This window comes from Bufo bufo, chromosome 6 (genome assembly GCF_905171765.1).
Source record: "Bufo bufo chromosome 6, aBufBuf1.1, whole genome shotgun sequence".
Taxonomy (NCBI): Eukaryota; Metazoa; Chordata; class Amphibia; order Anura; family Bufonidae; genus Bufo; species Bufo bufo.
Window position 1 is genome coordinate 294,846,745 of NC_053394.1, and position 72,089 is coordinate 294,918,833.

The 72,089-nt window shown below is 47.1% G+C and overlaps 1 protein-coding gene across 1 annotated transcript; it reads left to right on the forward strand.

Annotated features, from left to right (window-relative positions):
* The first annotated feature begins 15,100 nt into the window (after window positions 1-15,100).
* On the forward strand, window positions 15,101-42,915 carry LOC121005664 (keratin, type I cytoskeletal 47 kDa-like). Its single transcript, XM_040438439.1, has 9 exons — window positions 15,101-15,353; window positions 21,888-22,081; window positions 39,863-39,991; window positions 40,139-40,221; window positions 40,336-40,492; window positions 40,643-40,827; window positions 40,911-41,001; window positions 41,146-41,293; window positions 42,854-42,915. Exons 1-9 carry the CDS (start codon window positions 15,101-15,103, stop codon window positions 42,913-42,915), a joined length of 1,302 nt encoding a protein of 433 aa, XP_040294373.1.
* The last annotated feature ends 29,174 nt before the right edge of the window (window positions 42,916-72,089 follow it).

The window sequence follows — 72,089 nt, forward strand, 5'->3', positions numbered from 1 at the left end:
ATGTAAATTAGCTCTCTACCAGCAAGTAGGGTGGCTACTTGCTGGTAGCAGCCGCATCCTCCTTTCATAAAGACGCCCCCTCCTCATGTTGATTGACAGGGCCAGCGAACGCGCTCTTCCTCTGGCTGGCCCTGTCTGCGTTCAAAATCTGGCGCCTGCGCCGTACCTGTCTTCATTCGGTGCAGGCGCACTGAGAGGAGGACGCTCGCTCGGCTGCTCCATCCTCAATGCGCCTGCGCCGATGACGTCACATCTACACCCGGCGGAAGCGAGCGTCCTCCACTCAGTGCGCCTGCGCCGACTGAAGACAGGTACATATAAGAAATAAATTTAGGACAGAACCTGGGTAAGGTATTTAATAACTAAATTAACTAATGCCACCAAGGCAATGAGACCTATCTTGACCCAGGTATTACTTAAAACTTCACTTTTATTTTTAGTGTACTAAAACCTACATCACAATAGGTAAATGAAAAAGGAGGGGGTAACTTTATTAGTTTTCTACGATTCAAAAAATCCTAAAGTTAAAATTACAGTCTCAACTTCACAGGACCGGACTTTGTAAATGAGAGGGACCAGGAGAGTGCACTATCTCCCACCCTCACACTGGTAGGTAACAGTGTCGCTGTCTGCAGGACTGATATTGGCTCAATACTGCTATCCGTGGCAGTGTAAAGCAGAGGGGACTAAAGTGACGTCAGCCCTCTATAACGGGAGAAAAGAGACTCCCATACACACAGCTAATCAGCTAAGAGTTAAACTATTAGCCAAAGCTCCACAGTTCCGGCTACACTGTAAACAATATCAAAACTACTTGATTGATTGATAACTGTGCTAGTGTGCTAGTCCATTCGGACAGTCACAGTTCAAACACTATGAGGAAAGAGACCGCACATTAAAACAGAAAGAAACTGCCCCCCGACATGTTTCGCCAGTTAAAATGGCTTCTTCAGGGGAAATGGGCAGCAATGGGTGTAGCCAAAAGACGGCAGGTTAAGTACCCTAGGGGCTGATTGACAGAGCGCTCGTCCACTCATCAATGGGTTTAGGCATAGTTACTGACCTGTCACCTTAAGCAGGAAACAGGGTTCAAAGCAGGTCATCACCCGGTGACAGACGCCTCCCGATTACGTCATCAAATCGCGCCGTGCACTTGAGAGATGCACCGGCACTTAGACTAAATCCAGATCGCATATGTGCAGTGCGCATGCGCTGCATCAGGACAGAGATGCGCATACACTCCGTCCAGGTAAATAGGCATTGAAGCTAGATTGGACCCAGACATTGGGTTTGCGCTGCGCAAAAAAGAGTCACAGACCACTTCACATATACTAATGAAGAATACTTGAGTAATCTAAATACAGGGGGAGGTGGCTACTATAGTGCAATTTGCATTAGGTCTAAAAATATAACAAATGCAATCTAGATGAGACGATGGCAAAAAGTGCCTAACAAGTTGTATAACATACTTGCCTATTGTTAAAGGTGTTTACTGAAGACAGGTACGGCGCAGGCGCCAGATTTTGAACGCAGACAGGGCCAGCCAGAGGACGAGCGCGTTCGCTGGTCCTGTCAATCAACATGAGGAGGGGGCGTCTTTATGAAAGGAGGATGCGGCTGCTACCAGCAAGTAGCCGCCCTACTTGCTGGTAGAGAGCTCATTTACATATTATAAAAGTCAGTTTTTTTAAGAAACTGCTGAAGGAAAGTGAGTAAGAGCATTATATATTCATATATCGCAGTATAAGGAATTTAACTAGCCAAAAAAATGACTTTAGTGGGGTGACAGAAGCCCTTTAAATATGTTTCTCTTAAGGACAAAGCTTGTAGCTCCCCCAATCTTTTCACACATGTAATAGCGATGAGAAAAAGTAACTTGTAGGACAACCAACTGAGATCTATTTCAGATATACGTTCGAAGGGAGGAACCGTCAGCCTGTTTAGAACCAACGACAAATCCCAGATGGGAATAGGTGCTCTAATGGATGGTCTTAAATTCTTTAACCTCTTGGGGACACAGGGTGTACAGGTACGCCCTGATGTCCCGGTACTTAAGGACACAGGGCGTAACAGGTACGTCCTGTGTATTTCCGATCACCGCCGCGTGGCGGGCGTTGATCGTAACAGAGTGCCTGCTGAAATCATTCAGCAGGCACTCTGTGACAATGCCCAGGGGGGTCCTGTGACCCCCCCGTATCGGCAATCGCTGCAAACCGCAGGTCAATTCAGACCTGCGGTTTGCAGCGCTTTAGGAAGTTTCTGATCCCCACGGTCCGTGACCGCGGGGATCAGAAACTTCAAAATGACACATCTTTTCATTCACAGGCTTCCGGCTTGCCATGTTAAGGCCAAGTCTGATCAGACTTCTGCTAAAGGCAGAAGTCTGATCAGACTAAGTGTAAAGTGAAAATACAGTACAGTACACTATATAGTGTACTGTATTGTATTATACAGACATCAGACCCACTGGATCTTCAAGAACCAAGTGGGTACGGGTCAAAAAAAAGGGGGGGGAAAAGGAAAAATAAAAACACACATTTATCACTGATTAAAAATAAAAAAAATAAAATGCACTACACATGTTTGATATCACCGCGTCCGTAATAACCTGATCTATGAAACGGTCATGTTAATTTCCCCGCACGGTGAACGCCATAAAAATAAAAAAATAAAAACTATGATGAAATATAAATTTTGCCCACCTTACTTCCCCAAAAAGTTAATAAAAGTGATCAAAAAAGTCGTATGTACGACAAAATGGTACCAATCAATAAGGCTTGCAAAAATCCATGTGCTTGCTGTTCCATTCGAATGAATGAAACAGATTTTCAGTTGCAGAAATTTCTGCAACAAAATCTGCAGTGTGTGAAGGCACCCTTAGGCCCCTTTCACATGGGCAAGTTTTCCACGCGGGTGCAATGCGTGAGGTGAATGCATTGCACCTGCACTGAATCCGGACCCATTCACTTCAATGGGGCTGTGCAGATCAGCGGTGATTTTTCACGCATTACTTGTGCGTTGAGTGAAAATCGCAGCATGTTCTATATTCTGCGTTTTTTCCAAACGCCTCCACAGCGGCACGATTGTCAGGAGGATTACCCTGCCTCCCCAGGGACAGGAAACAATGTGGAGATCTTTAAATAGCACCCTCCCCTTACCTGTTCCAGTTGTTTCCTGTCCCTCTGGGGATACGTGGAGATCCTCCTGCTGGATAATGAGCTCCGGCAGGAATCTTTTACTTCTTTCACAGGCTCGGCTGAAGATCTGTAAAAGGAAAGTGTGCTGGGCAGGAGAGCAGGGTTGCGGTGCTCGCGGTGCGGTCCTTCCTGCATCTCCGGCACAAATCCTCCGGTGGAGGCAGCCCCGGGCAGCGTCCGTGCGAAGTAACGCCTTAGGACGGGTGGGTCACATGGCAGGCGAGATCTCGCGGCAGACTGGAACTGCAGAGATGCATCTGTATGACGTACTTCCCCTTAGACAACGAGCAGTTTAAAAGGAAAGGAAAGAAGTGGTTCCAGTGTCCTGCTGAACAGCTGCGCTGGTAACATGTCGGCACTAGGGGAGTCAGACAGCGTCCGGAAATCTGCAGACCCATCAAAAGCCAACAGCCCGGTAAGCTCTCCTCCTCTTGGGAGGTTTTTTTATGATGTGTGTTCACTGATTTCTCACATTTGGGCAGAATACAATCTTTTTCACCAGGGGTGAGGGGCTGTCCATGTCAATCTTTTATGACTAAGGCTGCTCCTTTCTGAATGCACTTTTTTAATATATTCCTTAGCGTGTCAAAAAGTGCTCCATTTGTAAAAAAAAAAGGACTGCCTTCCGGTCATAAGCAACCCGGAAACCCTTTGTGTGAAATGTCTGGAAAAGATTGTGACTGAAGAATCTCCTTCTCTTCTGGATAATATTAGAAACATTATCAAAGAAGAAGTGAGCAGCGCTTTGGACCTTAAGTTAGCATCCACATCTCAAAAACCATCTACTTTCATGTCTGTTATGTCCGCACCCTCTGAAGTTGATCTATAAGAGGATGATTTTAATGAAGGGGAGTTACCTTCTGGATCCTACTCTGAATCCTCGGAGGACGAGTCTGGTCGTCCACTTTGTTCCATAGAGGATACTGACTCCCTATTAAAAACAATAAGGGCAACTTTAAACCTAGAAGAATCTAAACAGCCAAAATCCGTGCAGGACCTTATGTTTATATGGCAAGATCCATGGTTATCTGGATTAACCAACTAGAGGAGCATTTGATGACAGGAACCCCAAGGGAGAACATCATTGCTTCCTTACCCATGTTTAAACAGGCGGCCAATATTTTAGCCGATGCTTCTGTTGACACTATAAAATTGGCAGCTAAGTCGGCTGCCCTCTCTAATGCCACTAGAAGAGCAGTGTGGCTGAGATCCTGGTCAGGGGATTCAGCATCAAACAATAAATTATGCAGTATCCCCTGTGAGGGTGAATGGATTTTCGGATCTGTACTCGATGACATCCTAGAGAGAGACAGAAATAAGAAAAAAGGATTTCCATCAGATCCCAGAAATTTTCGTCAAAGACGAAAATTCAGCTCATCCACAAGGGGTAGACAGGATTAGAAATAAAGAGGTTTTTCATCCAGATGGCAGACGGCTAGAGGAAGAGGCAAATGTTTTCTTTTTAACCCCAAATAATTCCTCCCAGAAATCTACAAATCAATGACGCCAGAAGCCGGGTGGGAGGAAGACTAAAGAAGTTTTTTCCAGCTTGGGAGATATTTTCCAGGTCCCCTTGGGTATTAGACGGAATATCAGCAGGTCTAAAACTAGAGTTTTCTTCCCTACCTCTCAATGTTTTCCAGATAACCAAAGTGCCGAAAACAGTTCAGCCTTTGCTCTTAGACCAGGTGATGATTCTGCTTCAAAAAGAGGCCATTGTTCCAGTCCCTTCAGGAGAAGAGAGAACAGGTTTTTATTCTCCAGTATTTCTGGTAAGAAAACCAAATGGTTTGTACAGAGCAATTATAAATCTAAAAGGCCTAAATCGTCATCTACAGTGCAAACGTTTCAAAATGGAGACGATAAAATCCACTTTAAACCTGCTAAGGAAGGACGCTTTCATGGCGACTCTGGATCTGACCGATGCATATTATCACATACCAATATGCAGCGGTCACCAAAAGTATTTAAGATTCGCAATTCAAAAGAGAAAAGAAGTGTTGCATTTCTAATTCCAGGTCCTTCCTTTTGGCCCCACATCTGCTCCGAGGGTCTTTTAAAAATAAATGGCAGAGGCCGTAGCAGATTTACATCAAAAAGGGATACTGGTCATCCCCTATTTAGACGATTTTCTTATTGCTGCAGAGTCAGAAGAGACACTAGAAGAACAATTAAGTATTGTACAGCAGGATCTAGAGAGACTAGGATGGATGATAAATCCAGAAAAATCTAATCTTCGTCCGAAAGAAGGAAAATCTTTTTGGGCATGTTATTAGACTCAAATCTTATGAAAACTTTTCTTCCAACAGAAAAATTATCAAAAATCAACCAGGAAATTACTCTATTCCACAGCAGGAGAAAAGTGACGATTCGAATGATAATGAAGGTATTGGGTCTAATGTCTTTGTCAATTTCAGCTGTAAAATGGGCACAAGCGCATTCTCAGACTCTTCAAGCGTTTATGTTAAAGAATTGGGAGAAGAAGGTAAGAGTTCCCCAGTATGTAAAAGACTCCCTAAATTGGTGGCAAAACAGAAGGAATCTTTGCAGGGGAGTACCTTGGCGACAAACAAACACCATAACAATTACAACAGACACCAGCAGAATAGGCTGGGGGGCTCATTCAGACCTGTCCATTGTACAGGGAACATGGCAGAAAATCTATCTTCCTCCAATCTAAAAACACTTCAATCGGAAAGGAAGAGAGATAAAAATTTTATCAGACAACATCACGGCGGTCACTTATCTGAACAGACAGGGAGGTACAAAAAGTCTGTCCTTGGCAAGAGTATCATAAAAAATACTGCGATGGGCAGAAAAAAAAATATACTCTCAATCACAGCAGTCCATATAAAAGGAAAGGACAACAGAGTCACAGACTTCCTAAGCAGAGATGTTCTGAAAGAAGGAGAGTGGAGTCTGAATCGACAGATTTTTCTTCAAATAACACAAAAATTAGGGTTTCCAGACCTGGACCTGTTTGCAACACTACAAAACAGACAAACAGAAAAATTTTGTTTCCTATCCTACAGAGATTGCCCAATCTTCGTCGATGCACTCTCCCAGCCCTGGCCAAACAAGACCCTGTATGTGTTTCCCCCATTTGCATTAATTCCAAAGATCCTGCAAAAGGTGTTACAAGAAAAACCCAGGTTAATCCTAATAGCGCCTTACTGGCCGAGAAGGTCATGGTTTCCCCTACTATTCAAGATGTCAGCGAATATTCCAGACCTTCTTCATCAGGGCCCAGTTTTACACCCCAGGTCAACTCAGCTTCAATTGGCAGCCTGGAACCTGAGCGGGAATTATTAAGAAGAAAAGGACTTTCAGAGGCGGCAATTTCTACAATACTATGCAGTCGAAAAGCTATTACATCAAAAATTTATAATAGAATCTGGAAGCTTTTTTAACGTTTACAAAATATAACACAGCATGCCCCTTTATAGTTTGTAATATTTTAGATTTTCTGCAGGCCGGTTTAAACAAAGGTTTGAAAGTCCAGATATCGGCCCTGAATGCGTTTTTAGATACTAAACTCGCAGAAGTAGATCTTATTAAAAGATTTGTGAGAGGGGCCTGGAGGAAGGAACCTATAGTTAGATCCACGGTTCCTCCATGGGATTTAAATCTGGTTTTATCTACTCTAATCGAGTCCCCCTTTGAGCCGTTACCTGAAATCTCCTTGAAATTGCTATAATTTAAAACAGTTTTTCTGGTGGCAATTACTACAGCTAGGAGAGTTGGGGAGATACAGGCGTATTCATGTAGACCTCCATATCTGTTATAGATGATAGAATAGTGTTAAAACACTCTCCCTCTTTTTTGCCCAAGGTTGTCTCGAAATTTCACTGTTTGCAGGAAGTGTCTCTACCATCATTCGGATCCCCAACAGGTTGTCCGGAATAGAAGCGTTTCCATAATCTGGATGTGAGGTAGTCGGTGTTGGCTTATCTTAAGGCAACGGAAGAATTTAGGAAGACAGACTTTTCGTTCAGTTTGCAGGGCCAAACAAAGGAAATGCGGCAAGCAAAACAACCATCGGCAGATGGATCAGATCAACAATTTTGTTTTGTTATAATCTGAGAAAAGTCTCTCCTCCAGAAGGACTTAGAACTCATTCAACGCGGTCAGTCGGGACTTCCTGGGCTGAGTCAGTGGACGTCCCTCTGGAACAGATTTGCCAGGCAGCTACCTGGTCTTCACCTTCCACTTTTTTCAGACATTATCAGTTAGACGTGTTAAATGTAGCCTAAGGGTCATTCACACAACATCTTTTGACGTATTTGTGGATTCCACGGCAAAAACCTCCAGGAGGTAATTTTTTTAATGTTGCTGTTCATGTAGCTGTTTTTTTTTCTTTTTGCTGCATTATGCTGCAACAACGCCAAGAAAGGACATGTACTTTCCTGGATACTCATGGAGTATTACAATTTTTCGCAAACCCCCAATAAAGTATTAATTTGTGTGCCATTTAATGTAATGTTCTTATTCACTGACAGGAAGCAGACATCTTGAAAATAGTGATGAATTGAAAGTACATCAGAATGTTGCAGAACGTTTCATTATACATCTGATGTATCTGAACACTCCCACATGGATGATGCCAGTGGAGCGTCAGAGGCAACTTACAGGCCGTTCATTGGCTACTTGCATCTATCTGATACTCACCTACCAGTACACTCTAAAGTGATTGGTCTTGGTAACACGCCTCCAATCACGTGACTGCCTTTTTAAGGTCCTTAAACAGCGTTTCATTCAATTCTGTCCGTTACCCCTGATGAAGCCAGATTAGCTGGCGAAACATGTTGGGGGACAGTCTCATGTTTTAGGTTCTGAGATCTTTGTCAGTGTCAGCCTTCAGTAAGATTGCTATAGCAAGCATTCAACACTTTCAGTGTCTGCATGTGGAATCTTCCAAGGCAAAATAGATAGTATGATACTACATGTGTCTGTGAATACAGCAATATAGTGTGTGAATGGATGGGATGTGCACCTCAGGTTCACATGCTAGCTAGGACATTACTGCTGAAATACTGACCGGACATCAGAAAGTTTTAATTTAGTAGTGCTCACATTTATTTCACTCAGGAATCTTAGTAGACTTAATACAAGTTAAGTTTTATTATCTGGGATAAGAGAGGTCATTAGCCTTAACAGGTTTGAATTGCTTGTTTATAGTAAACCCTTCCCAGATAGGGTCTTGTTATTGTTTAAGCTTGAAGGGTTAGGTCATTTATCCATCTGGCCAGTGGAGCTCTTATCCTAAAGTTACTCACCTGCTTCCCTCTGCTACTTTCCAGTGTCGGGGGTCCAGTCTGACTCCTTACAGTCCCGACCTGTAAAATTTCACATGGGGTGACATATTGCAGCGTCCCACTAGTGTATGTGGGCACTGCAAAAGCTTATTGTGTCATATGTTATATCATGGTGTATTTCATCCTTATGTGAAATCCCTGTTACCAGGCTGACAGGTGCGCTACACACATTCCACCACTAGATGGGGGTAGCACCACAGTATATATAGCTCAGTTCAGGCCTACCTAAGGGGGAAGGAGAGCTCCCTTTTGGGGGATACACAGACATACAAAAAGGATTTATTAGCTTCCGGCAGCCTCACCGTTATTTTAAGGACAGATAAGATTTCTGTTGCATCACTTGTGTGTAGAATAAAAAGACTTGAACTACCTCAACTGAGACTGAAGCAAGGCAAAGAGCGGAAATATCAGTGAGTACATAATTACCTATTATAGCCTGAGACATAACTACAAGTTCAGCCTGTTACTGGGATTCATCACCTCCAACCTGCATGTTCATAAGAGACTGTTTTATTATCTGGATGTAAACTGTTATCAATAACCTGGTTATAGTAAAGTTCTCAGTTGGATTTTAACCTGCCTCATTCTTCTAACTTCATACTACTACCACTCTCAACATTTTGCACCATCAAGGTGCTGGCGTCACAACATTACTTAATTCAGGGGCCCAGCCGCACAAGCACTCCGAAACCTAACCACCATCAAGGGCACCTCGATCACCACTTGGCCGGTGTCCCCTGTAACAGAGTGTGCCCTGGAGAATTCTGTGCTGTTCTCCCCTTCACTGCACTGCTGGCCCAGGGAGGCGTCTGCTAAACCGTGAGTAACCGATGAACTGTTTGTACACTTCGGCCCACCGTGAACCTCACGTGTTCTACCCCTGTGGACTGGCACATTGCAATATGCCCTCAAGGGGCAGTCACTGCTTGTGGACTTGTGAATGCCAAAGACAGTGATTTGCCGCAGCAGCGCACTTGGCTCGTCTGGATACGAACAGGCCAGGGACTGGAAGAAGCCGGGCTGGACCCTCAGTGCTGGAATGGAACGGTGGATACAGATAGGTGACTTTGAGTCTCAAAGGTGGAAACCCTGTCTATTTGACATTTATGGTATATCCTGTGGATAAGCTGTAAAGGGGTTGTCTCACCTGGAACATTAGTGGCATATTGCTAGGATATGCCAGCAATGTCAGATAGGTGCGCTCTCCATTCATTTCTATGGGACTTCCGAAAATAGACGATGAGCTGCTATTCTGTTTGGGAGCTTTGTTCTAGAGATAGGTGCAGGTCCCAGAGGTGGGGCATTGGTGGCATATCCTACAATATGCCACCAATGCTCTAGGTGAGATAACCCCTTTAAATGTCATAGAAGGTAATGACCCCTGTAAGTTTGTTCTGCTTGGTGTGGTTGTTATGTGGCTGTCATACATTCCTGCAATATGATAGATCAGGGCACCCTGAACAGCTGGGGAACTGTTGCTACATTTGGGTGGCAGTGGACTCTACCATCCAATAAAGACGCATTAAAAAACATAATTACATTTAAACACCATCAAGGAGGTGGTCAGTAGAGAAAATGACTCTTGACAGCTGCTGCGGAAGCTCTTGGGGAACTAACTAATACCATTTTGCTATGGTTTTTCTTTTTCAATAGATGTTCTGAAGATTTAGTGGAACAGAATCTAGCATTGCAGGCATTTCTGGAAATCCTGAGGTCAAGTCATGCTCTCATACCTAGAGGAATGTCCTTTTGTGTACATGTAGTCATGCAGGTTGCTTGTGCAGATAACGACTCCCCCGCCCCCTCGCTGGGTATATAAGACAGGGCACAGGGGCTTCTGATTCAGCTCATCCTCCTGCACAACCTCTACTTGTCCACTCTATCTTAACTCCAAGAAAATGATGAGCTTCTCCCCCAAAAGCATCACCCATAGAAACATGAGATATGTGTCATGCAGAATGTGTCGGCAGATAAGAACCATTTGGCCCATCTAGTCTGCCCAATATACTGAATACTATGGATAGCCCCTGGCCCTATCTTATATGAAGGATGACTTATGCCTATCCCATGCATGCTTAAACTCCACTGTATTTGCAGCTACCACTTCTGCAGGAAGGCTATTCCATGCATCCACTACTCTCTCAGTAAAGTAATACTTCCTGATATTACTTTTAAACCTTTTCCCCTCTAATTTAAAACTATGTCCTCTTGTAGCAGTTTTTCTTTTTTTTTTATATTCTCTCCTCTTTTACCCTGTTGATTCCCTTTATGCATTTAAAAGTTTCTATCATATCCCCTCTGTCTCGTCTTTCTTCCAAGCTATACATGTTAAGGTCCTTTAATCTTTCCTGGTAAGTTTTATCCTGCAATCCATGTACTAGTTTAGTAGCTCTTCTCTGAACTCTTTCCAAAGTATCAATATCCTTCTGGAGATATGGTCTCCAGTACTGAGCACAATACTCCAAATGAGGTCTCAGTCTCACTAGTGCTCTGTAGAGCGGCATGAGCACCTCCCTCTTTCTACTGGTAATGCCTCTCCCTATACACCCAAGCATTCTGCTAGCATTTCCTGCTGCTCTATGACATTGTCTGCCTACCTTTAAGTCTTCTGAAATAATGACCCCTAAACAAGCGCGGTTCTAGGTGAAAAGGGGCTCTGGGGTGAAAAACAATAAGGCCTCCCCAATGACACTTGCTGACTTTAACGTCCCATATTGACTTTTGTGAGATTTAATTTGTGGACATTCATACAGAAGAAACTGTATATTGTATGGCACAGTGTATGCTATATGTCTATAACATAAACATATTTCACATGAAAACTTACAATGGCTTGACCCTTGGGGATCTCGGACACCACTTCAACACTTTAACCGGGGGGCTCGGTGGAGCTGATGTGTTTTATTCTAATGAGAAAGATTTCATAATAAGGATTTGGAGAAGGGGCAGAATGTCACGGATGGTGTTGCAGAAAACTGGAAGTTATAAATAAACATCTGACTTGATCCCAAACTAAGGAACATATGGGTGAGCCCTATAAAACCCCTAGAGCTCTCCCTGACTGCTCTGCCCATGCAAAGATCTTTATGATAGATAATTGCATGCCCTCGTACCTAGACTGTGTGACACCTGAAAACCCTATAATAGTGAGGGGACACGACCACCGGCTCCCTGCACTTAATACGGAGGGAGTCAGGGTCACCTAGAATCAAGCCAGCACGGAAACACAAATAAAGGAAAAGACTTATCTGAGGAACCAGCAGTTGCAGCATCTAGCAGTGAACACAATCCAGGAAGTAGTATAAACCGCAATGTGAGGCAGTATGGGAGGGAATATAAAGGGAGGCAATCAGTGTAAATAGATGACAGCTGGGAGAAGGAAAAGAGATGACAAAGTGAAACCAAAACAAAGAACATCATGCAAGAGGTACAGAAGGACGTCTGCCAGAGCTTCTCAGAGAGCTGGCGGTGACACAGAGACATAGCAGAGCAGGGAGAGGCTGGTGCTGCTACTAGGGGGTCTTACCATGGGGGAGTGATAAAGCCCACCATAATGCCCCCTAGTAAAAATAATTCTCCTTATAATGTGACAGTGCAAAAAATACCCCCTTGTGATGTCCCCAGTTGAGCTAATATCTCCATAGTGCCCCCATAATGTGCCAGTATAAAATACCCCTATATAGTGCACCCAGTAAATGCCCCCAGAGTACTCCTCTCCCCCCTCCCTCCTAGTGCCCCCCATAATGTACCAGTATAAAATGCACATATATAGTGCTCCAGTAGATGCCCTCAGTGTCCACCATAAGTTGTAAGTATAAAATACCCCTTTTCAGTGCCCCCGTAGATGACCCCATAGTACTCCTCTCCCTCCTTCCCCATATTACCCACCATAATGTGTCCCAGTATAAAATGCCCCTATACAGAGCCCCCCATATAAAATACCCGTTTATTGTGGCCTCAGTAGATGCCCCTATAGTGCCACCCAATAATGTGCCAGTAAAAAGTACCACCAATAATGTGCCAGTAATAAGTGCCCCCAATAATGTGCCAGTAATAAGTGCCCCCATAGATGTCCCCCAATAATGTGCCAGTAAAATGTGCCCCCATAGATGTCCCCCAATAATGTGCCAGTAAAATCCTGGAGGGGCTACCCCCCAAGGGTACCCCTGGCTCATGTTTATTTGCACTGGGGTGTCGGGAGTGGAATGAGGGAGGTGGGTGTCCTGGCCGACATACCCACGAATGTCCTGCTCGGAACTGATCTGGGCAGGATGCAGGCATGCTATGTGCCGCCTGGTACCACACAGGACTTCTCTGGACTTCCGGGACGTTCCAGGGTACCTACCCGAGATGTGAGTGGGAGGGAATCTCTGGAGGAGGGAGATTCGGGGACATTTACGGCAGAGGGCCCACAGGTAATTGGGAAAGTATGTATTGATTCACGGAACCAGGACACTGAATGTGGTAATACTTGCAATGTACAGTACAGACCAAAAGTTTGGACACACCTTCTCATTCAAAGAGTTTTCTTTATTTTCATGACTATGAAGGCATCAAAACTATGAATTAACACATGTGGAATTATATACATAACAAGCAAGTGTGAAACAACTGAAAATATGTCATATTCTAGGTTCTTCAAAGTAGCCACCTTTTGCTTTGATTACTGCTTTGCACACTCTTGGCATTCTCTTGATGAGCTTCAAGAGGTAGTCCCCTGAAATGGTCTTCCAACAGTCTTGAAGGAGTTCCGAGAGATGCTTAGCACTTGTTGGCCCTTTTGCCTTCACTCTGCGGTCCAGCTCACCCCAAACCATCTCTATTGGGTTCAGGTCCGGTGACTGTGGAGGCCAGGTCATCTGGCGCAGCACCCCATCACTCTCCTTCATGGTCAAATAGCCCTTACTTTCAAAGTTTTCCCAATTTTTCGGCTGACTGACTGACCTTCATTTCTTAAAGTAATGATGGCCACTCATTTTTCTTTACTTAGCTGCTTTTTTCTTGCCATAATACAAATTCTTACAGTCTATTCAGTAGGACTATCAGCTGTGTATCCACCTGACTTCTCCTCAACGCCACTGATGGTCCCAACCCCATTTATAAGGCAAGAAATCCCACTTATTAAACCTGACAGGGCACACCTGTGAAGTGAAAACCATTTCAGGGGACTACCTCTTGAAGCTCATCAAGAGAATGCCAAGAGTGTGCAAAGCAGCAATCAAAGCAAAAGGTGGCTACTTTGAAGAACCTAGAATATTACATATTTTCAGTTGTTTCACACTTGTTTGTTATGTATATTATTCCACATGTGTCAATTCATAGTTTTGATGCCTTCAGTGTGAGTCTACAGTTTTCATAGTCATGAAAATAAAGAAAACTCTTTGAATGCGAAGGTGTGTCCAAACTTTTGGTCTGTACTGTATCTGTGGGTAATGTTGTTGGTGAACCTAATGTAAATGTCGTGTGTAATGATAGGTCTGTTCTGGCGGTCACCCGCAGCGCTTCGAAAGCGACAGCTGTCCGGCCGTCTGGGTTGGAGCAGGTAGGAGCCATTGCTCCGGCCTGTTCTGACCCCACGGACCTGGCAGCTGCAGGCCCCAGACCTCTGTCCACGTTTGCCACGGGACAGTTGTCTGACTCCTGGGGAGCCGCTTTTTAACATGCATTCCGGAGCGACCCCAGCCTGGTACAACTCAGAAGTGCCGCTGAGAGCCACCCTGTGGAGGGGGCTATGCACAGGGTCTTCTGGGAGAATGGTAGGTTGTACCAGGAAGCAGTACTCCCAGGTGAGGGTGGAAGTGATCCGGCCTACAGGCGGATGATTGTCCCTACCCAATACTGAGGACAATTGCTGCATGTGGCGCACGAGATCCTTTGGCTGGTCACCTAGGGGTTAAAAGGACCAGGTCCCGTTTGTTGTATAACTTCTACTGGCCTGGTATAAGCTCAGATGTAGCGAGGTACTGTCGGTCTTGTGACACCTGTCAGCGTGTCGGCAAGACGGGCGACGTGTCCTGTTTCCCGCTAAATCCTTTGCCCATAATTGAGGACCCTAGGGAGGCCGGGGCTGGGGGGAGTATCAACCCTGATCTTTCACCTACTCAGAGCAGCCAGCTCTGGGAGGTACTGGTGAAATACGCCAGCACCTTCTCCGGCAGGCCAGGGAAGACCCACCTCACGACCCACCACATGGACACAGGCACACATCCCCCAATCAGGCAGTGGTCTTATCGGGTCTCGGACCAGGTAAGTACTGACATGAAAAGGGAAATTGAGGAGATGCTGGAATTGGAAGTTATCCAGAAATCCTGCAGTGCCTGGGCCTCACCGGTGGTTCTAGTCCCCAAGAAAGATAAGACAACCCGATTCTGTGTGGACTACAGGAAACTCAATGCCATCACAGTCTCTGACGCGTACCCCATGCCCAGAATTGATGACTTTCTAGATAGACTGGCCAGCGCCAGCTATCTGATCATTTTGGATCTTAGCCGAGGGTACTGGCAGATTCCCCTGATGCCAGAGGCTCGGGAACATTCGGCCTTCATCACCCCGTTTGGCCTGTATTAATCCACTGTGATGCCATTTGGGATGAAGAACGCCCCTGCCACGAGGCTGGTGAACGGACTCCTGGAGGGACAGGAGGAGTTTGCCATTGCCTACTTAGACGACATAGCGGTATTCAGCAACACCTGGAAGGAGCACCTAGTGCACCTGTCATGTGTGCTGGATAGCCTGCGGAGGGCTGGGCTGACTGTCAAAACGAGCAAGTGTCAGCTGGGAATGACAGAAGTCCAGTACCTGGGACATAGGGTGGGAAGCGGGAAGTTGAGTCCTAACACGGGTAAGATAGAGTCCATCACCCACTGGCCCTCCCCCCAAACCAAGAAGCAGGTGCAATCTTTTCTGGGCACGGCAGGATATTACCGGAAATTTGTCCAGGGTTACAGCACCCTCGCCAAACCTCGGACCGACCTTAAAAAGAAATTGCCGAAGTTGGTTGCTTGGACACCAGACTGTGAGCAGGCCTTCCAGGCTCTGAAAAATGCCCTAAGTAGTGCCCCTGTATTGCAGGCCCCCGACTTCAAGCGCAGTTTTGTGGTCCAGACCGATGCCTCGGACCTTGGCCTAGGCGCCGTTTTGAGCCAAGTAGATCATGGCGGGAGGAGCATCCTGTCCTATACCTGAGCAGGAAGTTACTACCCCGAGAGGTGGCCTACGCCACCATCGAGAGAGTGTCTAGCCATAGTTTGGGCCTTGGGGAAACTCCAGCCGTACCTGTACGGCCGGAGGTTCACCGTGATCACGGATCACAATCCCTTGCACTGGTTGAATCGTGTCTCTGGGGAGAATGGCAAACTCCTGCGTTGAAGTCTAGCTCTCCAGCAACACGATTTCACCATGCAGCATGGGAAAGGCTCCTTGCACGCGAACGTGGATGCGCTGTCTCGGCAAGGAGGTGAACCACTCACCTTAGAGGAAGTGGGCGTGGCCGCGACAGGCAGGAACGATTGATCCCGCCCTTGCTGCCATCTATGGGGGAAGGTGTGATGCGATGTCACGTCCCCGTCCAGGTCTTATTCATAAAAATGTTTTATGAGTAGAATCCGGTTGACTGTGAGTTTAAAAAAAATTAACCGCTTCTAGCCAGGGAACAGGACGTCCATATATGGCCGTTCCTGTAGCCCTTTGTAGACCACAGACTCTAATCACCCCCTGATGAGATCACCTCACACCTCGGACAGCTTCTATGGACAAACACCAGACCATGCGTCTCCTGCCCACCTTGAAACTATGAAAGTTAAACACATGCTAGTTGGCCCTTCCTCGCTGCCTGGTCAATTTACACATCAGAAGCAGAGAGATCTGGAAGGGGGGATTGCATAGGAGAGACATGTGAACCGTGCTCTGAGAACCCCAAAAAGCATATTGGGGCTATATGGAATTTTGACCCAAAAATATAGGTACACTCAAAATGCACATCTCACCCAGAGGAACCGGGAGAGTCCAAACTTGGCAGCTCTGGGGTCTTCCCAGACTTCAAGCGCAGTTTTGAATATGGGATATGGGTTACTAGTCACCTGGAGGGGAGAGAGGTGTGGTGTCACCCATGGAATCATCCATAAATTCATGGGGGACCCAGCACAAGTGCCCGATTTTTCATATTTATTACGCCAGCAAAGTTATGGGCCATTTTTGTAAAATTAGGGAAAACTGGCCTGGCCAGCAGCAGGGAGGGGCGAATAAGCCCTCCCAAACCCTCCTTCAGGAACACCTACCGTGCAGACCTTGGCCAGCGATTGGCTGGGCCAACCCCCCCTTACCCTCCCACAAAATGGGGCATAAAAGTCCGTGCGCAATGGGAGAGGGGAGCTTTTTGCCCTGTGGTCACATCGCCGATAGGCTGTCCGTTGGAACGTAAGTTTGTGCCTGGATTTTGCATAGGCAAAGTCCAAGATAGTAATTTCTCTTTTTATCCCCGTTCATTTTCCACATGCTTTCCAGCTTGCTATTGTAATCTTTTTCTGTAAACTTTTGTATGCATTGTTTGTTTCACTTCTGTGTTACTTAAAGTAAAAGATATTTTCATATCTTTTCAATTGTCTCTCTCTTATCGCTCTAAGCCCCCCTGCAACAAAGTACTGGTACGCCTTGAAGAGACCTACCTGTTTTATAGTCCACTGACATTAGAGACATAACTATTTTTTGACTCAATTGGTGTTAGCTTGTAGCGTGGTAGTGAGGCTGATCTGTGAGCGGTCCGAACCCCTATCCCTACAATTACAGAGTCGTTCACTCACGAACGTGGTGGCAGCAGAAAATAAGGGTTGACTGTTTGGGTAATTCTGAATCTCCCCCCTGTCACGGTCCACCCTCGGTTGGGCTTTTCTCCCCGCTGGGGCGTCCTGGCGGTCAGAAGTCTGATTTAAACGGGGGGTGGTCGTGACAGAATATGGATTAATATTTACTGTCAGCTATGTCCTCACACACCCATTTGCTGACAGATAGCAGAGGTAGTGAACTCCACAGGAGGGCCCTGCTTCAGAGCCCCAGCCCTGATTGTCATTTGATTCACCTTTTGGCAGGTTCATCAGTGTGCATGCAAAATAAGTTTCCACCCCCCCAGCCATCTGAGTGTCAGCTGGCAAGGAAGAAAGCCCCAGGGGTCCAGGCTTCAAGGAGGCCCCAGGTGGAGAAGGTCACACCTCAGTCAACCAGTTTGGAGCCAAGCTAAATCTTGCAGGAAAACCCCCAGCAGAAGGTATCAGCCCTTGCCCAGGATCAATGAGACCTCCCAGACATGTTGGCACCTACCTTTCATAAGGAATTATGAATCGCCTGGCCATCGCAGGCGCAAACCAGATACATATTTGTGTCCCGGTGGCAACGATGTGTACGTGCCCATGGTCTTGGTTTAATGGGACGAGGTCAGGGGAGGGAGATATCCATATCTCCCCATAGAAACCACATAACGGTACCAGGTTTGGACTCTACTTGTAGCCGGAAACCAGGCAGGTTCGTTGGTCCCAGAACCATCTCCCTGTGACCCTCTGGTCTGGAGCTATGAACCCTAAAGGGTTTTGTGGGTCATTTGCTGCCAGCCCAGAAGAGGGGGAGTGGACCCCTCCCTGAGGCCGGGAGGGGAGGGGCCGGCTACAGGTTAAAAGGCTTGTGCCAGCAAGCCGCCGTGTCTTTCTCTGAAGAAGGGTCACATCTTACAATTGTGTTTAGAGGGACCCAGGAACTAGCTAAGATCACGGCCCTTCATGTGGACTCCAGCAAAGAACATCTCACAACCAAAAGGAACTTTTATCTTACCCGGTAACTGACTTTTACTATGCTTAACCCTGTTGTGCCCATATAACCCGTATCTGTAACCTCAGACCACTGTGTATATTCTCTGTGTATATTGTGTTAAATCTAGTGTGCCCTTACGGCGATTAAATATATAATTTAATATTGTGCTATCTTGTATCTCGATCACGAATCCCAACGTCCGTGTTTTGGCCTAGTTATAAGCTAGTTTCTGACCCTATATAATCCCGTTAGCGGACCGGGCTTATATCAAACGAGAAGCTGATGGCAGATTTCCCAGGCTGAGACAGCGCTGTTTTCACTGCGGCAGTAAAAAGGCTCTCTCAGCTTGTTGCCTCTCTGTGCCCGCGTGAACAAGAGGTGTGTGTGTAAACTGTACCAACCTGACCTTACCTGCTCCTCCCGGAGGGCGTAACGTCACGTTTTTGGTAACCAGGGACAATACCGCGTCTCGTGAGCTCGACGTAGTTGAAGTCAAGGGGGCACGAGGTGCGGTATTCATCACAAAGCCCCCCCACCATCATGTGCCAGTAACAAGAGCCCCCCATATCATGTGCCAGTAGCCAGAGCCCTCCCTATCATGTGCCAGTAGCCAGAGCCCCCCATCATGTGCCAGTAGCTAGAGCCCCCCCATCATGTGCCAGTAACCAGAGGTCCCCCCCATCATGTGCCAGTAGCCAGAGCCCCCCCATCATGTGCCAGTAGCCAGAGCCCCTTCCCATCATGTGCCAGTAGCCAGAGGCCCCCCATCATGTGCTAGTAGCCAGAGCCCCCATATCATGTGCCAGTAGCCAGAGCCCCCCTCATATCATGTGCCAGTAGCCAGAGCCCCCCCCCCCATCCTGTGCCAGTAGTCGCCAGTATTGTACACATATATATAAAAAAAAAACACTTATACTTACCTCCATGTCAGCGATGCAAGCCTCTTCTGGCCTGTGTCCCGAGCTGTACGGCTCCCTGCACCGGCCTCTGATAGGCTGCCGGCCTGAGGACAGCAATACAGATGACTATGAAGATGAGCGCTTCCACAATGGAAGCGCTCATCTCCCTGTGTGACTGTCCTGCCGCCGCTGCCCCCACTTGCCGCCACGAATATATAGTTAGTTGCGGGCCGGCGCAGGTCGGGTGGTGGGCTTGGGGGCCCCTAAGGACTCGGGGGCCCGGGGACAATTGCCCCCATTGCCTATATGGAAGCGCCGGCCCTGCCCCTAAATCCCTTTCCTCAGATACTGAGGTTAGGACTGTATCACTGATTTTATATTCTGCTCTTGGGTTTTTACGCCCCAGGTGTATTCTTGTTGCCAGATTTTTGACCATTCCTCTTCTTTTCCTAAATCCTTTTCCATTTGGTGTATCCCTCCAGAAACATCAACCATGTTACAAATCATTGTGTTATCAGCAAAAAGACACACCTTACCATCGAGGCCTTCTGCAATTTCGCTGATAAAAATACTAAATAATATGGGTCCCAGAACAGATCCCTGAGGTACCCCACTGGTAACAAGACCATGGTCTGAATTAGGGTTGTCCCGATACCGATACTAGTATCGGTATCGGGACCGATTCCGAGTTTTCTCGGCGGTACTCAGCCGCCGATACCCCGCCCCGATACATAAATAGAATACTTTTTTCCCGCAATGAATATTTTTGCGGCCCGGCAAAGATGCAGCATCGGGAGAGAGGAGGGGCTGGAGTCCGTAACTATGGGCGGGGCCCGGTGCAGTCACTGTACTCTTACACCGGGCCCCGCCGCTCACTAAAGTATTTATAAACGTGAATCCTTATCCTGTTATTAAGTTGAACTAACGCTGCCCTCTCCCATGTTCCCCTGTATCCCCCTGTATCCCCACAGCACTTACTTAAGCTTCCATAGCAGGCAGAGCAGACGGCAGCAGTAACGTCACTCACTGACGTCGAGCGCCTGCTCCGCCCACTTTATGAATGAAGCAGGCGGAGCAGACGCGCGACGTCAGTGAGTGACGTTACTGGTTACTGGTGCCGTCCGCTCTGCCTGCTATGGAAGCTTAAGTAAGTGCTGTGGGGATACAGGGGAACATGGGAGAGCGCAGCGTTAGTTCAACTTAATAACAGGATAAGGATTCACGTTTATAAATACTTCGGTGAGCGGCGGGGCCCGGTGTATTGGGGGACACTGTTATGAGGGGGATCTGTGGATGACATATAGCAGTGTCATCCACAGATCCTCCCCATAACAGTTCCATCCACAGATCCCCTATAACAGCACCATCCACAGATCCCCCACCAAATAACAATGCCATCCTCAGATCCCCCCACCCCATAACAATGCCATCCACAGATATCCCACCCCATAGCAGTACCATCCACAGATCCCCATAACAGTGCCATCCACAAATCCCCATAACAGTGCCATCCACAGATCCCCCATAACAGTGCCATCCACAGATCCCCCATAACAGTGCCATCCACAGATCCCCATAACAATGCCATCCACAGATATCCCACCCCATAGCAGTACCATCCACAGATCCCCATAACAGTGCCATCCACAAATCCCCATAACAGTGCCATCCACAGATCCCCCATAACAGTGCCATCCACAGATCCCCCATAACAGTGCCATCCACAGATCCCCCATAACAGTGCCATCCACAGATCCCCCATAACAGTGCCATCCACAGATCCCCATAACAGTGCCATCCACAGATCCCCCATAACAGTGCCATCCACAGATCCCCCATAACAGCGCCATCCACAGATCCCCCATAACAGTGCCATCCACAGATCCCCCATAACAGTGCCATCCACAGGTCCCCCATAACAGTGCCATCCACAGATCCCCCACATGACAGTGCGTCATCCACAGATCCACAGATCCCCCAAAACGGTCACATGACATTTAAAAAAAGTATCGGTATTCGGTATCGGTGACTACTTGAAAAAAAGTATCGGTACTTGTACTCGGTCCTAAAAAAGTGGTATCGGGACAACCCTAGTCTGAATATACTCCATTGACTACAACCCTCTGTTGTCTGTCCCTCAGCCTTTGCCTAATCCATTCAACAATATGGGAGTCCAAGCTCAAAGACTGCAATTTATTGATAAGCCTTTTATGTGGGACAGTATCAAAAGCCTTACTAAAGTTTAGATAAGCGATGTCTACTGCACCTCCGCCATCTATTATTTTAGTCACCCAATCAAAAAAATCAATAAGATTAGTTTGACATGATCTCTGTAGTAAACCCATGCTGTTTTTCATCTTTCAAACCATGTGATTTTAGATGTTCCACAATCCTCTCCTTAAGTATGGTTTCCATTAATTTCCCCACTATTGATGTCAGGCTTACTGGCCTATAGTTGCCCGATTCCTCCCTACTACCTTTCTTGTGAATGGGCACAACATTTGCTAGTTTCCAATCTTCTGGGACGACTCCTGTTACCAGTGATGGGTTAAATAAATCTGTTAATGGTTTTGCTAGTACCCCGCTAAGCTCTTTCAATAGCTTTTGGTGCCCATATCCCATCAGGCCCGTGTGACTTATTTGTATTAATTTTAGACAGCTGACTTAGAACCTCTTCCAAGGCCGATTTAGTGGGGCTAGCACACAGAGGGCACGCAGTGTGGCAGGAGGTTCTGGAAGCATTAGAATGTCCACTGCAAGTGTCTCTATGGGGGCCCCAATCTTTAATGAGAGTCAAGATGCTGGCCTCTTTAGTAACAATAGCAAGGAGACCATGAACAATTTGAATGACCGTCTGGCTGCCTACCTGGAAAGGGTAAGTATTGACCTGTTTGTAGAATAGGAAACCTGTTATAGAGTTGCATGTAGGCTTGGCACTGCCCCATACATTGTCTATGATTGCAAGATTTATCAATTGTGCCCATTTACGTTCCTCTCCCCAACCTGTGCTGTTCTATGCACCTGCCAATATGGCAAACAAAGCGCTGTATATAATCTCATTGCTAAAACTGATATTCTGGGATCCAAGAAATTAGCAATAGGGGGTGCAGAGGCAGCAGTCGCATTTGAGCCATGGTGCCTCTGGGGGATCAATGACCCCTCTTTCAATTAAGACGACACCAGTATTAAATGATAGTTGGGGGGGGGGGGGGGGGGGCACTGTTACAGATTTAATTGGAATCCCACAGCAATTACAAGCTGGAAGTGCCAATCTACGATATACAAGCTGATTGGTGCTTGTTTAACAGTTTTTTTTACACAGGGGATGAATGATCGTTATTGAAATTGTTAGCTCTCCATTTAGTCGACATATTGTCGACAAACAAGAGTTTTTATGAATAATAATTTTTATTGATTTTGTAATAAAGCGTATATTATACAGTAATCAATTTACAGCACAAACATGTTGAAAAGAAGAAGACTGGTATAACACTATAAACAGTGTAAGTGAGGGTGAGGCACAGGACCCTCAGTGAGCCTCAAAGAAATGACAGTTACTCAAGATACAAAGCAACAATCGAAGTAACATGTAACTTGTGTTCCATTAATAGGAACAAAAAAATAGGCATAAACTCAAGAAAAAAAAAAAAGGGGGGAGAAATATGAAGGGTCTATTGAGCAGCACAGCAGCCTGCCCAAACTCATGCTTTTATTCATGGCTTGTAATGAGAATACAACATCCAAAGGGGCCAAGTTTTATCCCTTAGGGTCGAGTTCAACACTGAGTCTGGGAGGAGCCTTTCATATCTGCACGTAGCCTTCAGAGTTTGAATCACCTCTGAGACAACCGGTGGTTCCACCTCTTTCCAATGTCTTGTGATTACTAATTTAGCGCTAAGTAAAATATGTCCTATGATACGCCTGTAATCGTAGGGAAAGTCATCAATGTGGAGGAACAGAAGTGCTAAGGCGGGAGATGGGGACACCTGGAAACCAGTAATATGCGTAATTAATTCAAAGATCGATCGCCAGTATGAAGTAAGTTTTAGGCACAACCAGAGAATGTGAAGGAGAGATCCGGTGTTGCCACACTCCCACCAACAGCAAGCAGATGCTCCTGGATAAGTGAGGCTCAGATGGTGAGGGGTAAAGTACCACCTAAGTAGGATTTTAATCCCAGCCTCATAGTGTGTAACACATTTAAATGTAGACCCAATGAAGCGGACTCCCTCAGCCCATCTCTCCTCTGAAAATGTTAGTCGTAGATCACTTTCCCATTTCGGTAATGGGGGATATTTGATAAATTTGGATTTATCGTTCATGATGTTGTATAAATGATGAGTGGTATGTTGTCTGAATAATGATGAAGTTTGAAAGATCTTAATGGTATCCGGCTGGGACTTGGGAGGGGTGAGGAGAAGAGTGCTGAGGCAGTGGTGTACTCTCATGTAAGAGAGAAATTGAGAAGTGGGCAGATGATACACCTGGCAAAGCCGATCAAGTTATCCATTAGTTGAGCGGCTGATAGGACACCTGCTGCTGTCTAGGGGGAAAGATCTATATCACTTATAAACCTGCCCAGGGTAGACATCGATATGTGTGGTAAAATATTAAGGTTGGCAATACCCTGGGATGAGTGAAATCTGGACCATAATGTGGTGGATGATCAACACTTCGAGGATTCAATTGAGATAAACAGAGGAGGTCCTTCAATGAACCCTCTGGTGTTAATTGGGATTCCATTTTGACCCATGGTTTTTCGGAGGAGGGGTTCCACCACTCTCTAATTAAAGAGAGGCTGATGGTGTGAAAGTAATCTTTAATGGATGGAAGGCCAAGGCTGCCAGCTTGTTTCCTTCTAAACATTATGAAGTGGGCCACCCTGGGGCGTCTGGACTTCCAAATGTAGTTATTAAGGATCTTTTGAGTATCCTTGAAAAGTAATTCAGGTACCTGGATTGGTAATGCATGGAACAGATAGATCAGCTTAGGCAAAGTCATCATCTGGAATGATGCTATTCTACCAACCCACAAAATCTCCTGCATATTAAAGTTTGTAAAGTCCTTCAACACCATTGAGGGAAGGGGTGCATAGTTGAGTTGGTATGCGAGTGAACAAGGATAGGTAAGTTTAATTCACAAATATGGAATGTGTGAGGTTTGCCAATCTAGTGGAAACATGTTTTTTAAGGCTCTCAATTCCGCCATTGGAATTGTTAATTTTGTAGTAGGAAAGGCAGCCATAATGGGAAATGGTGGAGAATGCGTGATGTAATGAATGTATAGGGCTAGTAACCGTGAGGATAATATCGTCTGCATAGAGGGATATTACATGTGACATTGTTCCTATTTGGATGCCTTCTGTGTCAGGGGAAAGGCGAATATGCTGTGCCAGAGGTTCCAGGGCTAGAATAAATAGTAAGGGGGAAAGGGGGCACCCTTGACAGATCCATTGGTGATATGAAAGCTATTTGATAGCACGCCATTGACAAAAATCTTTGCTATTGGGTCCGAATATAGTCCACGAATTGCATGAATAATGGGACCAGAGAAGCCCATTGTTTCAAGAACAGAAAAGCGTCTAGTATTGTCAGATGCCTGTCTACCTTTCATGAAACCAGATTAGTCATCCTTTGTTAATTGGGGAAGGATTGAAGTTAGCCTAGAGACAATCAGTTTAGCATATCCGATGGGAAAGGGGAACCAGACATCGTGTCTTGGAACATAGGAAGAAGAAAGGGGGCTAAAGTGGTATAATAGTGTCTGTAATATTCATTTGATAGCCCATCAGGGCCTAGGGATTTACCTAAGGGAAGAGATAAGATTAGTTTATTCAGTTCGGATTCTCGGATTGGGCAATTTAACAGAGTCAATTGTGCTTGAGAGAGCCGGGGTAATTTAGCTCTATCTAAGAAGTCTTGGACTAGTCATAGTCGGCTGGTAGGGAGGAGCTATCCTTAAGATTATATAGGTCTTTATAGTAAAGGCAAAATTGTTCCGCTATATCTCTCGGGTCCATAATTTTTGCTTTAGTTGTAGGGTGTAGTAGAAAGGGAATTCTGGATTTCGCCTGCTGATTTTTGAGCTTAGAAGCTAAAAGTCTCCATGCTTTATTTCCCTGGGCGTAGTATCTAGCTTTAGTGCGTAAAAGCGTTTTATTGAAATCCTTATTAAGGAGATGCATTAGTTTATCCCTTTCAGTGCGCAAATCATTCATAGTCTCTATTGAAGGTTGTAGTTTGTTTCTAGCTTCCAGAGTTGAAATTTTGTCTAATGTAGAGTCTGAATCTTTTTCCCGGTTTCTCTTTTCCATATGGTTCAGTTTTATTAAAATACCTCTTATATACACTTTATGTGCCTGCCAGACTATATATGGGTCTCGGAAGGAGTCTGCATTCAGTGTAAAATATTCCTGTAAAGCTCTGGTGATTTCGGGTTTATGTTTACGGTGCGATAGAAGGAACGAGTTATTCCTCCATACAGGAGGGTGAGTAGATTGGAATTGTTCTGCCAATTGCAATAGGATAGGGGCATGGTCTGACCATTTGATCACACCAATGGAGGAGCTTAACGTATGGAACAGGGTTGTTTGGTCCACTAGGAACATGTCGATCCTAGAATAGGATAAGTGGATCGGGGAGAAGAATGTGTAGTCCCTCTCCTGGCTGTGCTGAGCCCTCCAAATGTCTATAAGGCCTTCGGAGTCGAGAAATGCTGCTAAGCCCATAGGAGAACGTCTGGAGGGGTTAGTTGAGTCGAGAGAGGGATCCACAATGGAGTTGAAGTCTCCACAAATGATTAATTTACCTTGTTTGACTTTGTGAACCTTCTTCATAACTCTTTGTAGGAAGAAAACCTGGTGTTCATTGGGCGCATAAATGTTCACAATAGTGTAATTGATGTTGTTCACCACACATACCAAGATCACGTACCTGCCCCATGAATCAACAACCTGTGAGGTTAAAGAAAAAGAGAGTTTTTAACGGCTATGAATACACCTCTGCTTTTCTTAACATTATTAGAGTGTATAATAGTTGGAAACAAGCAATGTCTAATCCTACATGCATCTCTTTGCAACAGGTGAGATTCCTGAACGCAAAGTATATCAGCGTTACCAGATATTCCTTCTTTCCAAAGGTATGATCTTTTCTTTGGACAATTTAACCCCTTGAAGTTGAGAGATAGGATTTTCAATCCCATGGTCTCAGTCTACGGCGCTGGAGATGGCTGCTGTAGTGCTCAAAGCGACCTAGAAAGGAAACAAGCCTGTTGAAGAACATTACATAATAATGCTTTGCAGGAAGAACAATAGAAGAGATAAAAAAAAAATGGAACCAAAGTAGACAGTAAACTTTGTCTACGGGGAGGGGCGAAAGTTCCAAGTCGAAGCCAAGTGTTGGAGCAACTTTAAACATGGGTGGACTAGAACAGATCAGGGATTGCACCAATGATGGCTAAAGGAGTTGCTGACAATAGGCATTGGTACCACCTGGATGAACAAGATTAAGATCGGGAGTAACTTCATTGGGTACCCCCATTTGTAAGCGATGTTGTGCTTGCGCAGGGAGAGTGTGATAGGTAATAGATCGCGACGTTGTCTCAATGTGACTGTGTACATTCGGATGGGATGGTAAAGAGCAGGGAGAGTCCCAATTTTTCTGACCCTTTAACAATGACCTTCACAGTGCCCGACCCTTTAACAGTGACCTATAAAGTGCCTGCCCCTTTAACAGTGACCACCCCTTTAGCATTAACCACCCGTTTAACAGTGACCTTCATAGTGGCTGCCCCTTTAACAGTGACCTTCACAGTGCCCACCCCTTTAACAGTGACCGCCCCTTTAACAGAGACGTCCACAGTAACCGCCCCTTTAAAGTGACTTTCACAGTGACCGCCCCTTTAACAGTGACTTTCACAGTGACCATCCCTTTAAAAGTGACCTCCCCTTTAGCAGTGACTTTAAGAGTGACCGCCCCTTTAACAATGAACTCCACAGTGCCCGCCCCTTTAACAGTGACGACCCCTTTAACAGTGACCTCCACAATGCCCACACCTTTAACAGTGATCTCCACAGTGCCCGCCCCTTTAACAGTGAACTCCACAGTGCCCACCCCTTTAACAGTGACCTCCACAGTGCCCGCTTCTTTAACAGTGATCTCCACAGTGGCCGCCCCTTTAACAGTGGCTACCCCTTTAACAGTGACCTTCACAGTGGCCACCCATTTAACAGTGACCTCCACAATCCCCGCCCCTTTAACAGTGACCTCCACAGTGCCCGCCCCTTTAACAGTGACCTCCACAGTGACCACCCATTTAATATTGACCTCGACAGTGCACGCCCCTTTAACATTGACCTCCACAGTGCCCACCCCTTTAACTTGACCACCCCTTTAACAGTAATCTTCATTGTGGCCGCCCCTTCAGCAGTGACCTCCACAGTACCTGCCTCTTTAACAGTGAACTCACTAGTGCCCGCCTTTTTAACAGTGACTGGCCCTTTAACAGTGACCTCCACAGTGCTCGTCCCCTTAACAGTGACCTCCACAGTGGCCACCCCTTTAACAGTGACCTCCACAGTGGCCACCCCTTTAACAGTGACCTCCACAGTGGCCGCCCCTTTAACAGTGACCTCCACAGTGCCCGCCCCTTTAACAGTTACCTCCACAGTGGCCGCTTCTTCAACAGTAACCTCCACAGTGGCCGCTTCTTTAACAGTGACCTCCACAGTGGCAGCCCCTTTAACAGTGACCTCCACAGTGGCAGCCCCTTTAACAGTGACCTCAACAGTGGCCGCCCCTTTAACTGTGTCGGCCCCCTTAAGGCCTCATGCACACGACCGTTGTGTGCATCCGTGGCCGTTGTGCCGTTTTCAGGTTTTTTTTCGCGGACCCATTGACTTTCAATGGGTCCGTGGAAAAATCGCAAAATGCACCGTTTTGCAGCCGCATCCGTGATCCGTGTTTCCTGTCCGTCAAAAAAATAGGACCTGTCCTATTTTTTGGACGGACAACGGTTCACGGACCCATTCAAGTCAATGGGTCCGTGAAAGAACACGGATTCACACAAGATTGGCATCCGCGTCCGTGATCCGTGGCTGTAGGTTACTTTCATACAGACGGATCCGAAGATCCGTCTGCATAAAAGCTTTTTCAGAGATGAGTTTTCACTTCGTGAAAACTCATATCCGACAGTATATTCTAACACAGAGGCGTTCCCATAGTGATGGGGACGCTTCTAGTTAGAATATACTACGAACTGTGTACATGACTGCCCCCTGCTGCCTGGCAGCACCCGATCTCTTACAGGGGGCTGTGATCCGCACAATTAACCCCTCAGGTGCGTCCCCCCCACCCCCTCCCTCTATTGTAATATCATTGGTGGCCAGTGTGCGGCCTCCCCTCTCCCCCCCCCCGCCTGATCATTGGTGGCAGCGGAGAGTTCCGATCGGAGTCCCAGTTTATTCGCTGGGGCTCCGATCGGTAACCATGGCAACCAGGACGCTATTGCAGGCCTGGTTGCCATGGTTACTTAGCAATATTACAATATTAGAAGCATCATACTTACCTGCTGTGCTGTCTGTGACCGGCCGGGAGCTCCTCCTACTGGTAAGTGACAGATCATTAAGCAATGCGCCGCACAGACCTGTCACTTACCAGTAGGAGGAGCTCCCGGCCGGTCACAGACAGCGCAGCAGGTAAGTATGATGCTTCTAATATTGTAATATTGCTAAGTAACCATGGCAACCAGGCCTGCAGTAGCGTCCTGGTTGCCATGGTTACCGATCGGAGTCCCAGCAAATAAACTGGGACTCCGATCGGAACTCTCCGCTGCCACCAATGATCGGGCGGGGGGGGGGGGAGAGGGGAGGCCGCACACTGGCCACCAATGATATTACAATAGAGGGAGGGGGCCGACGGAGGCCGCACACTGGCACCAATGATATTACAATAAAGGGAGGGAGGGGGCGGGCCGACGGAGGCCGCACACTGGCACCAATGATATTACAATAGAGGGGGGCCGGGGGGGGGGGCCGCACTGGCCACCAATGATATTCAAACTGGGGAGGGAGGGGGGTCTGCCCCTTGCTGCCTGGCAGCCCCTGATCTCTTACAGGGGGCTATGATACGCACAATTAACCCCTTCAGGTGCGGCACCTGATGGGTTAATTGTGCTGATCACAGCCCCCTGTAAAAGATCGGGTGCTGCCAGGCAGCAGGGGGCAGTCATGTACACAGTTCGTAGTATATTCTAACTAGAAGCGTCCCCATCACCATGGGAACGCCTCTGTGTTAGAATATACTGTCGGATCTGAGTTTCACGATGTAACTCAAATCCGATGGTATATTCTAACATAGAGGCGTTCCCATGGTGATGGAGACGCTTCAAGTTAAAATATACCATCGGATTGGAGAAAACTCCGACCCTATGGTATATTAACTCCTGACTTTACATTGAAAGTCAATGGGGGACGGATCTGTTTGAAATTGCACCATATTGTGTCAACGTCAAACGGATCCGTCCCCATTGACTTGCATTGTAATTCAGGACGGATCCGTTTGGCTCCTCACAGCCAGGCGGACACCAAAACGACTTTTTTTTCATGTCCGTGGATCCTCCAAAAATCAAGGAAGACCCACGGACGAAAAAACGGTCACGGATCACGGACCAACGGAACCCCGTTTTGCGGACCGTGAAAAAATACAGTTGTGTTCATGAGGCCTAACTGTGATCTATTGGCTGATAAGCGACATGTGACCGTGTGTACAGTCTATTTATGGCTATGTTGTTATGAAAACCTAGATAAGTTAAATATGAACTTATATTGACTGACACACCTCATATGACTGAATATTTAAGGACCTGTGAACTGCTAAAACCTGTGATCAGTTGTTATGGCAACCTGGAGTAGGACCTGCGAGCTTCTATTGGCTAATAAGGGACATGTGACCGTGTAAATGGCAGTTTGGATTTAAGTGATAGGCTTGCTGGCTTCTATTTGCTAATGCAGGTAATTTTTTGGAAATATCTCAGGAACGGTAAGTCCTAGAGAGCTGAGACTAAAACCTTCCCGGACACCTGATGTACCTGTGTGCTAAATTTGGTGAAGATCAGTCCAGTCGTTTGGTCGCGCATAAAGAACAGAACAGACAGACAGACAGAGACTAGCAGAAGGACCCGGCTTCGCACGGGTATATTTCATCTATTTCATTTTATGTTTCCGTGTGTCGTAAAAATATATTGACAGTTTTCCCCATAACAGAGAACTCTACAGTACCCGCCCCTTTAACAATGACCTCCACAATGCCCACCCCTTTAACATTGACCTCCGCAGTGGCCGCCCCTTTAACATTGACCTCCACAGTGCCCGCCCCTTTAACAATGACCTTCACAGTACCTGCCCCTTTAACAGTAACTGCCTTTTTAACAGTGACCTCCACAGTGCCTGCCCCTTTACAGTGACCGCCCATTTAGCATTGGCCACCCCTTTAATAGTGACCTTCATAGTGTCCGCCCCTTTAACAGTGACCTTCACAGTGCCCGCCCCTTTAACAGTGACTTCCACAGTGCCTGCCCCTTTAACAGATACCTCCACAGTGCCCGCCCCTTTAAAAGTGACTTTCACAGTGACCGCCCCTTTAACAGTGACTTTCAGAGTGACCGCCCCTTTAACAATGAACTCCACAGTGCACGCCCCTTTAACAGTGACCACCCCTTTAACAGTGACCTCCACAATGCCCACACCTTTAACAGTGATCTCCACAGTGCCCGCCCCTTTAACTGTGAACTCCACAGTGCCCACCCCTTTAACAGTGACCTCCACAATGCCCACCCCTTTAAAAGTGACTTTAACAGTGACCGCCCCTTTAACAGTGACTTTTACAGTGACCACCCCTTTAACAGTGACTTTTACAGTGACTACCCCTTTAACAGTGACTTTCGCAGGGACCGCCCCTTTAACAGTGACTTTCACAGTGACCGCCCCTTTAACAGTGATTGTTACATTGACTGCCCCTTTAACAGTGACTTTCACAGTGACCGGCCCTTTACCAATGACTTTCACAGTGACCGCCCCTTTAACAGTGACTTTCACAGTGGCCGCCCCTTTAACAGTGACTTTCTCAGTGACCGGCCCTTTAACAGTAACATTGCACAGTGACCCCCCTTTAACAGTGACTTTCACAGTGACCGCCCCTTTAAAAGTGACCGCCCCTTTAACAGTGACTTTCACAGTGACCGCCCCTTTAACAGTGACTTTCACAGTGACCGCCCCTTTAATAGTGACTTTCACAATGACTGCCCCTTTAACAGTGACTTTCACAGTGACTGCCCCTTTAACAGTAACCGCCCCTCTAACAGTGATTTTCACAGTGACCTCCCCTTTAACAGTGACTTTCACAGTGACCGCCCCTTTAACAGTGACTTGCACAGTGACCGCCCCTTTAACAGTGACTTTCACAGTGACCGCCCCTTTAACAGTGACTTGCACAGTGACCCCCCTTTAACAGTGACTTGCACAGTGACCACCCTTCAACAGTGACTTTCACAGTGACCGCCCCTTTAACAGTGACTTTCACAGTGACCACCCCTTTAACAGTGACTTTCACAGTGGCGGCCCCTTTAACAGTGACTTTCACAGTGGCCGCCCTTCTAAAAGTAAACGCCCCTTTAACAGTGACTTGCACAGTGGCCACCCCTTTAACAGTGAGCGCCTTTTTAACAGTGACTTTCACAGTGGCCGCCCCTTTAACAGTGACTTTCTCAGTGACCGGCCCTTTAACAGTAACCGCCCCTTTAACAGTGATTTTCACAGTGACCTCCCCTTTAACAGTGACTTTCACAGTGACCGCCCCTTTAACAGTGACTTTCCCAGTGGCCGCCCCTCTAAAAGTGACCGCCCCTTTAACAGTGACTTGCACAGTGACCGCCCCTTTAACAGTGACTTGCACAGTGACCGCCCCTTTAACAGTGACTTGCACAGTGACCCCCCTTTAACAGTGACTTGCACAGTGACCCCCCTTTAACAGTGACTTGCACAGTGACCCCCCTTTAACAGTGACTTTCACAGTGACCGCCCCTTTAACAGTGACTTTCACAGTGACCACCCCTTTAACAGTGACTTTCACAGTGGCGGCCCCTTTAACAGTGACTTTCACAGTGGCCGCCCCTCTAAAAGTGACCGCCCCTTTAACAGTGACTTTCACAGTGGCGGCCCCTTTAACAGTGACTTTCACAGTGGCCGCCCCTCTAAAAGTGACCGCCACTTTAACAGTGACTTGCACAGTGGCCGCCCCTTTAACAGTGAGCACCTTTTTAACAGTGACTTTCACAGTGGCCGCCCCTTTAACAGTGACTTTCTCAGTGACTGGCCCTTTAACAGTAACATTGCACAGTGACCCCCCTTTAACAGTGACTTTCACAGTGACCGCCCCTTTAAAAGTGACCGCCCTTTTAACAGTGACTTTTACAGTGACCGCCCCTTTAACAGTGACTTTCACAGTGACCGCCCTTTTAATAGTGACTTTCACAATGACTGCCCCTTTAACAGTGACTTTCACAGTGACTGCCCCTTTAACAGTGACTTTCACAGTGGCCGCCCCTCTAAAAGTGACCGCCCCTTTAACAGTGACTTGCACAGTGACCGCCCCTTTAACCACCTCAGCCCCCAGTGCTTAAACACCCTGAAAGACCAGGCCACTTTTTACACTTCTGACCTACACTACTTTCACCGTTTATTGCTCGGTCATGCAACTTACCACCCAAATGAATTTTACCTCCTTTTCTTCTCACTAATAGAGCTTTCATTTGGTGGTATTTCATTGCTGCTGACATTTTTACTTTTTTTGTTATTAATCGAAATTTAACGATTTTTTTGCAAAAAAATGACATTTTTCACTTTCAGTTGTAAAATTTTGCAAAAAAAACGACATCCATATATAAATTTTGCTCTAAATTTATTGTTCTACATGTCTTTGATAAAAAAAAAATGTTTGGGTAAAAAAAAAATGGTTTGGGTAAAAGTTATAGCGTTTACAAACTATGGTACAAAAATGTGAATTTCCGCTTTTTGAAGCAGCTCTGACTTTCTGAGCACCTGTCATGTTTCCTGAGGTTCTACAATGCCCAGACAGTACAAACACCCCACAAATGACCCCATTTCGGAAAGTACACACCCTAAGGTATTCGCTGATGGGCATAGTGAGTTCATAGAACTTTTTATTTTTTGTCACAAGTTAGCGGAAAATGATGATTTTTTTCTTTTTTTTTTTTTTTCTTACAAAGTCTCATATTCCACTAACTTGTGACAAAAAATAAAAACTTCCATGAACTCACTATGCCCATCACGAAATACCTTGGGGTCTCTTCTTTCCAAAATGGGGTCACTTGTGGGGTAGTTATACTGCCCTGGCATTCTAGGGGCCCAAATGTGTGGTAAGGAGTTTGAAATCAAATTCTGTAAAAAATGACCTGTGAAATCCGAAAGGTGCTCTTTGGAATATGGGCCCCTTTGCCCACCTAGGCTGCAAAAAAGTGTCACACATCTGGTATCTCTGTACTCAGGAGAAGGTGGGGAATGTGTTTTGGGGTGTCATTTTACATATACCCATGCTGGGTGAGAGAAATATCTTGGCAAAATACAACTTTTCCCATTTTTTTATACAAAGTTGGCATTTGACCAAGATATTTATCTCACCCAGCATGGGTATATGTAAAAAGACACCCCAAAACACATTCCTCAACTTCTCCTGAATACAGAGATACCAGATGTGTGACACTTTTTTGCAGCCTAGGTGGGCAAAGGGGCCCATATTCCAAACAGCACCTTTCGGATTTCACAGGTCATTTTTTACAGAATTTGATTTCAAACTCCTTACCACACATTTGGGCCCCTAGAATGCCAGGGCAGTATAACTACCCCACAAGTGACCCCATTTTGGAAAGAAGACACCCCAAGGTATTCCGTGAGGGGCAAGGCGAGTTCCTAGAATTTTTTATTTTTTGTCGCAAGTTAGTGGAAAATGCTGATTTATTTTTTTTTTTTTTTTATACAAAGTCTCATATTCCACTAACTTATGACAAAAAATAAAAACTTCCATGAACTCACTATGCCCATCAGCGAATACCTTGGGGTCTCTTCTTTCCAAAATGGGGTCACTTGTGGGGTAGTTATACTGCCCTGGCATTCTAGGGGCCCAAATGTGTGGTAAGGAGTTTGAAATCAAATTCTGTAAAAAATGACGAGTGAAATCCGAAAGGTGCTCTTTGGAATGTGGGCCCCTTTGCCCACCTAGGCTGCAAAAAAGTGTCACACATCTGGTATCTCCGTATTCAGTAGAAGTTGGGGAATGTGTTTTGGGGTGTCTTTTTACATATACCCATGCTGGGTGAGATAAATATCTTGGTCAAATGCCAACTTTGTATAAAAAAATGGGAAAAGTTGTCTTTTGCCAAGATATTTCTCTCACCCAGCATAGGTATATGTAAAATGACACCCCAAAACACATTCCCCACCTTCTCCTGAGTACGGAGATAGCAGATGTGTGACACTTTTTTGCAGCCTAGGTGGGCAAAGGGGCCCATATTCCAAAGAGCACCTTTCGGATTTCACTCGTCATTTTTTACAGAATTTGATTTCAAACTCCTTACCACACATTTGGGCCCCTAGAATGCCAGGGCAGTATAACTACTCCACAAGTGACCCCATTTTGGAAAGAAGAGACCCCAAGGTATTCGCTGATGGGCATAGTGAGTTCATGGAAGTTTTTATTTTTTGTCACAAGTTAGTGGAATATGAGACTTTGTATGAAAAAAAAAAATCAAAAAAAAAAATCATCATTTTCCACTAACTTGTGACAAAAAATAAAAAATTCTAGGAACTCGCCATGCCCCTCACGGAATACCTTGGGGTGTCTTCTTTCCAAAATGGGGTCACTTGTGGGGTAGTTATACTGCCCTGGCATTTTCCAGGGGCCCTAATGTGTGGTAAGTAGGTAAATGACCAGTGAAATCCGAAAGGTGCTCTTTGGAATGTGGGCCCCTTTGCCCACCTAGGCTGCAAAAAAGTGTCACACATCTGGTATCGCCGTATTCAGGAGACGTTGGGGAATGTGTTTTGGGGTGTCTTTTTACATATACCCATGCTGGGTGAGAGAAATATCTTGGCAAAAGACAACTTTTTCCATTTTTTTATACAAAGTTGGCATTTGACCAAGATATTTATCTCACCCAGCATGGGTATATGTAAAATGACACCCCAAAACACATTGCCCAACTTCTCCTGAGTACGGCGATACCATATGTGTGACACTTTTTTGCAGCCTAGATGCGCAAAGGGGCCCAAATTCCTTTTAGGAGGGCATTTTTAGACATTTGGATACCAGACTTCTTCTCACGCTTTGGGGCCCCTAGAATGCCAGGGCAGTATAAATACCCCACATGTGACCCCATTTTGGAAAGAAGACACCCCAAGGTATTCAATGAGGGGCATGGCGAGTTCATAGAAATTTTTTTTTTTTGGCACAAGTTAGCGGAAATTGATATTTTTTATTTTTTTCTCACAAATTCTCCCGTTCCGCTAACTTGGGACAAAAATTTCAATCTTTCATGGACTCAATATGCCCCTCACGGAATACCTGGGGGTGTCTTCTTTCCGAAATGGGGTCACATGAGGGGTATTTATACTGCCCTGGCATTCTAGGGGCCCTAAAGCGTGAGAAGAAGTCTGTAATATAAATGTCTAAAAATTTTTACGCATTTGGATTCCGTGAGGGGTATGGTGAGTTCATGTGAGATTTTATTTTTTGTCACAAGTTAGTGGAATATGTGACTTTGTAAGAAAAAAAAATAAATTCCGCTAACTTGGGCCAATAAAAAGACTGAATGCAGCCTTACAGGGGGGGGGGATCAATGACAGGGGGGTGATCAATGACAGGGGGGTGATCAGGGAGTCTATATGGGGTGATCACCCAACTGTCATTGATCACCCCCCTGTAAGGCTGCATTCAGACGTCCGTATGATTTTTACGGATCCGATCAGTCTATCAGTGGATCCGTAAAAATCATGCGGACATCTGAATGGAGCTTTACAGGGGGGTGATCAATGACAGAGGGGTAATCAATGACAGGGGGGGTGATCAGGGAGTCTATATGGGGTGATCACCTCTGTCATTGATCACTCCCCTGTAAGGCTGCATTCAGACGTCCGTATGATTTTTACGGATACGATCAGTCTATCAGTGGATCCGTAAAAATCATGCGGACATCTGAATGGAGCTTTACAGGGGGGTGATCAATGACAGAGGGGTAATCAATGACAGGGGGGTGATCAGGGAGTCTATATGGGGTGATCACCACAGTCATTGATCACTCCCCTGTAAGGCTGCATTCAGACGTCCGTATGATTTTTACGGATCCGATCAGTCTATCAGTGGATCCGTAAAAATCATGCGGACATCTGAATGGAGCTTTACAGGGGGGTGATCAATGACAGGGGGGTGATCAGGGAGTCTATATGGGGTGATCACCTCCGTCATTGATCACTCCCCTGTAAGGCTGCATTCAGACGTCCGTATGATTTTTACGGATCCGATCAGTCTATCAGTGGATCGGTAAAAATCATGCGGACATCTGAATGGAGCTTTACAGGGGGGTGATCAATGACAGGGGGGTAATCAATGACAGGGGGGTGATCAGGGAGTCTATATGGGGTGATCAGGGGTGATCAAGGGCTAATAAGGGGTTAATAAGTGACGGGGGGGGGGTGTAGTGTAGTGGTGCTTGGTGCAACATATTACTGAGCTGCCTGTGTCCTCTGGTGGTCGATCCAAACAAAGGGGACCACCAGAGGACCAGGTAGCAGGTATATTAGACGCTGTTATCAAAACAGCGTCTAATATACCTGTTAGGGGTTAAAAAAATCACATCTCCAGCCTGCCAGCGAACGATCGCCGCTGGCAGGCTGGAGATCCACTCGCTTACCTTCCGATCCTGTGAACGCGCGCGCCTGTGTGCGCGCGTTCACAGGAAATCTCGCGTCTCGCGAGAGGACGCACCGGCGCGTCCACCCAGAACAACAGGACCGCCGCAAAGACGCAATCCTGCGTACGGCGGTCCTGAGGAGGTTAACAGTGACTTTCACAGTGACCGCCTCTTTAACAGTGACTTGCACAGTGACCCCCCTTTAACAGTGACTTGCACAGTGACCCACATTTAACAGTGACTTTCCCAGTGCCCGCCCCTTTAACAGGGACCTTCATAGCGCCCTTCCCTTTAATAACAGTGACCTCCACTGTGCCCGCCCATTTAATAACAGTGACCTCCGAAGTGTCCGCCCCTTTAATAACAGTGACCTCCACTGTGCCCGCCCCTTTAAAAACCGTGACCTACACAGTTCCCGTCCCTTTAAGCAGTAAAGAAAAATAGCTGGGTTGTTATGGAAAGCTGGAGTAAAACTGTGTTTATGGCAGTTGGGATTTGAAGAGAAAAACTTGCAGGTTTGTATTGGCTAGTGTGGGTCATTCTTTTGGGAATATCTCAGGAACGGTACGTCCTAGAGAGCTGAGACCCGGTATAAAACCTTTCCAGACACCTGATGTGCCTGTGTGCCAAATTTGGTGAAGATCGGTTCAGTCGTTTGGTCGCGCATAAAGAACGTCTAGACAGACAGACGTCTAGACAGACAGACAGAAATTCATTTTTATATATATAAGAGACTAGCAGAAGAACCCGGCTTTGCACGGGTATATTTAATCTATTTCATTTTATGTTTCCATGTGTCGTAAAAAGATATCGACAGTTTCCCCCATAACAGTGACCTCTACAGTACCCACCCCTTTAACATTGACCTCCACAGTGGCCGCCCCTTTAACATTGACCTCCACAGTGGCCGGCCCTTTAACAATGACCTTCACAGTACCTGCCCCTTTAACAGTAACTGCCTTTTTAACAGTGACCTCCACAGTGCCTGCCCCTTTAACAATGACCACCCATTTAGCATTGACCACCCCTTTAATAGTGACCTTCATAGTGTCCGCCCCTTTAACAGTGACCTTTACAGTGTCCGCCCCTTTAACAGTGACTTCCACAGTGCCTGCCCCTTTAACAGATACCTCCACAATGCCCGCCCCTTTAAAAGTGACTTTCACAGTGACCGCCCCTTTAACAATGACTTTCGCAGTGACCGCCCCTTTAACAGTGACTTTCACAGTGACCACCCCTTTAACAGTGATTTTTACATTGACCGTCCCTTTAACAGTGACTTTCACAGTGACCGGCCCTTTACCAATGACTTTCACAGTGACTTTCACAGTGACCGGCCCTTTACCAATGACTTTCACAGTGACCGGCCCTTTAACAGTGACTTTCACAGTGACCGGCCCTTTAACAGTGACTTTCACAGTGACCGCCCCTTTAACAGTAACATTGCACAGTGATTCCCCTTTAACAGTGACTTTCACAGTGACCGCCCCTTTAAAAGTGACCGCCCCTTTAACAGTGACTTTTACAGTGATCGCCCCTTTAACAGTGACTTTCACAGTGACCGCCCCTTTAATAGTGACTTTCACAATGACTGCCCCTTTAACAGTGACTTTCACAGTGACTGCCTCTTTAACAGTAACCGCCCCTTTAACCATGATTTTCACAGTGACCTCCCCTTTAACAGTGACTTTCACAGTGACCACCTCTTTAACAGTGACTTTCACAGTGACCGCCCCTTTATCAGTGACTTTCACAGTGACCTCCCCTTTAACAGTGACTTTCACAGTGACCGCCCCTTTAACAGCGATGCCCCTTTAACAGTGGCTTTCACAGTGGTCGCCCCTTTAACAGTGACCGCTCCTTTAACAGTGGCCACCCATTTAACAGTGACTTTCACAGTTACCGCCCCTTTAACAGTGACTTTTACAGTGACCACCCCTTTAACAGTATCTTTCACAGTGACCGCCCCTTTAGCAGTGACCGCCCCTTTAACATTGACTTTCACAGTGACCGCCCCTTTAACAGTGACTTTCACAGTGACCGCCCCTTTAACAGTGACTTTCACAGTGACCGCCCTTTTAACAGTGACTTTCACAATGACTGCCCCTTTAACAGTATCTTTCACAGTGACCGCTCCTTTAATAGTGACCACCCCTTTAACATTGACTTTCACAGTGACCGCCCCTTTAACAGTGACTTTCACAGTGACCGCCCCTTTAACAGTGACTTTCACAATGCCCGCCCCTTTAACAGGGACCTTTATAGCGCCCTTCCCTTTAATAACAGTGACCTCCACAGTGCCCGCCCATTTAATAACAGTGACCTCCACAGTGCCAGCTCCTTTAATAACAGTAACCTCCACAGTGTCCACCTCTTTAAGCAGTAAAGAAAAATGGCTGAGTTTGTGTTTATGGCAGTTGGGATTTGAAGAGAAAGACTTGCAGGCTTGTATTGGCTAATGTGGGTCATTTTTTGGGAATATCTCAGAAACGGTACGTCCTAGAGAGCTGAAACCTTCCCGGACACCTGATGTACCTGTGTGCCAAATTTGGTGAAGATTGGTCCAGTCGCGCATAAAGAACGTCCAGACAGACAGACAGACAGACGTCTAGACAGACAGACAGACAGAAACTAATTTTTATATATATAAGAGATATACTGTACATTTGTTTCTTATCAGGTTCGTTCTTTGGAACAAGCTAACAGTGAACTGGAATGTAAAATCCATGAGTTCTACGAGAGAAAGTCCTCCATCAGCGCTTTTGACCCAAGTGAATTCTATAAGACAATTAACAAGTTACACTCTCAGGTAATATTATCTCTCTTGTGATTACATGTATTTTCAAAAATTTTCCCATATTGTGTTGTTGCCACTAGATGGCAGTATGATAGGTTATCTATTGTTGCATTCATTCTATTATTTTATATTTATCATTTATTCTACATTCCATTTTAGATCCTTGAGGCCACCACTGATCATGTCAAGATGTTACTGCAGATTGATATTGCAAAACTCGCTGCTGATGACTTCAAAATGAAGTAAGTGACATAACACCTTAATAGTTTTGACCACATGTGAAGCTTTTAAAGCAGTAGACATGGTGCATTATCACATATAACCTTCAATTCCTCTGTTTGCCCTTTGCTCTGTAGATTTGAATCAGAACTGGCCATTAGGTTTGGAGTAGAGAATGACACAGCTGGATTGGGTAAGGTCCTGGATGAGCTGACCATCAACTGCTCTGATCTGGAGCTGGAGATTGAAGGCCTGAAAGATTTGCTGATCTACCTGAAGATAGATCATGAAGAGGTACGGCTATCCATGGTCATTTTTTGGGGCAGGGACTCCATACCTGTAACTTTTACTTATTATATCAGCTTTTTTCTTGTCTTTGCTGTATATGTTTTTCTGTTAGTCTTGGCTGTCTAGTAGCATTAACATAATTTTCCCTTGTTTTAGGAACTGACTTATCTTAAGGGACAGATTGGAGGAAAGGTCAACGTAGAAGCTGATTTTTCTCCAAGCGTTGACGTGTCTAAGATCCTTGCAGTAGTGAGAGAGCAATATGAGAACGTGGCGAAGAACCGTCAGGAGGTGGAGAACTGGTACCAAACACAGGTATGCAAAAAATCCAATAAGGCTAGGTAGGAATGGCCAGAATAGGAGATCAAAATTTGAGTGAAATTAACCCGTTCCACTGATTCTTGACTTCTTTTTTTTCCAACAGACTAAATTCAGAATATTCTAGGAAAGAGATCACAGAACTGAGACGTACATCCCAGAGCCTGGAAATTGAGCTACAATCACTACTGCACATGGTGAGTCCGCAGGTCTTCCAGTGTCCTTTAAAGGTGAAATCTATTCCAAAAAATATACGGTATATACTGTACTCTGTATATCTTTATCTCTTCAACCGTCCGATCGCTTAGTTATAACATTGGTTCTTCTTTTCTATATTGCAGAAACAAGCTCTGGAAGGAACACGAGCGGAAACAAATGATCGATATGGAAACGAACTTAGGAAAATCCAGATTTTGATCTCTCAGAATGAACTCGAACTCCAGCAAGTGAGATCAGACTATGAGAACCATTCTATGGAATATAGAAGACTACACTGCGTGCAGAATTATTAGGCAAATGAGTATTTTGACCACATCATCCTCTTTATGCATGTTGTCTTACTCCAAGCTGTATAGGCTCGAAAGCCTACTACCAATTAAGCATATTAGGTGATGTGCATCTCTGTAATGAGAAGGGGTGTGGTCTAATGACATCAACACCCTATATTAGTTGTGCATAATTATTAGGCAACTTCCTTTTCTTTGGCAAAATGGGTCAAAAGAATGACTTGACAGGCTCAGAAAAGTCAAAAATAGTGAGATATCTTGCAGAGGGATGCAGCATTCTTAAAATTGCAAAGCTTCTGAAGCGTGATCATCGAACAATCAAGCGTTTCATTCAAAATAGTCAACAGGGTCGCAAGAAGCGTGTGGAAAAACCAAGGCGCAAAATAACTGCCCATGAACTGAGAAAAGTCAAGCGTGCAGCTGCCAAGATGCCACTTGCCACCAGTTTGGCCATATTTCAGAGCTGCAACATCACTGGAGTGCCCAAAAGCACAAGGTGTGCAATACTCAGAGACATGGCCAAGGTAAGAAAGGCTGAAAGACGACCACCACTGAACAAGACACACAAGCTGAAACGTCAAGACTGGGCCAAGAAATATCTCAAGACTGATTTTTCTAAGGTTTTATGGACTGATGAAATGAGAGTGAGTCTTGATGGGCCAGATGGATGGGCCCGTGGCTGGATTGGTAAAGGGCAGAGAGCTCCAGTCCGACTCAGACGCCAGCAAGGTGGAGGTGGAGTACTGGTTTGGGCTGGTATCATCAAAGATGAGCTTGTGGGGCCTTTTCGGGTTGAGGATGGAGTCAAGCTCAACTCCCAGTCCTACTGCCAGTTTCTGGAAGACACCTTCTTCAAGCAGTGGTACAGGAAAAAGTCTGCATCCTTCAAGAAAAACATGATTTTCATGCAGGACAATGCTCCATCACACGCGTCCAAGTACTCCACAGCGTGGCTGGCAAGAAAGGGTATAAAAGAAGAAAATCTAATGACATGGCCTCCTTGTTTACCTGATCTGAACCCCATTGAGAACCTGTGGTCCATCATCAAATGTGAGATTTACAAGGAGGGAAAACAGTACACCTCTCTGAACAGTGTCTGGGAGGCTGTGGTTGCTGCTGCACGCAATGTTGATGGTGAACAGATCAAAACACTGACAGAATCCATGGATGGCAGGCTTTTGAGTGTCCTTGCAAAGAAAGGTGGCTATATTGGTCACTGATTTGTTTTTGTTTTTGAATGTCAGAAATGTATATTTGTGAATGTTGAGATGTTATATTGGTTTCACTGGTAAAAATAAATAATTGAAATGGGTATATATTTGTTTTTTGTTAAGTTGCCTAATAATTATGCACAGTAATAGTCACCTGCACACACAGATATCCCCCTAAAATAGCTAAAACTAAAAACAAACTAAAAACTACTTCCAAAAATATTCAGCTTTGATATTAATGAGTTTTTTGGGTTCATTGAGAACATGGTTGTTGTTCAATAATAAAATTAATCCTCAAAAATACAACTTGCCTAATAATTCTGCACTCCCTGTACTTGATATTAAGACAAGATTGGAGCAAGACATTGCCACCTACAGGAAGGGGAAGACATAAGGTATGGAGTCTGGACAAGAACTGTGATAATATTTACAGTCAGGTCCATAAATATTGGGACATCGACACAATTCTAAAATTTTTGGCTCTACACACTACCACAATGGATTTGAAATGAAACGAACAAAATGTGCTTTAAAGAGGTTCTGCACTTTCATTTAACTGATGATCTATCCTCTGGATAGATCATTAGCTTCTGATCGGCGGGGGTCCGACAACCGGGACCCCCGGCGATCAGCTGTTTCAGAAGGCAGCGGCGCTCCAGCCTTCTCACTGTTTACCGCCGGGCCGCCGGCCCACTGACGTCACGACTAGTATCAACTAGCGTGGGCGCGGCTAAGCTCTGTTCACTTGAATAGAGCTTAGCCGCGCCCACGCTAGTTGATACTAGTCGTGACGTCAGTGGGCCGGCGGCCCGGCGGTAAACAGTGAGAAGGGCGCGGCGCTGCTGGAGCGTCGCTGCCTTCTGAAACAGCTGATCGGCGGGGGTCACGGGTGTCGGACCCCCGCCGATCAGAAGCTGATGATCTATCCAGAGGATAGATCATCAGTTAAATGAAAGTGCAGAACCCCTTTAACTGCACACTGTCAGCTTTAATTTGAGGGTATTTACATCCAAATCAGGTGAACGGTGCAGGAATTACAACAGTTTGCATATGTGCCTCCCACTTGTTAAGGGACCAAAAGTATTGGGACAGAATAATAATCATAAATCAAACTTTCACTTTTTAATACTTGGTTGCAAATCCTTTGCAGTCAATTACAGCCTGAAGTCTGGAATGCATAGACATCACCAGACGCTGGGTTTCATCCCTGGTGATGCTCTGCCAGGCCTCTACTCAACTGTCTTCAGTTCCTGCTGGTTCTTGGGGCATTTTCCCTCAGTTTTGTCTTCAGCAAGTGAAATGCATGCTCAATCCGATTCAGGTCAGGTGATTGACTTGGCCATTGCATAACATTCCACTTCTTTCCCTTAAACTCTTTGGTTGCTTTTGCAGTATGCTTTGGGTCATTGTCCATCTGCACTGTGAAGCGCCGTCCAATGAGTTCTGAAGCATTTGGCTGAATATAAGCAGATAATATTGCCCAAAACACTTCAGAATTCATCCTGCTGCTTTTGTCGGCAGTCACATCATCAATAAATACAAGAGAACCAGTTCCATTGGCAGCCATACATGCCCATGCCATGACACTACCACCACCATGCTTCACAGATGAGGTGGTATGCTTAGGATCATGAGCAGTTCCTTTCCTTCTCCATACTCTTCTCTTCCCATCACTCTGGTACAAGTTGATCTTGGTCTCATCTGTCCATAGGATGTTGTTCCAGAACTGTGGAGGCTTTTTAGATGTCGTTTGGCAAACTTTTATCTGGCCTTCCTGTTTTTTAGGCTCACCAATGGTTTACATCTTGTGGTGAACCCTCTGTATTCACTCTTGTGAAGTCTTCTCTTGATTGTTGACTTTGACACACATACACCTACCTCCTGGAGAGTGTTCTTGATCTGGCCAACTGTTGTAAAGGGTGTTTTCTTCACCAGGGAAAGAATTCTTCAGTCATCCACCACAGTTGTTTTCTGTGGTCTTCCGGGTCTTTTGGTGTTGCTGAGCTCACCGGCGCGTTCCTTCTTTTTAAGATTGTTACAAACAGTTGTTTTGGCCATGCCTAATGTTTTTGCCATCTCTCTGATGGGTTTGTTTTGTTTTTTCAGCCTAATGATGGCTTGCCTTACTGATAGTGACAGCTCTTTGGATCTCATCTTGAGAGTTGACAGCAACAGATTCCAAATGCAAATAGCAGACTTGAAATGAACTCTGGACATTTTATCTGCTCATTGTAATTGGGATAATGAGGGAATAACACACACCTGGCCATGGAACAGCTGAGAAGCCAATTGTCCCATTACTTTTGGTTGATTAACAAGTGGGAGGCACATATGCAAACTGTTGTAATTCCTACACTGTTCACCTGATTTGGATGTAAATACCCTCAAATTAAAGCTGACAGTCTGCAGTTAAAGCACATCTTGTTCATTTTATTTCAAATCTAGTGGTGGAGTATAGAGCAAAAAATGTTACAATTCGATGTCCCAATATTTATGGACCTGACTGTATATAGTGGACTGTGTCATTTGTTGAATTATACTGAAAATCACTTTGTTCCTTTTTTTGTATATTTCGGGCACAACCACAATAAAATAATTTTTAATTATGTTTTATTTTTTTGTCAACAGCTTGTTGTCAGCTCAGCAACTGGAAACACAGAAAAGGGAGTCATCTTTGCCTCAGTATTTATTTGTATACCATGTAGGTCCTAATGGGCCAACCCCTGATCATACACTGTATTAGGGGATAAGAATGTTATAGAAAGGGGGGTCCTCCACTTAGTGGTCACTCAAAGTGAATGTCCACCTTTTAACACAATCTAATATAATTTTTTGTGTAAGTGTTATCTTAATTGCTCCCATTCTTACCCTGAACCTTGTTTTACCTTCAGGTGTTAAAATGGTCAGCAAGGAACAAGCCCAAAGTACCAGCACAACAACAATCAAGACTGTAAAACTTCTTGTGGAAGTGGTAGATGGAAAAGTGGTGTCCTCAACAATTTTGGAATAAGTGTGCAAGATCACAAGCTAGACGTATCATGGATGTGGAATCTCTGATCAGCATCTGTCTGTTCTCTGTGTGTTCATCCTTTATAGATTGTTTCACTGGGTCACAACTTGTCTTAATGCAGTGCAGTTGCTCTGGTGATCTCTCTCCACTGATCTTTGTTTTCAAGCTGCCAACAGTCCAGAATGTGATAGTTGCAGTCAGTGACCACGGCGGTCACGTGCTGTACTACTGGTATCACTGCTTGGTGGTGCCAATATATACAGCACATGACCACTGAGGCTGGAGGAACAACTGTGCTGGATAGGCCAGGGATTTAAGAGGTGAATAGTTTTTTATAATATTTGCAGCGGACCGGACAACATCTTTAACACTGATATTCATAGATTGTGCAAAACACCTCCTCCACCCTTCAGAGCATCTATGTCAGGCAGCTGGCACTCAAGACTTGTTCGGGCCAGGATATGTAATGTCTCAAACATTCCTTCTGCCATGGCAAAGGCTATGTACCTCCTAATTGCTTGGGGAAATGATAGTCCCGCCCCCTAGGAGTTATAGAAGTTTCTTTACTAGGCAGGGTGCTCACCTCAACATATGGATGGGGCACCCTGGGAAGAGATCATTGAGTAGCAGGACACATAGTCAGCCTGGCATTACATTGATGTTGAAGTGGTGTTGTGGGAATTAAATATTGATAACCTTTGCTCTCAGATGATCACTGTGACCTTTTCACAGTATACTAAGTACAGACCTTACATTGTATAGTGGCTGTGATTGGTATAACAGCCCAGGCCAATTCACTTGAATGGGACTAAGGCTACCTTCACATATGCGTTTTTGCCTGATCCGGCAGGGATCAGCAAAAACGCTTTAGTTATTGATAATACAATCAGCTGCATCCGTTATGAACAGATCCAGTTTTGTTATCTTCAAAATGGCAATGACAGATCCGTCAATAAAACAATTGTCCTCATCGGGGTCTGGACCTGACAGCAGTTCGTCATCGTGTGCCCATGAGTGGGATTTGATGGCATCTGGCACGTTGGAGAGGTGTTCTGTTCACGGATGAGTCCCGGTTTTCACTGTTCAGGGCAGATGGCAGACAGCGTGTGTGGCGTCATGTGGGTGAGCGGTTTGCTGACGTCAACGTTGTGGATCGAGTGGCCCATGGTGGCAGTGGATTTATGGTATGGGCAGGCATATGTTATGGACAACGAACACAGGTGCATTTTATTGATGGCATTTTGAATGCACAGATATACTGTGATGAGATCCTGAGGCCCATTGTTGTGCCATTCATCCACGACCATCGCCTCATATTGCAGCATGATAATGCATGGCCCAATATTGTAAGGATCGGTACACAATTCCTGGAAGCTGAAAACATCCCAGTTCTTGCATGGCCAGCATATTCACCGGACATGTCACCCATTAAGCAGTAAGGCAATACTGTGCACATTTCAGAGTGGACTTTTATTGTGGGCAGTCTAAGGCACACTTGTGCAATATTCATGCTGTCTAATCAGCACCCTGATATGCCACACCTATGAGGTTGGATGGATTATCTCGGCAAAGGAGAAGTGCTCACTAACACAGATTTAGACAGATTTGTGAACAATATTTGAGAGTAATGGGTCTTTAGTGTATGTAGAAAATGTTTCAGATCTTTGAGTTCAGCTCATGCAAAATGGGAGGAAAACCTAAAGTGTTGCGTTTATATTTTTGTTCAGTGTATATTTGCACATAGAGCAATGACCACATGCAAAATTGTCTTTTAGGGGGCACTTTTCTAACCAATTTCGTTCTGGTTCTTGGAAATTACTCCTCACAATGACATCTTTAATTGTTTTACACCTCCTAAGGGTTCATGCACACAACTGTATGCTCTCCGAGACATACGGTCCGTGAGCAGGCTGTATGTCCGGGAGAGGCAATCATCGTGCGCACAGCATCATAGGTTACTACCGTCTTTCCCCGAAAATAAGACATCCCCCGAAAATAAGACCTACCTCTAGTTTTGCCTATCCCTGTAATATAAGGCATCCCCCCGAAAATAAGGCCTCCCCGATAATAAGGCCTCCCCGATAATAAGGCCCCGCCAGAATATAAGGCCCCTGACGCTACCGTAGGGCGTCTGAATCCTCTGGACTGTAGCGGCGGCTGCCGGCGTGCAGCTCACTGATTGGCCGCAGCGCATCCAGAGCTGTTCAGGCAGTGCGAGGTCTCTTTAAATCAGAGAGCCTGCGCTGCCGCCAGGAGAAGCTGCCGCCTGCTGCTCGCTCTGCCCTGACGGAATCTGGCTGACTCGCGATTAGACAGTGAGTCGCACGGGGCAGGAGCTGGGCACATTGTGTGGAATCTGGCTGGCACAGACACACAGGGGTGACTGAGGTGGTGGGGGGGGGAAATGTTTGATAAAGTAGTGGGGGATGTCTGGTGAAGGTGGGAGGGGGGAGAGAGACTAAATAATCCACTGTCCACTGGCACAGGGTAGTGGGATCACTTAAAATGACACAGGGGGATCAGAGGTGGGAATCAAAATGACACAGGAGGATCAGAAGGGGGTACTACCGTAAAATAGTAATCCCCCTCCCCTCTGATTCTCTTGTGCCATTTTGATTCCCCCCTCTGATCCCCCTGTGTCATGGAAAATAAGACATCCCCTGAAAATAAGACCTAGCGCATTTTTGGGAGCAAAAATTAATATAAGACACTGTCTTATTTTCGGGGAAACAGGGTATGATGCTGTGCGCATTGGGCCGCCCGCAGGACTATAGTCCCGCACTCATATGATATTATGAGTGCGGGACAATAGCCCCGTGGGCGGCTTGATGCGCACAGCATCATAGTAACCTATGATGCTGTGCACTCCCATGCGCACTGTGGCGAAACTAACTTCGCCACTGGGTTTTGGAGGGGCCTGTTTGCCAGCCTCTTGCCTAAGGATTATGGCCCATATACTAACTTTGAAGGAGAAGACAGACCGGCCGCACAGCCTAAATCTGTGGAACTGTTTTGGGCAGGAAAGCCATGCTTGATTTTTGGATATGTTGTTCACCCAGATCAGAGCTATCCATGGATGTATAAATTATGGGGATATGTGGGGTTTTGAGGTGTTTTCTGTGTTTTGGGGAAAAATGTGTGTTTCTGCCTGTGAGTGCTTAAGTTAGCCCATTATGTTTGGTAATTGTATCACAGTCAGAGCCCATTGTGTTTTGGTAATTGTATTTTGTTGATTGCGTCAAAGACAATGCCTATTCTGTTATTAAGTGCGTCACAGGCAATGCCATTGTGTTTGTTAATTGCGTCACAGACAATGCCATTGTGTTTGTTGAATGTATAGTTTTGGTGTTTAAACTGTAAAACTGTAAAGGATTGGCTGGTATGTTATGTCCTCAGTTCCCAACCAGGTCCACGGGGTGGTACCCTTCTTGGAAAATGTGTATATAAGTCAATGCTTGTGTGTTCAATAGAGAGTTCCTGTTTTACCCTTCATCATGTTGAGGCTGGTGTTTGGGTAACTGATCGACACTGGGGATTGCTATACGCTGAAGATTTGCTATACTCCCCTGGCTATAACTACTAGCTCTTGTAAGAGCTTGTTCATGGTTCCTGCTCTCTGGATTTAGGAGAGGTTCACCCACTGGAAGCTGACGCCCGGTCTTGGGTCCAGCGTGAGTGGAGGACGGTGAGACCCCAACCAAGCTGCAGCGGTTCGTGGGGTCTGTGGTGGTTACGGTGTCAAGTTGAGTGCTTGGAGCCCTCGGGAAGCACTAGGAGCATCCATCAATGGAGGTACCCAGTCGGGGTGCCAGGAAATCCGTTACACGCACGATGTATGCCACCTCAGGACATATGGCCCTCTCATGGACCGTATTTGTCGGAGGGGAGACGGTCGTGTGCATGAGCACTAAAGCTGACAATGGGGTTAAACTGTGTTTTATCTTTCAAAGTATTATCTTGCACCAAGATATGCCAATTAAAAAGAATGGCCCGCTTAATAGCTGGAGCCATAGGAGAATAATCAAATGTGAACACCACCTTATCTTCACTTGCTTTGGACCTAGGATTAACCTTTTGAGGGGTGGATACATTTCTATACGCCATGTCAATTACCGGGTAGCCACGTTGAAGGAAACGTTTCTTTAAAAATTTGGATTGCTCAAATAACTCACCCTGATCTGACACAATTCTTTTAAGTCGCATAAATTGGTCATATGGTACGGCCAATTTCACATGAGGTGGATGGAAGGAACAGGGGAGCGCCCAGGAATTTTGTCTAGGGGGGGTCCAAAAGGCAAAAAATGTGGCACGTGTAGCGTGCTGTGCCAATTCTTTTGCCCGCCCGTCTTTCAAAGCCCCCTTCATATTTAAAAATGCGGCGTGCGTAGCGTGCTGCGCCGATTCTTTTGCCTGGCCCTTTCTAAAAGCCCTGTAGGAGTAGAAAAATGTGGCGCGTGCAGAACAGGGAAGGGAGATGCCTCTCCCCTGCCCCGCTGCAGCACAGCCATCTGTATCGCTGTCCTGAGGACGGCGATACGAATCTCGTACTGCCCCTCCCCACCGCCGGCTACTAGAACCAGGGCCGCACCACCTGTGGTGATCCTCAGTGCAGTCCTGAGGGATAAAAAAAAAGACAAATTATTCACTGGTTGTTCTGGGGAAGGGGGGGGGGTGTCCAGACCCGCTGGACCACTACTGTTCGTGCGCCACTGGAAGGAATCGTAATGTAGTAGTGAATTCGGAATTCGTGGAGGTCGGTTTTCTGTATATGTTAGTGAGACTAGAACCGCCTCTAATTTCCACTTTGACATCCAGAAACTCCAACTCCTGAAAATTAATTTTACTTGTGAATCGCATATTCATCTGGTGTTTGGTATTGAGGTTTTCCCCGAATTCGTCAAACTGCACTACGGTCCCCATCCATGCGATGAACACATCGTCAATAAATCTAAGAAATGTCTTAATATAGCATACAAAAGGGTTATCAACCGTGAATATATATTTCTCTTCAAACACTGAAAGAAAGAAGTTAGCAAAAGTACATGTCAGTGGAGTCCCCATCGCTGTCCCTGATCGGTGCAAGAACCACTTCTTGTTAAACATGAACGCATTATGTGTCAAAATAAAAAGCACTGCTTTGGTGACAAAAGCTACAAAATTAGCTGTTTTTTTATAACTCTCCAAAACATCGCGGACGCACTGCACCCCCAAATCCGCACACTCACAGCAGTGCCGACCAAACTTTCTATTTTTTGTTACAATAAAAATAAATAAGCATAAAAAGATAAACATCATAGGCATTGCTGCATCCAAAAACGGCCATACTATTAAAATGTACAAATATTTATCTCATACGGCGAACGGCAGAAAGAAAATGAAAATGGCTGATTCTCCGTTTTTTCCTCACTTCATCTCTTCAAACAAATTGAATAAAAAGTCATCAAAAAGTCGTACACACCCCAAAATGGTATCAACAAAAAGTACAGATTGTCCGCAAAAAAAGAGCCCGTACACAGCTCCATAATACCAAGTATAAAAGTTAAGGGGGTCAGAATATGGCAACGAAAAGAAAAAAATATTTTTTTCCCAAAGTTTTTATTTTATTCAGTATTAAAATCTATATAAATGGGGTATCGCTGTAATCGTACTGACCCGGACAATGGCACAGGACAGTTTTACCACACAGGGAACAGTGTAAAAACAAAACCCATAAAACTGTAGCGGAATTGAGTTTTTTTTTTTCAATTCCACCCTATTTGGAATTTTTTTCCAGCTTCCCTCATTGTATGCAATAGTAAATTGTGCCATTAGAAAGTGCAACTTGTTCTGCAAAAAACAAGCCCTTGGTTATGTAAACGGAAAAATATAAAAAACAATTATGGCTCCGGAAAGGTAAGGAGTGAAAGCCGAAAACGCAAAAATGGAAAATCCCAGGGTGCTGAAGGGGTTAACAGTCAAATTATAGAGGAAGGATAGTGCAGGGGGGATGCTGCCCTATTACACTAGATTCAGGTCAGAAACAAACTAACCTAACCCCCCTCTCTTTCCCACTAGAAGGGGGGCACTGTTGGCATGTGGCACGCAGGACTCCACTGGGTACATTATAAATGGTTGTTTAGCATACACCCGCCGTCTTTACGCTGCGCCGCCTGCAGCAGTACTGTAAATCATTGCGGCACGTGTCTGTAATCTTCATGTCAGTGTGAAGCCTGTGGGGATGATTTTTGGGGATGTTGCGAGATTTGTGCTCTGAAGATTATCTTGTTGCTCAGTCATAATTTAGTCTGAAGTTATCTGTGTGGTAATATAGCTGCTGGTTACAGATCCTGCTCCTCCAGATCTGCCGCAGCTGACATGTGTATTATATCATTCTGCAGGAGCTGTGTATTGTGATGTTCTGCAGCAGCTGGGACACAGAACTGTATAATACACTCTTCAGCTGCCAAAAAGAGAACGGGAGCACTACATGTCATTCAGGAAAAGAAATGTTCTGCTACTATAACCCGAGAAGTCACAGGGGCCTCTACAGGATGCAGTTTCTGCCACTATCCACTAGGTGGTGAACTCTTCGCTTGTCAGAATGGCATTTCTAAACAGTGACTGTATATAGAGATATGTGAATGAGTTTCAAGTTAACCCCACTAAGAATGTTTTTCCAGTTTTCCAATAACAGACACTTTAAATTATATGGTGCCCTTAAAAAATACAACTTATTCCTCAAAAAAAATAAAAAAAATAAGGCTATATGAAGAGAAAATTAAAAAAGTTATGGCTATTAGAACATGGGGAGGAAAGAAAACGAAAATGCAAAACCAAAATATATTATATAGGGATGAGCAAATTGCACTTCGGATCCAAGATCTGAAGTACAGCATTAAAATGTATGGGCTTCGGGGAGGCAAACTTTGTTACGTCTGAAGTCGTGCAAGACTTCAGTGAAGTCTTATTCTGTATACCGTATATTCTGTATGGACACCACACAGTACCACTTCTTCTGCCCTGTATACTGGGTATAATTCTCAGTATCTGCTCTTATTCTGTATATATGGACACCACACAGTACCACTTCTCCTGTCCTGTATACTGGGTGTAATCCTCAGTGTGCAGGAGCCAGTGGACGGGTGTGGTCGTGTTTGGAGGCGCTCCTGCTGATTGTCCAGCCACTTCCAGGGATTTTTCCACCTTTCTCAGCCCAGGCCCTGCCTCTCTCTCCCCAGGGAGCTGGTAGGGTCCTGGGCCATGAAGCGACTGAAGACCCAGGATCCTGCTTCCCGGGGTAGGCCGGCGGGAGGTAGGGGAGGTGAGCTACCGGCCTCAGTTCCATCTTCCGCCTCGGGGGTCAGAAGATCCAGCAGGAGTCGTGGTGCAGCGGCCCCTGCAGCCCCCGGAGGTGAAGCCGCGTCCATCGCTGGCAGTTCCAGGAGGGCGGACAGTAGCCCTCCTAGAGGTACGCGGAGTGCTCCTGGGGATGGGACGGTTCCAGTTGAGGCTGACTGGGGCAACATGAAGCCCCGGGAACTAATCGCCGTTTACAGCTCCCGGATCACAGCCTACCTCCGGGAGTACGAGGAAGCGAATAGGACTCTCAAGAAGGTGAGGGAGAACCTAAAGCTTGAGAGGGGGAAGGTGGACAAAGCAGCCAGAAAAAACAGGCCAGAAATATCGAGAAAAATAAAAGTCTTAAAAGCAGTTATTAAAGAGCTGCAGGAAAGAATGGGGGCCATTCTGGATAACAGTGGTCCCTTTAAGGAAAAACTCATGAACGATGAAAGGTTCAATGAAATGGCTGGAAACCAAAAGCAGCAAGAAGATGACTCCTCTAGTGAGGAGGAAGAGTCGGACATGGGGGGGCAGCCTGCGGAAACTGGCATCACCGCAGAGCAGGTATGCCTGCCCCCCACTAGTTCTGATGAAGAAGGCGGGTACAGTGAGAACAGCGGAGTTGGGGGGCAGCTTATGGCTGAAATACGCCACCTGGAGTCCCCCAAAATTTGTGAGGACATTTGCTTTGGTGACGAATTGCCTGAAGATGAGCCAATAGGAAAGAAGAGAAAGGCAAAGACATTAAAGCCAGAGGTGAGGTATGTCTATGTGACCCACCCTGCGTGCCCTGGGCCAGCTGAAAAGCCAGCTCAGGGCACGAACCCCACCATCCTCCCTGGCCCGGTCTCTGCTGTGGGATCGGTGCGTAGGAGTGGGGAGACAGACGTGGCAAAGATGGCGCAGGACGCCGTCCCTGTTTGCGGTAACAGGGGCGGTGAGGAAAAGCTGGAGGGGCCAGACAGGAAGGCTCCCGTGGCGGGCGGCGAGGGGGGATGGTTGGTGGTCGGATGGCTCCGCCCGCCTCTGCTGGGGCACTGGACAAGTGCCGGGTGGAGGTGCGGCGGGGCGGTGTGGCTGCCACTGCCCCCCTTGCAGAGGTCGTTGTCGGGATCCCTGTTCTGGGGTCTGCCTCCTCTGCCCCGGTCTGCTTCGCCGCTCCCGTGCGCCCTGCAGCCCCCCCTGCCGGTTTTGGCATGGCGGTGGGGGACAGGGGGGTGGTGGGGACGGCTGTGGGTGGAGGGGGTTGGACCGCGGGTACAGAGGTGTCCCGATCCGGAGTTGCAGGGGGAGGGTGCGAGGTGGCTGCCTCCGCCCCTCCCAGTTTGTATGCCCAAGTCCTTGCCGGGGTTCCAGTCTCCTCTGCCCCGGTCTGCTCCGCTTCAGTCCCTTCCGCTGGTATTGTCGTGGCGGCGGGAGTGGAGGCGCAGTGGGAGTGGTCAGGGGTGGAGGAGGTGGGGCTTCGGATGTCCAGAAAAGAGCTCAGAGCAGTGTGTGTGTAGGCAGAGAGGGAGGGGGCGGTCCTGATGCGAGTGTGGTGCGCACCGCCCCTCCCTCCTGCACTGTCCGTCAAGTGGATAAAGCCGGCGTGGCTGGGACCAGTGGTTCTACAGCCCGCTGGCCCGAAAAATCAGGAAAGACTGAAAAATCAGGAAAGACTGTTAAAAATGTGTCCAGCAAGGAGATGCTGGACAAAAGAAATAATGTGACCTCGGTCCCCTCTGGCCCAGCAGTGTGTGTGGGGGGAGGGGAGAGTGTGGTAGTGGCCACTGAAGAAGTGGTCACTTGTGTAAATACAGTTTTTGTTAGTGGTGTTGGTGTTGCCCTGGGCCCTGATGGAGGGGTGAATGTTGGAGGTCGGCCGCCCACTGTACAAGTGGCCGGTGCGCCTCATGTAGCCCCTTCAGAGGGGTCTGGAGTGGCATCTGCTGTAGATAGGTCTGGGTGGGATGGGGGTGGGCCTGGTCCAGCTGCCCCTCCTGCGTCGGTTACGCCTGGCAGAAGTTATGCTGGTGTGGTTGCCGGCGCAGGGGGGGAGGGGCGGTCCTCATTGTCCTCCCCATTACCAATGTCTGGTGACGGTAACTTGCAGCGGCAACTTCTAGAGGCTCTTAGGAGAGGGGAGAATTCCATTACAGTAGGAGGGCAGCAGGTGGATCTATCCTTCTGGATAGACAGGCATGGCCTGCGTGCCTTCCGAGAGCAAGGCGGGGGCGAGACCACCTGGTCTTCACCCACAACCGGCCCCGGGTCAATGTTGTCTGTCTGAAGTGGAGAGGCAATGAAGCATGCCCTACCAGAAAGAGGGTGGCAGAGCTTCTCTTTCGGATGGGCATCAGGGCATGTGACATCTTTGCCCTGATACATCCGTATGGCACCCGGGAGTTTGATGTCAGTTTTGCCCAGCCAGAGGGTCTTGAACTTTTCTGGTCTGGGTATGAACTGGCAAAAGACCAGCCGGACTGGCAGGGTTTTTTTGTGCAAGCGATAACCCGCCAGAATGAGGTCAAGAAGGTGACCGTTCTCACCCGTAACGAGTCACTTTCTTGTGTTGACATCTTGACCTGGTTGAGCAGGTACGGGGACGTCCAGGGTCTTCCTAGCAAGAACCTGGATGAGTTTGGCATCTGGTCGGGTGCCTGGACGTTTCAGATTAAGTTGAAACATTCAGGGGGGTCGGTTTCCCACATACCATCATCTGCTTTCCTTGGTCGGGATAGGATCATGGTGTTCTACAGGGGGCAGCCTAAGCTGTGTTACAAGTGCGGCAGCCCTTCGCACTTCAGCGCCAGCTGCCAAGTGCAGAGGTGCGCGTTGTGCGGGAGTGAAGGCCATCTAGCTGCATCTTGTGGGCAGATTAGATGCAACCTGTGTGGTGAGCTAGGGCACCCGTTCAGTCGTTGCCCTCGCTCTGTCGCCAACGTGGCTCGTGCACGCGCGGAGGCGAGCCGGGAGGCCCCCACCGCCGAGGCGAGTGCTGGCGAAGGCGACAGGGCAGTGGGGTCGATGAAGAGAAAAGACGGCCCGTCCCAGCAGAGACGGAGGGAGAGGCATCAAATGGAGAGGAAGCAGGTGGAACCCCGTCCTGGGGTGATGCCTGGGCACTCCCAAGAGAATGCCTCTCCTAGAGCTGAGACCCTGGGGGATATCGAGGGGAATGAGGAACTCAGGAGACTAGACCGTTCCGAGGTGACTCTGTCCTCTTGCTACGAGAGTGCAACAGAGGGGAGTGAGACAGAGTCTAAAAGAATAAGAAGGAAACGTCTGACCAAAAAAAGATCTAGCCCGACTAGAGTGCCTGTGGAAGGCAAAGCCAGCTCCCCCTTGGACCTCTCTAATCCTGACTCTCTTCCCCTGGATCTTTCCAACCGGTACCTCACCTTGGATGAGATCTCCGCCTCCTCTTCTTCCGGGGAGGAGGTTCAAGGTGGGGGGCCGGAGGGGCAAGAGAAGGAGCCTCTGGAAGGGCCCGCGCCTCCCTCCGGTGAGGATGCAAGGTCCTCGGGAGGTGGGGCGGGTCCAGACACTGGGAATGGGAATGACAAGGGTGGTGCGAAGGGGGAGGCGGTGGTGACTAATGAGATGGACACCACTGTCTCTCTCAAAAGAGATTGTGCCACCTTAGGGGGTAGCCCCAAAAGGGGTAAGAAGAAGAACAAGAAGGGGAAGGGAAGGAAGAAGGCTGTCTAACTTAATCACTCTGTATGGCGGCACTCCGTTGACGCTGGCGACCATTAATGTCGCCAGTATTAAATCGGATGCGGCTAGGTTTGCAGCCTTTGATTTTCTCAGCCGGGTTGAAGCTGACATTTTATTTTTGCAAGAGACCAGGCTGCCAGATTTGGCGGCTGTGTATAAAGCAAAAAAGGAGTGGAGGTGTGGTTCACCATATTGGTCTCTTGCGGCTGAGCCGTATAGCGGAGTGGCGGTTCTTTTTACCGCACCAGTAGAAAGCCGACGAGTGATTGAGTTAGAAATGGGGAGGTGTTTGATTTTAGATGTCCTCATGAAGGGTCAAGAGCTTCGCCTGATAAACATCTATGGTCCCCAAACCAGGTGGGATCGGAAGCGTCTCTTTATGAGGATCAAACCTTTCCTTTTTACGAGTCGGCAGGTGGTCTTTGGCGGGGACTTTAATACAGTCACAAGGTCCCAAGACCGGGGAGGCGCCAGAACCCGGCTGGCTTATGATAGTGTATCCCTGAATAGCATAGCTAGCGAGGCTCACCTGGTGGATGTCCACATTAGGCACACCCCAGGCCACGGTGGTTTCACTTATTATAGAGGTAGTCAGATTAGGTCTAGAATAGACAGGTTTTATTTAAAGGAGGAGACTACCTTTTCACCTTTAGAGGTGGTAGAGGTGGAATTCTCCGATCACTGTATGATTATGTTCTCTTTGAATGTTGCAGAATCCCCCCAAATGGGAAGAGGCTATTGGAAGCTAAATTCGGCCCTCCTGGAGGAAGCAGAGGTGAGACAATCCTTTAAGGACTTCCTTCAGAGTCAGGTAGAGTTGCTGGATCTTTGTGACACTAAGCCTGAGTGGTGGGAGATATTCAAAGATCGGGTGGCAAAATTCTTCCGCCAGTTCTCGAGCCTCAGGTCCCTGGACAGGTACCGCTTGTATCAGGGTCTGAGGAGGAAACTCGAACAACTGGTCTCGACTGGAGGTAGCCGAGAGGATATCTCCAGGGTGAAATCTTTGCTTAAGAGGTGCCAGTACAATAGGCACACATCTTTGGTTTTTGAGAGGGATTTCGGGAAGTACCGCTCGCCCGACACTTACAGAAACTGTAAGATGTTAGTGAAAAGTAAGTTGGTGACGGGACTGGTCGATGGTACGGGATCTCTGGATAGGTCCAGATCAGGGATCTTGGAAATCGTCAAGTCCTTCTACTCGTGCCTCTTGAGGAAGAAGGATCTGAATCGGGACAGGATTTCGGCTTTCCTGGCTGAAACCATCCCTGAGTCAAGAGTAGACCTCTCTCTTGGCGTTTTGATAGAAGAAATCAGAGAAGAGGAAGTCAGCCTGGCGATCGAAGGGCTTGCCCTAAAGAAGTCACCAGGCCTGGATGGCTTAACATCCGAGTTTTATAAGACCTTTAAGGACTCCTTGGTTCCCATCTTGACTAAGGTATTCAATGAGTGCCTTTCCTCGGGTGCTCTGCCGAAGTCAATGAGGAGGTCAGCTCTGATCCTTATATCAAAGGGTAAAGATCCGAGCCGTATTGAGAATTGGCGTCCCATAGCGCTTCTCAATACGGACAGAAAGATCCTGGCCAAGATACTGTTTAAACGGTTGGTGCAGTTTGCACCCCGGCTCCTTTCGGAGACCCAACATTGCTCAGTTCCAGGCCGAAGCACGTTTAGTGCTGTGCTCGGTGTCCGAGAGGCAGTGGAGCAGAGTAGGGCGGGTAACTGGAAGGGGTACATGCTGGCTTTAGATCAGGCAAAGGCTTTTGATCGGGTTAACCACGAGTACCTCTGGGCAGTCCTTCTGAAATATGGCCTGCCGGGAGGGTTTGTCGATTGGCTAAAGATCTTGTATGCAGGGGCAGAGAGTTTCTCGTTGGTGAACGGTTGGTCTGGCACCCCTTTTGAGGTTGGGTCTGGAGTCCGCCAGGGTTGTCCATTGAGCCCGCTCTTATACGTGTTTGCGATTGATCCTTTTATTAGGAGGATTGATCGGGGACCGTTAGCGGGAGTCAGGATGAGTCTGGAGGAGCCAGAAGCCACTCTGAGGGTGGTGGCGTATGCCGATGACGTCACTGTTTTCGTGTCCTCGGGAGGGGAGGCGGAATACGTGATGTCGGAGGTAGAACGCTACTCGGAAGTCTCCGGGTCCGTGATTAACCGGGATAAGTGTGAGAGTCTCTGGCTGGGAGGGGGTGATCCATCTTTCGGTCTCCTGGACACCCTCCCAGAGCCCCAGTCGTCAGCCAAAGTCCTAGGCGTTCAATTCGGCCATGGGGATTATCCCACCCAAAATTGGGACAGCAGGCTCACGATCGATGCTCAGAAGGTTGACCAGTGGAAGGGTTGGTCTTTGACCCTCAGGGAAAGGGTGAACCTGATCAAGACTTACCTTCTCCCTTTGCTTATCTATTTGGCCAGTGTATGTGTTTTGCCAGAACCTCTCTGGACTCGGGTTTACAGTCTGTTCTTTCAACTGTTATGGGGGAATAGGCTGAACCTAGTCAAGAGAGAGGTGACATACCGTACGAGGAGATTAGGGGGGTTGGGTATGGTCAACCCAGTGGTGTTCCTTGTGAACACCTTTGTTAAGATCAACCTGGCAAACCTCTGGAAAGAGAGGGCTCCTCCGTGGGTAGTCTCTTGCAGGGGTTGGTTTCGGCCTTTCTTCCAGGAGTGGGAGACTGGAGGGCAAGTGAAGGATTTGCGTACACCTCACGGATATCTTCCGGCTTATGTCACCCCGATTCTGAAGGTGATCCGCCAGTGGGGTTTGGGAGTGAGGGAAATCAAGACCCAGTCAAGGAGATCCCTTGACGAGAGGGTCTTGTTGACCCACTTCTGGAAGCCCCTGGCCCTTAAGGATTGCCCAAGCCGGGATCTAGACAAGGGGTTACAGTTGTTAAATTCGGCAAGGATCCCCTTGAAGTTTTGGGACTTGGCTTGGCGCTGGTTTCACGGGAAGCTGTATGTAAGGGACAACTTGAAGTACAGGAACTCTGATGAAAGGGGTTGTCCCCGGGAGGAGTGTGGCGACATACTGGAAAGTATGGAGCACTTCCTGCTTCGGTGTCCCTTTAATACAGAGGTTTACAAACGGGTGGGTGCATCCATTGGCTGGCCTAGGCTAGCCAACCTCTCCTATGCGGAATGAGCTTATGGAGCATTCAAAGGTTTGGGAAGAAGGGACCCATGCACAGCTTTTATAGTTAGCATAGTGATCAGGTACTTCACATGGAACGCACGGTGTTTAGTTTCAACCCAGCAGAAAGTCCTCCCTGTGGAAGAGGTGTGTAGGAACATTCTAGGTGACCTGGCGAAGGTTCGCTCTCTTGAGTGCGAGAAGGTGGGTACGGATGGGGTCTCTTACCTCTGGAGAGGCTTCACCTTTGATGTGCCTTAGCCTCAGTAGCACTTTTCCTGGTGTTGGGCTGAGGCTTTCACATTAGGTTTTTGTTTTGTATTTAAGATGAGTTTTTGAAGAAAGGTTTGCAAATGACTGAACTTGGGCCTTCGGGTGGATTTTAATATTGGTTTGTATAGATTGATATGGTTGTTATAAGATGTATATATTGAATGATAGGGTAAGTGGGGTGTAGTTAGGTTGGGTGGGATGGGGTTGGGGGGTTCATATTTTTGTGTGGGGAGACCTGCATCCAGCCCTGGACTATGCGGACATAGGAGGACATGAGGCGAGGGGCTGGGTGTGTGTGGTGGAGGAAGGGCTGGCCTCATGGAGGGATAAGAGGCGGAGGTTGGCCCTGGGTGAAGGTGATGGGATAGATAGATTGGTAGGGATAGTATAGGTTTTCTCATAAATGTGTGTGTGTGTATAAAAAAAAAAAAAAAAAAAAAAAATATAATAATTTAAAAAAATATATATAATATAATAATAATAATATAAAAAAATAAAAAAATTATAAAAAATAAAAAAATTGGTTATTTGATATTTCTATTATGATTTCTATTATGATTATTTAATTTGTGTTGATTATTTATTGTGATAAGTTGTCATTTATTTTCGGTTATAAACTATTTGTATAAATTTGTATATAGTCAGGGTTCAGCTGGATCGGATGTTTAGGTTAGGCTAGGTTTCTTTTTCTCTTTTCATTTTCTCTATTTAGTAGGTATGAATGAGATAGTATGCATGTAGCTGGGCCAGTAGGGTAAGTGTATATACTTTATACCTTGTTTTATATCTTGTTTGGAAATTTTATGGCAAAGTTTTTGTATTTTTGTATAAAATTAAAAGAGTTCCTCAGTATCTGCTCTTATTCTGTATATATGGACACCACATAGTACCACTTCTGTCCTATATACTGGGTGTGATCCTCAGTATCTGCTCTTATTCTGTATATATGGACACCACATAGTACCACTTCTTCTGTCCTGTATACTGGGTGTGATCCTCAGTATCTGCTCTTATTCTGTATATATGGACACCACACACAGGGCCATCCTTAACAAGGGGCAAAAGGGGCAGCTGCCCCGGGCCCAGTTGCTCCTTGGGGGCCCAAGGCAGCTGACTCTTGAGCCCTGATGGCCACTGTCCCGGGTGTCAGGCTGTCAGCTACACAGGGGGGTGCTGCCATGCCTGCCGGCACTCCAAGCAGCGAACTGTGAGAGCTGTGATTCTCTTAGGAGAAAGGACCTTAGATGACATCATCACCATGTGACCAGTAACCTAGCAATATTACTGGTCACACGGCTATGAGGTTATCAAAGGTCCTTTCTTTCTACCAGGAGTGTTGCTGCAGGAGAAGTTTGCCTTAACTGTGGAGCTTTTTTTGTGAAGATTACATCAGGAAAAGGTGACGGGGGCTGTTATGCTAATATACTGTTACCTGTATGCTGTATACTGTGGGGGGCTGTATACTGTGGTGTACTGTATACTGTGGTGTACTGTATACTGTGGGGTGCTGTATACTGTGGGGTGCTATACTCTACTGTATACTGTGGGGTGCTGTATACTGTGGGGGGCTGTATACTGTGATGTGCTATATTGCTCTACTGTATACTGTGGGGTGCTGTATATTGTGGAGTGCTATACTGCTCTACTGTATACTGTGGGGGGCTGTATATTTTGGGGTGCTGTATACTGTGGGGTTCTGTATACTGTGGTGTGCTATACTGCTCTACTGTATACTGTGGGGTGATGTATACTGTTGCGTGCTATACTGCTCTACTATATACTGTGGGGTGCTGTATACTGTATAGTGTGGGTGCTGTATACTGTGGGGTGCTGTATACTGTGGTGTGCTGTATACTGTGGTGTGCTGTATACTGCATAGTGTGGGGTGCTATACTACATACTGTGGGTTGCTGTATACTATAGGGTGCTATACTGCATACTGTGGGGTGCTGTATACTATAGGGTGCTATACTGTATACTGTGGGGTGCTGTATACTATAGGGTGCTATACTGCATACTGTGGGGTGCTGTATACTATAGGGAGCTATACTGCATACTGTGGGTGCTGTATACTATAGGGTGCTGTATACTATATGGTGCTATACAGCATACTGTGGGGTGCTGTATACTATAGGGTGCTATACTGCATACTGTGGGCTGCTGGGGTGCACTGTAACGCTAGGGTGAGCTGATCCCCGGTCTTCTTCCTGCAGAGCGGTGCCCACTTCCAGCCTGAGCCCAGCTTCCCAGAGCGGGCCGTATGTCCGGGAGAGGCAATCATCGTGCGCACAGCATCATAGGTTACTATGATGCTGTGCGCATTGGGTCGCCCGCAGGACTATAGTCCCGCACTCATATGATATTATGAGTGCGGGACAATAGCCCCGTGAGCGGCTCGATGCGCACAGCATCATAGTAACCTATGATGCTGTGCGCTCCCATGCGCACTGTGGCGAAACTAACCTCGCCACTGGGTTTTGGAGGGGCCTGTTTGCCAGCCTCTTGCCTAAGGATTATGGCCCATATACTAACTTTGAAGGAGAAGACAGACCGGCCGCACAGCCTAAATCTGTGGAACTGTTTTGGGCAGGAAAGCCATGCTTGATTTTTGGATATGTTGTTCACCCAGATCAGAGCTATCCATGGATGTATAAATTATGGGGATATGTGGGGTTTTGAGGTGTTTTCTGTGTTTTGGGGAAAAATGTGTGTTTCTGCCTGTGAGTGCTTAAGTTAGCCCATTATGTTTGGTAATTGTATCACAGGCAGAGCCCATTGTGTTTTAGTAATTGTATTTTGTTGATTGCGTCAAAGACAATGCCTATTCTGTTATTAAGTGCGTCACAGGCAATGCCATTGTGTTTGTTAATTGCGTCACAGACAATGCCATTGTGTTTGTTGAATGTATAGTTTTGGTGTTTAAACTGTAAAACTGTAAAGGATTGGCTGGTATGTTATGTCCTCAGTTCCCAACCAGGTCCACGGGGTGGTACCCTTCTTGGAAAATGTGTATATAAGTCAATGCTTGTGTGTTCAATAGAGAGTTCCTGTTTTACCCTTCATCATGTTGAGGCTGGTGTTTGGGTAACTGATCGACACTGGGGATTGCTATACGCTGAAGATTTGCTATACTCCCCTGGCTATAACTACTAGCTCTTGTAAGAGCTTGTTCATGGTTCCTGCTCTCTGGATTTAGGAGAGGTTCACCCACTGGAAGCTAACGCCCGGTCTTGGGTCCAGCGTGAGTGGAGGACGGTGAGACCCCAACCAAGCTGCAGCGGTTCGTGGGGTCTATGGTGGTTACGGTGTCAAGTTGAGTGCTTGGAGCCCTCGGGAAGCACTAGGAGCATCCATCAATGGAGGTACCCAGTCGGGGTGCCAGGAGATCCGTTACACGCACGATGTATGCCACCTCAGGATATATGGCCCTCTCATGGACCGTATTTGTCGGAGGGGAGACGGTCGTGTGCATGAGCCCTAAAGCTGACAATGGGGTTAAACTGTATTTTATCTTTCAAAGTATTATCTTGCACCAAGATATGCCAATTAAAAAGAATGGCCCGCTTAATAGCTGGAGCCATAGGAGAATAATCAAATGCGAACACCACCTTATCTTCACTTGCTTTGGACCTAGGATTAACCTTTTGAGGGGTGGATACATTTCTATACGCCATGTCAATTACCGGGTAGCCATGTTGAAGGAAACGTTTCTTTAAAAATTTGGATTGCTCAAATAACTCACCCTGATCTGACACAATTCTTTTAAGTCGCATAAATTGGTCATATGGTACGGCCAATTTCACATGAGGTGGATGGAAGGAACAGGGGAGCGCCCAGGAATTTTGTCTAGGGGGGGTCCAAAAGGCAAAAAATGTGGCACGTGTAGCGTGCTGTGCCAATTCTTTTGCCCGCCCGTTTTTCAAAGCCCCCTTCATATTTAAAAATGCGGCGTGCGTAGCGTGCTGCACCGATTCTTTTGCCTGGCCCTTTCTAAAAGCCCTGTAGGAGTAGAAAAATGTGGCACGTGCAGAACAGGGAAGGGAGATGCCTCTCCCCTGCCCCGCTGCAGCACAGCCATCTGTATCGCTGTCCTGAGGACAGCGATACGAATCTCGTACTGCCCCTCCCCACCGCCGGCTACTAGAACCAGGGCCGCGCTACCTGTGGTGATCCTCGGTGCAGTACTGAGGGATAAAAAAAAAGAAAAATTATTCACTGGTTGTTCTGGGGGGGGAGGGGGGTGTCCAGACCCGCTGGACCACTACTGTCGGTGCGCCACTGGAAGGAATCGTAGTGTAGTAGTGAATTCGGAATTCGTGGAGGTCGGTTTTCTGTATATGTTAGTGAGACTAGAACCGCCTCTAATTTCCACTTTGACATCCAGAAACTCCAACTCCTGAAAATTAATTTTACTTGTGAATCGCATATTCATCTGGTATTTGGTATTGAGGTACTCCCCGAATTCGTCAAACTGCACTACGGTCCCCATCCATGCAATGAACACATCGTCAATAAATCTAAGAAATGTCTTAATATAGCATACAAAAGGGTTATCAACCGTGAATATATAATTCTCTTCAAACACTGAAAGAAAGAAGTTAGCAAAAGTACATGTCAGTGGAGTCCCCATCGCTGTCCCTGATCGGTGCACGAACCACTTCTTGTTAAACATGAACGCATTATGTGTCAAAATAAAATGCACTGCTTTGGTGACAAAAGCTACAAAATTAGCTGTTTTTTTATAACTCTCCAAAACATCGCGGACGCACTGCACCCCCAAATCCGCACACTCACAGCAGTGCCGACCAAACTTTCTATTTTTTGTTAAAATAAAAATAAATAAGCATAAAAAGATAAACATCATAGGCATTGCTGCATCCAAAAACGGCCATACTATTAAAATGTACAAATATTTATCTCATACGGCGAACGGCAGAAAGAAAATGAAAATGGCTGATTCTCCGTTTTTTCCTCACTTCATCTCCCCAAACAAATTGAATAAAAAGTCATCAAAAAGTCGTACACACCCCAAAATGGTATCAACAAAAAGTACAGATTGTCCGCAAAAAAAGAGCCCCTACACAGCTCCATAATACCAAGTATAAATGTTAAGGGGGTCAGAATATGGCAACGAAAAGAAAAAAATATTTTTTTCCCAAAGTTTTTATTTTATTCAGTATTAAAACACAAAAAAAATCTATATAAATGGGGTATCGCTGTAATCGTACTGACCCAGAGAATGGCACAGGACAGTTTTACCACACAGGAAACAGTGTAAAAACAAAACCCATAAAACTGTAGCGGAATTGAGTTGTTTTTTTTCAATTCCACCCTATTTGGAATTTTTTTCCAGCTTCCCTCATTGTATGCAATAGTAAATTGTGCCATTAGAAAGTGCAACTTGTTCTGCAAAAAACAAGCCCTTGGTTATGTGAACGGAAAAATATAAAAAACAATTATGGCTCCGGAAAGGTAAGGAGTGAAAGCCGAAAACGCAAAAATGGAAAATCCCAGGGTGCTGAAGGGGTTAACAGTCAAATTATAGAGGAAGGATAGTGCAGGGGGGATGCTGTCCTATTACACTAGATTCGGGTCAGAAACAAACTAACCTAACCCCACTCTCTTTCCCACTAGAAGGGGGGCACTGTTGGCATGTGGCACGCAGGACTCCACTGGGTACATTATAAATGGTTGTTTAGCATACACCCGCCGTCTTTACGCTGCGCCGCCTGCAGCAGTACTGTAAATCATTGCGGCACGTGTCTGTAATCTTCATGTCAGTGTGAAGCCTGTGGGGATGATTTTTGGGGATGTTGCGAGATTTGTGCTCTGAAGATTATCTTGTTGCTCAGTCATAATTTAGTCTGAAGTTATCTGTGTGGTAATATAGCTGCTGGTTACAGATCCTGCTCCTCCAGATCCGCCGCAGCTGACATGTGTATTATATCATTCTGCAGGAGCTGTGTATTGTGATGTTCTGCAGCAGCTGGGACACAGAACTGTATAATACACTCTTCAGCTGCCAAAAAGAGAACGGGAGCACTACATGTCATTCAGGAAAAGAAATGTTCTGCTACTATAACCCGAGAAGTCACAGGGGCCTCTACAGGATGCAGTTTCTGCCACTATCCACTAGGTGGTGAACTCTTCGCTTGTCAGAATGGCATTTCTAAACAGTGACTGTATATAGAGATATGTGAATGAGTTTCAAGTTAACCCCACTAAGAATGTTTTTCCAGTTTTCCAATAACAGACACTTTAAATTATATGGTGCCCTTAAAAAATACAACTTATTCCTCAAAAAAAAAAAAAAAAATAAGGCTATATGAAGAGAAAATTAAAAAAGTTATGGCTATTAGAACATGGGGAGGAAAGAAAACGAAAATGCAAAACCAAAATATATTATATAGGGATGAGCAAATTGCACTTCGGATCCAAGATCTGAAGTACAGCATTAAAATGTATGGGCTTCGGGGAGGCAAACTTTGTTACGTCTGAAGTCGTGCAAGACTTCAGTGAAGTCTTATTCTGTATACCGTATATTCTGTATGGACACCACACAGTACCACTTCTTCTGCCCTGTATACTGGGTATAATTCTCAGTATCTGCTCTTATTCTGTATATATGGACACCACACAGTACCACTTCTCCTGTCCTGTATACTGGGTGTAATCCTCAGTGTGCAGGAGCCAGTGGACGGGTGTGGTCGTGTTTGGAGGCGCTCCTGCTGATTGTCCAGCCACTTCCAGGGATTTTTCCACCTTTCTCAGCCCAGGCCCTGCCTCTCTCTCCCCAGGGAGCTGGTAGGGTCCTGGGCCATGAAGCGACTGAAGACCCAGGATCCTGCTTCCCGGGGTAGGCCGGCGGGAGGTAGGGGAGGTGAGCTACCGGCCTCAGTTCCATCTTCCGCCTCGGGGGTCAGAAGATCCAGCAGGAGTCGTGGTGCAGCGGCCCCTGCAGCCCCCGGAGGTGAAGCCGCGTCCATCGCTGGCAGTTCCAGGAGGGCGGACAGTAGCCCTCCTAGAGGTACGCGGAGTGCTCCTGGGGATGGGACGGTTCCAGTTGAGGCTGACTGGGGCAACATGAAGCCCCGGGAACTAATCGCCGTTTACAGCTCCCGGATCACAGCCTACCTCCGGGAGTACGAGGAAGCGAATAGGACTCTCAAGAAGGTGAGGGAGAACCTAAAGCTTGAGAGGGGGAAGGTGGACAAAGCAGCCAGAAAAAACAGGCCAGAAATATCGAGAAAAATAAAAGTCTTAAAAGCAGTTATTAAAGAGCTGCAGGAAAGAATGGGGGCCATTCTGGATAACAGTGGTCCCTTTAAGGAAAAACTCATGAACGATGAAAGGTTCAATGAAATGGCTGGAAACCAAAAGCAGCAAGAAGATGACTCCTCTAGTGAGGAGGAAGAGTCGGACATGGGGGGGCAGCCTGCGGAAACTGGCATCACCGCAGAGCAGGTATGCCTGCCCCCCACTAGTTCTGATGAAGAAGGCGGGTACAGTGAGAACAGCGGAGTTGGGGGGCAGCTTATGGCTGAAATACGCCACCTGGAGTCCCCCAAAATTTGTGAGGACATTTGCTTTGGTGACGAATTGCCTGAAGATGAGCCAATAGGAAAGAAGAGAAAGGCAAAGACATTAAAGCCAGAGGTGAGGTATGTCTATGTGACCCACCCTGCGTGCCCTGGGCCAGCTGAAAAGCCAGCTCAGGGCACGAACCCCACCATCCTCCCTGGCCCGGTCTCTGCTGTGGGATCGGTGCGTAGGAGTGGGGAGACAGACGTGGCAAAGATGGCGCAGGACGCCGTCCCTGTTTGCGGTAACAGGGGCGGTGAGGAAAAGCTGGAGGGGCCAGACAGGAAGGCTCCCGTGGCGGGCGGCGAGGGGGGATGGTTGGTGGTCGGATGGCTCCGCCCGCCTCTGCTGGGGCACTGGACAAGTGCCGGGTGGAGGTGCGGCGGGGCGGTGTGGCTGCCACTGCCCCCCTTGCAGAGGTCGTTGTCGGGATCCCTGTTCTGGGGTCTGCCTCCTCTGCCCCGGTCTGCTTCGCCGCTCCCGTGCGCCCTGCAGCCCCCCCTGCCGGTTTTGGCATGGCGGTGGGGGACAGGGGGGTGGTGGGGACGGCTGTGGGTGGAGGGGGTTGGACCGCGGGTACAGAGGTGTCCCGATCCGGAGTTGCAGGGGGAGGGTGCGAGGTGGCTGCCTCCGCCCCTCCCAGTTTGTATGCCCAAGTCCTTGCCGGGGTTCCAGTCTCCTCTGCCCCGGTCTGCTCCGCTTCAGTCCCTTCCGCTGGTATTGTCGTGGCGGCGGGGAGTGGAGGCGCAGTGGGAGTGGTCAGGGGTGGAGGAGGTGGGGCTTCGGATGTCCAGAAAAGAGCTCAGAGCAGTGTGTGTGTAGGCAGAGAGGGAGGGGGCGGTCCTGATGCGAGTGTGGTGCGCACCGCCCCTCCCTCCTGCACTGTCCGTCAAGTGGATAAAGCCGGCGTGGCTGGGACCAGTGGTTCTACAGCCCGCTGGCCCGAAAAATCAGGAAAGACTGAAAAATCAGGAAAGACTGTTAAAAATGTGTCCAGCAAGGAGATGCTGGACAAAAGAAATAATGTGACCTCGGTCCCCTCTGGCCCAGCAGTGTGTGTGGGGGGAGGGGAGAGTGTGGTAGTGGCCACTGAAGAAGTGGTCACTTGTGTAAATACAGTTTTTGTTAGTGGTGTTGGTGTTGCCCTGGGCCCTGATGGAGGGGTGAATGTTGGAGGTCGGCCGCCCACTGTACAAGTGGCCGGTGCGCCTCATGTAGCCCCTTCAGAGGGGTCTGGAGTGGCATCTGCTGTAGATAGGTCTGGGTGGGATGGGGGTGGGCCTGGTCCAGCTGCCCCTCCTGCGTCGGTTACGCCTGGCAGAAGTTATGCTGGTGTGGTTGCCGGCGCAGGGGGGGAGGGGCGGTCCTCATTGTCCTCCCCATTACCAATGTCTGGTGACGGTAACTTGCAGCGGCAACTTCTAGAGGCTCCTAGGAGAGGGGAGAATTCCATTACAGTAGGGGGGCAGCAGGTGGATCTATCCTTCTGGATAGACAGGCATGGCCTGCGTGCCTTCCGAGAGCAAGGCGGGGGCGAGACCACCTGGTCTTCACCCACAACCGGCCCCGGGTCAATGTTGTCTGTCTGAAGTGGAGAGGCAATGAAGCATGCCCTACCAGAAAGAGGGTGGCAGAGCTTCTCTTTCGGATGGGCATCAGGGCATGTGACATCTTTGCCCTGATACATCCGTATGGCACCCGGGAGTTTGATGTCAGTTTTGCCCAGCCAGAGGGTCTTGAACTTTTCTGGTCTGGGTATGAACTGGCAAAAGACCAGCCGGACTGGCAGGGTTTTTTTGTGCAAGCGATAACCCGCCAGAATGAGGTCAAGAAGGTGACCGTTCTCACCCGTAACGAGTCACTTTCTTGTGTTGACATCTTGACCTGGTTGAGCAGGTACGGGGACGTCCAGGGTCTTCCTAGCAAGAACCTGGATGAGTTTGGCATCTGGTCGGGTGCCTGGACGTTTCAGATTAAGTTGAAACATTCAGGGGGGTCGGTTTCCCACATACCATCATCTGCTTTCCTTGGTCGGGATAGGATCATGGTGTTCTACAGGGGGCAGCCTAAGCTGTGTTACAAGTGCGGCAGCCCTTCGCACTTCAGCGCCAGCTGCCAAGTGCAGAGGTGCGCGTTGTGCGGGAGTGAAGGCCATCTAGCTGCATCTTGTGGGCAGATTAGATGCAACCTGTGTGGTGAGCTAGGGCACCCGTTCAGTCGTTGCCCTCGCTCTGTCGCCAACGTGGCTCGTGCACGCGCGGAGGCGAGCCGGGAGGCCCCCACCGCCGAGGCGAGTGCTGGCGAAGGCGACAGGGCAGTGGGGTCGATGAAGAGAAAAGACGGCCCGTCCCAGCAGAGACGGAGGGAGAGGCATCAAATGGAGAGGAAGCAGGTGGAACCCCGTCCTGGGGTGATGCCTGGGCACTCCCAAGAGAATGCCTCTCCTAGAGCTGAGACCCTGGGGGATATCGAGGGGAATGAGGAACTCAGGAGACTAGACCGTTCCGAGGTGACTCTGTCCTCTTGCTACGAGAGTGCAACAGAGGGGAGTGAGACAGAGTCTAAAAGAATAAGAAGGAAACGTCTGACCAAAAAAAGATCTAGCCCGACTAGAGTGCCTGTGGAAGGCAAAGCCAGCTCCCCCTTGGACCTCTCTAATCCTGACTCTCTTCCCCTGGATCTTTCCAACCGGTACCTCACCTTGGATGAGATCTCCGCCTCCTCTTCTTCCGGGGAGGAGGTTCAAGGTGGGGGGCCGGAGGGGCAAGAGAAGGAGCCTCTGGAAGGGCCCGTGCCTCCCTCCGGTGAGGATGCAAGGTCCTCGGGAGGTGGGGCGGGTCCAGACACTGGGAATGGGAATGACAAGGGTGGTGCGAAGGGGGAGGCGGTGGTGACTAATGAGATGGACACCACTGTCTCTCTCAAAAGAGATTGTGCCACCTTAGGGGGTAGCCCCAAAAGGGGTAAGAAGAAGAACAAGAAGGGGAAGGGAAGGAAGAAGGCTGTCTAACTTAATCACTCTGTATGGCGGCACTCCGTTGACGCTGGCGACCATTAATGTCGCCAGTATTAAATCTGATGCGGCTAGGTTTGCAGCCTTTGATTTTCTCAGCCGGGTTGAAGCTGACATTTTATTTTTGCAAGAGACCAGGCTGCCAGATTTGGCGGCTGTGTATAAAGCAAAAAAGGAGTGGAGGTGTGGTTCATCATATTGGTCTCTTGCGGCTGAGCCGTATAGCGGAGTGGCGGTTCTTTTTACCGCACCAGTAGAAAGCCGACGAGTGATTGAGTTAGAAATGGGGAGGTGTTTGATTTTAGATGTCCTCATGAAGGGTCAAGAGCTTCGCCTGATAAACATCTATGGTCCCCAAACCAGGTGGGATCGGAAGCGTCTCTTTATGAGGATCAAACCTTTCCTTTTTACGAGTCGGCAGGTGGTCTTTGGCGGGGACTTTAATACAGTCACAAGGTCCCAAGACCGGGGAGGCGCCAGAACCCGGCTGGCTTATGATAGTGTATCCCTGAATAGCATAGCTAGCGAGGCTCACCTGGTGGATGTCCACATTAGGCACACCCCAGGCCACGGTGGTTTCACTTATTATAGAGGTAGTCAGATTAGGTCTAGAATAGACAGGTTTTATTTAAAGGAGGAGACTACCTTTTCACCTTTAGAGGTGGTAGAGGTGGAATTCTCCGATCACTGTATGATTATGTTCTCTTTGAATGTTGCAGAATCCCCCCAAATGGGAAGAGGCTATTGGAAGCTAAATTCGGCCCTCCTGGAGGAAGCAGAGGTGAGACAATCCTTTAAGGACTTCCTTCAGAGTCAGGTAGAGTTGCTGGATCTTTGTGACACTAAGCCTGAGTGGTGGGAGATATTCAAAGATCGGGTGGCAAAATTCTTCCGCCAGTTCTCGAGCCTCAGGTCCCTGGACAGGTACCGCTTGTATCAGGGTCTGAGGAGGAAACTCGAACAACTGGTCTCGACTGGAGGTAGCCGAGAGGATATCTCCAGGGTGAAATCTTTGCTTAAGAGGTGCCAGTACAATAGGCACACATCTTTGGTTTTTGAGAGGGATTTCGGGAAGTACCGCTCGCCCGACACTTACAGAAACTGTAAGATGTTAGTGAAAAGTAAGTTGGTGACGGGACTGGTCGATGGTACGGGATCTCTGGATAGGTCCAGATCAGGGATCTTGGAAATCGTCAAGTCCTTCTACTCGTGCCTCTTGAGGAAGAAGGATCTGAATCGGGACAGGATTTCGGCTTTCCTGGCTGAAACCATCCCTGAGTCAAGAGTAGACCTCTCTCTTGGCGTTTTGATAGAAGAAATCAGAGAAGAGGAAGTCAGCCTGGCGATCGAAGGGCTTGCCCTAAAGAAGTCACCAGGCCTGGATGGCTTAACATCCGAGTTTTATAAGACCTTTAAGGACTCCTTGGTTCCCATCTTGACTAAGGTATTCAATGAGTGCCTTTCCTCGGGTGCTCTGCCGAAGTCAATGAGGAGGTCAGCTCTGATCCTTATATCAAAGGGTAAAGATCCGAG

Bases quoted from the DNA above. Each gene is read 5' to 3' on its own strand.
- LOC121005664 (XM_040438439.1), top strand. From the start codon at position 15,101: ATGAAGAACGCCCCTGCCACGAGGCTGGTGAACGGACTCCTGGAGGGA. The intron at 40,222-40,335 runs GTAAGTGACATA...TTTGCTCTGTAG, and splicing joins GCTGATGACTTCAAAATGAA to ATTTGAATCAGAACTGGCCA. The intron at 41,002-41,145 runs GTGAGTCCGCAG...TCTATATTGCAG, and splicing joins TACAATCACTACTGCACATG to AAACAAGCTCTGGAAGGAAC.